This window comes from Oryza sativa, chromosome 6 (assembly GCF_034140825.1).
Source record: "Oryza sativa Japonica Group chromosome 6, ASM3414082v1".
Classification (NCBI taxonomy): domain Eukaryota; kingdom Viridiplantae; phylum Streptophyta; class Magnoliopsida; order Poales; family Poaceae; genus Oryza; species Oryza sativa.
In genome coordinates, this window is record NC_089040.1 from 22,056,058 (window position 1) to 22,111,429 (window position 55,372).

The window sequence follows — 55,372 nt, forward strand, 5'->3', positions numbered from 1 at the left end:
ACCTCATTCTTCTCGAATCCAAGGATCTAGATGTTATTCTTGGAATGGATTGGCTGACAAGGCACAGAGGAGTGATTGATTGTGCTAGCCGCACCATCAAGTTGACCAATGCGAAAGGAGAAGTGGTAACCTTCCAGTCTCCAGTGCTGCAGAAGCAAGGGATCAGTTTAAACCAGGTTGCTGGTGAAGAACAAGAGGTAGCAATGGAGAAAACCACTAAGAAGTTGGAGGATATTCCCGTAGTTAGAGAGTATCCATAGGTTTTTCCGGACGATCTGACAACAATGTCACCAAAAAGGGATATCGAGTTCCGAATTGACTTGGTACCTGGAACTGCACCGATCCACAAGTGGCCTTACAGAATGGGAGCCAACGAGTTGGCGGAAGTCAAGAAGCAAGTTGATGAGCAGTTACAGAAGGGATACATCCGCCCGAGCACGTCGCCTTGGGGTGCTCCGGTTATCTTTGTGGAAAAGAAAGATAAAACCAAGAGGATGTGCACTGACTACCGCGCACTCAACGAGGTTACTATTAAGAACAAGTACCCTTTGCCAAGGATTGATGATCTGTTTGATCAGTTGAAAGGAGCTACTGTGTTCTCTAAGATAGACCTGCGATTAGGCTATCGCAAGTTGAGGATCCATGAAGAGGATATTCCAAAGACAGCATTCATTACTCATTATGGGTTGTTCGAATGCACAGTTATGTCTTTCGGACTCACTAATGCACCTGCCTTCTTCATGAATTTGATGAACAAGGTGTTTATGGAATTTCTGGACAAGTTTGTCGTGGTTTTCATCGATGACATACTTATCTACTCCAAGTCCGAGGAAGAACATGAGCAGCATCTTCGGTTGGTACTTGAAAAGCTAAAAGAGCACCAGCTATATGCCAAGTTCAGCAAGTGTGACTTCTGGCTAAAGGAAGTTCAGTTTCTCGGTCACGTCGTAAATGCTCAAGGAGTGGCCGTTGATCCAGCAAATGTGGAGTCAGTTACCAAGTGGACCCCACCAAAGACAGTCACTCAGATTCGGAGTTTTCTGGGACTTGTGGGCTATTACCGCCGGTTCATTGAGAACTTCTCTAAAATTGCCAAGCCAATGACACAACTATTGAAGAAGGAAGAAAAGTTTATCTGGTCTGCTGAATGCAATAGGAGTTTTGAAGAACTCAAACGACGGTTGGTGTCTGCACCAATTTTAATTCTGCCTGATCAGACGAAAGATTTCCAGGTTTATTGTGATGCATCTCGCTAGGGGCTAGTTTGTGTGTTGATGCAAGATGGCAAAGTGGTTTCTTATGCTTCACGACAGTTGCGTCCTCATGAAGGCAACTACCCGACCCATGATCTGGAATTGGCCGCGGTTGTTCATGCTTTAAAGATCTGGCGGCACTATCTCATCGGTAACCGTTGTGAGGTATATACAGACCACAAAAGTCTGAAGTACATCTTCACCCAACCTGATCTGAATCTCCGACAGCGAAGATGGTTGGAGCTAATCAAAGATTATGATATGGGAATACACTACCATCCCGGCAAGGCTAATGTGGTAGCAGATGCCTTGAGCAGGAAGAGCTACTACAATGTTGCATGGGTAGAAAAACTATGTTGTGAGGTTCAACGCGATTTCGAACAGCTGAACCTTGGTATAGTTGAGCACGGATTCGTGGCTGCCCTAGAGGCACAACCCACACTAGTGGAGCAGGTTCGCATAGCTCAAGCAAGTGATCCTGGAATAGCAGAGCTCAAAAAGAACATGAGAGTTGGAAAAGCCCGAGGTTTCACTAAGGATGAACACGGAACAATCTGGATGGGAGAAAGATTGTGTGTACCTGAAAACAAGGAATTAAAAGACTTGATACTGACAGAAGCTCATCAAACTCAGTATTCCATTCATCCTGGCAGTACCAAAATGTACCAAGACCTCAAAGAAAAATTCTGGTGGGTCAGCGTGAGAAGGGAAATAGCTGAATTCGTCGCACTCTGTGACGTCTGTCAGCGTGTGAAGGCAGAACACCAAAGGCCAGCAGGTTTGCTACAGCCCCTTCAGATTTCAGAATGTAAGTGGGAAGAAATAGCAATGGACTTTATCACCGGTTTGCCCAGGACGTCATCGGGGCATGATTCTATTTGGGTAGTTGTTGACCGACTCACCAAAGTGGCTCACTTCATTCCAGTGCACACTACCTACTCAGGGAAGAAGTTAGCAGAGCTTTATCTGGCAAGAATCATGTGTTTACATGGTGTACCTAAGAAGATAGTGTCTGATCGAGGGAGCCAATTCACTTCAAAGTTCTGGCAGAAATTGCAAGAGGAATTGGGAACCCGTTTGAACTTCAGCACAGCCTACCATCCACAGACTGATGGTCAGACCGAGCGAGTCAACCAAATATTGGAGGATATGTTAAGAGCCTATGCGCTTGACTTTGGATGAGAATGGGACAAAAGCTTGCCGTATGCGGAGTTCTCGTACAATAACAGTTACCAGGCTAGTCTGCAAATGGCACCCTTTGAAGCACTGTATGGACAAAGGTGTTGTACTCTGCTATTCTAGGATCAGACAGGGGAACGCCAGTTGTTTGGGACGGAAGTTTTAAATGAGGCAAAAGAAAAAGTCAGAGCTGTCAGGGAAAGACTGAGAATCGCGCAATCTCGACAGAAAAGATATGTAGACAACCGCCAAAGGGAGCTTGCTTTCGAAGCAGGGGACTATGTGTACCTTCGCGTCACTCCACACCGGGGAGTACACCGCTTCCAAACCAAAGGAAAGTTGGCACCGTGCTTTGTGCGACCATATCGGATTTTGGAACGTAGAGGTGAAGTCGCTTACCAGCTTGAGCTTCCCTCCAACATGCTTAGCATTCATAATGTGTTCCACGTCTCTCAGTTGAAGAAATGTTTGAGAGTTCCTGAGGAACAGGCAAGTCCGGATCACATTGAAATTCAGGAAGATCTGACGTATGTGGAGAAGCCGACTCGTATCCTCGAAACTAGTGAGAGAAGGACCAAGAACAAAGTAATCAGATTCTGCAAAGTTTAGTGGAGCCACCACTCGGAAGAAGAGGCCACTTGGGAAAGAGAAGATGAGTTGAAGGCCGCCCATCCGCACCTCTTCGCCAGCTCTTCCGAATCTCGGGGTCGAGATTCCGTTTAAGATGGGTAGGTTTGTCACGCCCTGAAGTTTTCCCCTTCTTCTTTCCTTAAAATTTGTTAAATAAATCATCCGAAGAAATGGTTTGAATTAACCTAGAGCTAATTCCCTAATTAATAAATGCAATTAATAATTGGAATTGGCATTGTGAGATTTTTCTTGGGTTCCACATGTCGCAATGCATTAACAGGATTTTAGCGGAATTTTCAGAGCCCTATAAATAATTTTTAACCATTTAAAATCATCAAGGTGCAATTTTAATCCTAGAAAAATCCTTTTCCTTTTTCCTTTTTCTTTTCCTTCCTTTTTTCTCTTGATGGGCCGTCGGCCCATCTCTCTCTCGTGCTCCCATCCTTCTTGCTGGGCCGGCCCAAGCCGCCTCCCTCCTCTCCCCGGGTCACCGACATGTGGGGCCCACCTGTCGGACCCGTCTTCCTCCTCCAACCGGCGGCAACCGCCACTGCTGCCGAAACCGCCCACGCCACCGCCGTTTCCCGCCCTTCTCCGCGCCCCCACTCCGCCTGCACTTCGCGCCCACGTCACCGCCCTCTCCCCTCCCCGGCATCTCCCGCGCACGCGCGCCCGATAATGGGCGGGATTCGATTTTGAATCCCACCCCCTCTCTCTCTCCACCCCCACGTCGCCGGCCAAATAGAGGGCCACCCCGCCCGTTTCCGCTCCTTCCGCGCCCATAAAATCACTCCCCCGAGTCCCCTCTCTCGTTTCCCCCATTCGCCGTCCTCTCCCACGCCCCCAACCGCGCCTGCGCCGTCACACCGAGCTCCGCCGCCCGCCGCCGACCTCCGGCGGTGCGCCGTCGCTGCTAGGCTCGCCGCCGCGCTGCGCAACCACCGCCGCTACCTCCGCCGCCGCGAGAGCTACCTCGGCCGTCGCTCGCTTGCCGCCAAACGTCGCCGAAGCGCCGCTTCCCTCGCACGCCGGTGAGCTCTCCATTTCCGCCTGACTCCGGCCGGCCGCTCTAGTCGCCGTGGTCATCCTCCCCTTCTCCTAACCCGGTCATCGCCTTTCCCAGGTTGTGCCTGACGCCATCTGCCATTGTCCGAAGCGCCGCCGCCGCTTGTCTCTTCCCGCGCCGGTCGCCGTCGCCCCTCCGGTGAGGACCCCTTTTTCTTCCCCTTCCTCTCCTCTCTCGTGCGCGCCGCTTCTCCCCGCATGCGTGTCGTCGCACTGCGCCGCCGTCCGCGTCGCCGGCCGGTCGCCACCGTGCGCCATGCCCGGGCTGGCCTTGGTGCCGCCCGTCCCCAGCCGCCCGATCGGCCCTCGGCCGATCGTGGCCGTTCATCCCATTGCTGGCGTGGCCAGCCACGTGGTGCCACGTGGTACACCACCACCCCGGCCCCGTGGACCCAGTCCACGGTGGACCACCCCCTTTGAGCCGCTGACTCATGGGCCCCGCCTACCGAGCCACCCCCCCCCTTTCGCTGACGTCAGCCCTGGGGATTTATTGCGCAATAATTAATAAAGGCCTTTTTCTTTATTAGTAAAAACATAGTTTATCTTCTAAAATTCATAAGTAATTCATCCGAGCTCCGTTTAAGTCCATTCAAGTCTCAGTAAATTCATAAAAATCCATAGAATCTATTAAAAATGGTTTTGTTCTCTGTTTCAGTAGTCTTATAGCATGTTTTGCTTGTGTGCTTTGTTTGTCGCGTAGATTTCGGCTATTTCGTTGATCCGCGGTTTCTCGAAGACGTTGCTGTGGTCTCATCAGTGCTAGAGTAAGGCAAGTCATGCATTACAATTGATCATATTGTACCCAATTTACAAATATCCCGCATTTCTATTAAATGTTACATTCTTTTATAATGTCATGTGGGATGGGTCCTAATACTCAGCCATATATTGTTTACCTTATGCCATTGATGACTAGGTATCAAAATGACTAGATGTTGGTTTAGGAAATGCTTAGCCATGCCTATCTCAACTAGTACACAAATGGGGATCACATTATTACATAGACTTTGACTATTAGCATAGCTTTAGATTAGTGCCACCGAAATGGTGTTTGTTAATTAAAATACACTGAATGGTGGGCTGTGGGTGCATGGTTTCGCTGGTCGCACCCATGGCAATTAAGGACCGGTTCATGGGAAACCCTGGGAGACTTACCGTGCTTACCACAAGCGGGAGTGGGTAACTGCTTGATCTGAAGTATAGCTCGACCCTTTCCTAGGCACCGGTGGCGAGGGTGGGCGTGATGGAGTTGGGTCGGTCGGGGTGTCCGGTTGTCCAGCTGCCGGATTCACCGCGGCGCAAGAGGGGACCGCCCACTGCCTTTTGAGGGGTAGGGGTGAAACCTTAGCGTGGTGTGGATGGTTAGGGGAGGGTTATGCGGAGGGTCTTGTCACGATTTCCCCCCCTTTGCAGTATCATGGTGATACTTCGGGGCATGGCGACATGTATGGAATCGTGTCTTGTGGGTACAGTTGTACACCTCTGGCCAGAGTAAAACTATTCGAATAGCCGTGCCCGCGGTTATGGGCGATCAACCAGATTCACCGTGATTAGTCTCAACTCTAGCTTAGCTTAATGAACTGGTGTAGTTCAGGTGGTTGGTTGGGCCTGTTGCAACGTGGTGTAGCGTTGGACAGTGATTGGTTAATACTGCTTAATTACTACAATTGTTTTACTGCTTTCAACTACTTCTTTTAAATGACTACTTTATTGCAAAGGAACCCCTTAGCCTCCTTTGGATATATCCTGCATCATACCTCCTCTTCCGGTATGACTTGCTGAGTACAGTGGGTAATACTCAGTCTTGCTCTCTTTTCCCCCACACCAGAGCTGAAGATCTTCATAGTTGGAGTCGTCTTGTTGAGGTTGGTTTCGTCGCTGCCATCAAGGGATGCCTGTGGAGTGGAGTCGCCCCGCTGCAGAATTCAAGCTTCCAAGTCTAGCTCGTTTTATCTTTTTCCGCTGCATTTGTAATCTTTTCTATTTTTGTAAGACGTTGATTTGTATGTCAACAATTATCGTTTGTGTACCCTGGCTGGTCCTAGACAGGGGTTTAATGCACATTCAGCTTAGAAATTCTGGTTCGTGAATTTCTGGGCGTGACAGATGCCCTGACAAAAGTGCAAGAATGTTGTACTGTAATAAGTGTGGTCCTTTAGGAAGTTACATTAGTGGGTAAAAAAGGCCATATAATTCGCACTATTTCAGGATATGCCACTCAATTTGACTGCTTTTATAATATGCAATCAGAAGCGTGAATTCCTTCGTTCCATGCCACTTTTATCTATTTCCCGAGTTTCTCAAATTTCTCATATTTTCTTTCCTCTTCCCAACTTGGCCAGACGGATTTATCCATAGGCCCACATGTCAGGATAGGAAGAGAGATAGACTGCTTCTCTCAAGGAAAAAAATCAAATCGGTCGATCCACATCCTGCCCGACCGCAGTGACGACCTCGCTGTGCCGTTGCTTTGTCCCCCGCCCCACACCTCACTGGCAGCTTCGCGCCTACCCCTCGAACTGGCATACTACTTGTCGATGCCGTGGATGACTGTCGACGCCGCTACGGCAGTGGGCGGCAAGATGTCGTAGCAGAAGACGGCGACAGTGTCGGCTCCGCCGCCTCCAAAGCCGTGCAACAATTGGTGGAACGGAACAACGCGGTGGAGGGGAGGCAACGGGGGTAGTAGGCACTACTAGAAAATGATTTTTACTAACTCTGGTTCTTATTTTTCTAGAACCAAAAAAAAACCCCCTCATATAACCATTTGCAAAAATATCTAGAGACCCCCTAGATTTTTGCCCCGCCTATGAAAATCAACTATGGTCGGAGCCTTAAGTGGTCCGCTTGGAAAAATACGATTTTCAAAGGTGGGACCTTCAGTGGTCCGCCTGCAAAATGTGGAGGCGCTATTAAAGTTTGGCTAAGTCCCACAGGTCCCCATCCATCTCTTCTTCTCATTTCCTCCAGCCTTCCTCCACCTTCGAGCTTCATGCAGGTCATGACAACGACGACACCTGGATTTGTAGTCAGCCGCTAACGACTACAGCGGCTGGACAACTTCAATGGTGCTTGGATCCGCCGTTGGTCGGCCTCGGGTGTGCGGGTCTGCCGCTGGCCGACTGCGGGAGCGCGGATCCGCCATCGACCAGCCATGGGAGCCTGGCTCTGCCTGCTTGACTCTTGAAAATCTATTCAAATCAAATTAGATAGACATGTTAGTTTTGGCTTCATCGGATCAGAGGAGGTGTGGGGTCCCTACTATGACAAGCCCCTCGAATCTATCATCGAACCCTTAAGAATATTGTGATGTATTCTCTAATCATTTGCCATGTTAATTACTTCATTGCATCAAATCTTCTGCCCCTTTCAACTCCTCACAAGTTCTTTGAAATCCATTTTCAAACATCTCCCTCAATTGTTCCCATGAGTGTAGCAATAATGTTGGTATTGTGAAGAGCTAGGACAAAACTATCTCTTTGAGCACCGTGCGCAAGACTTTTGCATTTGTGTTGCCATCTTCACCGGTGGCTTTTATTGTTGTCTCATATACTCTCAAGAATTCATTTGCGCCTGTGTTGCTGTTGAGCTTTCTTATGTTTGAAAGTTTGAATTTCATTGGCTAGGGTTTCATTTGCAATGCTGGACTTAGAGAGTATTTTTCATTGATTGATCGAACTCCTCGTGATTGTACAAACTGTTGCTATTTCAAAAATGTTGGCACACAAGGTTGGAACAATGTGTACTGATACTATTGGTGATAAAGTTGTTTTGCAAAGTTCAATGTTTTATACGTTTGATGTGAGACTAGTTGTGGGTTTTGTTGTGGGATGGGTTGTATTGTGAAGCTCGATTTGTCTTGTTGATGGATTAACTGAGCGATGATATTTTGTATGTTCTATTGTGATGTTTGGTTTTGTATTGGTATAGCTTGGGTTGGTTGAGGTATATTGACTAGTATTTGTATTTGGGGTATTAGGTTGGTTGTATAAGGTATTGGGCTGATGTTCTTTTGATGTGCATGAAAGACTGCTTTGCTGACTATGTTTGGATTTTGGCTCATTGAGTTATTGTGGTTTGAATGTTGTTGGGTGGGTTGAAATGGAATAGAATGGTTTGGGTTTACAGTGAATGGTTGTTATTAGGTTGTTGTATTCAAATCAGGAGCCGAAGCACTATTCATGTTTGAGTTCAGAAGGTTCAACTGAACAAACTAAATTGAACTTAGTAGACCATTTTTCATTCTGCTAAGAGATCAAAGGCTTGATGTCGATTGGTCAAGAATGTGTAGCCACATCAACATCTGCACTTGCACAAATCATGTTTTGTCGTAAGAAGTCTTTGTATTCTTGTTGCGTTGCTTTGTACCATGTCGTGTTTATCATTAGAGCCCTTTGTTCTTGCACCATACTAACTAATGCTTCCATTCTCAATGCTAGCACTCCACTTGCCACTTCAGTTGTGACTCTTGCTTCCTCAGCTTTCTGCTCTTCATCTTTGACAGTTGCACCTTACTCGAAATCATTCATGTTCTCAAATTCGGCTCCTCTGCTTCTACAACATTGAATTCAGGTGACTAAGGTGATTTTCCGAACACTTCAGCATATCTCGCTATTACCACTTATCTTCGTTGAGGTCTTGGTTTCATCTACCTTTCGAGGCCACTCACGCTCCCAACGAACGATGCCAATATATGCCGTGACAAAATTTCGTTAACAAGTAGAAGATAGAGGAGGAAATAAGGTGACCTTACCTATCTTGAGTAATGAATGTATCCGAAAGGTATATGGGTATATTTAGTATATCGCTGCTAGCCTTTTTTTTAAGTTCAGAATGCATCTGCCTCCTGATAGGACAAGCTGCCCTTTTACAGGCCATCCAACCCCCTTTAGGAAGTTACATTAGTGCCTAGAAAGGACGTCACATGCAAAGGGTACAGATGTATATTCTGGCCTTTATGAGGGGACCCATTTATCCAATTGTCGAGCTCAGGGCCACACCTACAAGCTGGTGCCGCTCCTTTTGTCGTGGTCCCTGGAAACACATGTTTGAGCCGGCTTGATTCCCCAGACTTAGGCTTGGCTCCTCGAAGTACCTCCTTCAAAACTGTGCCCTATTGGCTTTCTCGAATGACTAGGTTTCCAAATGATATTCGAAAACTTCTTGATTCGAGTGTGTGTGATGGCTAGCTTGACTCCTGAATATATATTCAAATCAAATAGGACATACATGGTAGTTTCGGCTTTCCCTAGATCGGAGGAGGTGCGGGGTCCCTGCTACAACACATGTTTGGTGGTCTCATCCCAATCTCTAATCTTTAAAATTGCAAATTTAGTCGTTCTAATTTTATTAAATGTACCATTGAAGGTCCAAGTTTGCCATGATTGTATCCTAGAGTCTAGAGATGTGGCATGCCAGGTGTATTCTCATTGCAAGGGGTCCTTGGGCATAGCCAATTTCGCAAAAAATCTCTCTTGATCGAAATCTTATTCACAATTGTTAATATTCCCAAATCCCTTGTATTGGTGATCTACGTGTGCCTCATTTCATGCCACCATGCTGTTGTGCTTTTCACCACATCTGTTGATCTTCCTCGAAGGTACCTTGTCCCCCTAGTCACCGTCGACGGTTTCCCTTTTCTTTTGTTCGCAGCCGTCTCTCTTTCCTGTGAATCCAACACACTAAAGTTCCATGTTGCCATTCGTCACCCACAATACTTTGCAGTTGTCTAAAGTTGCTTCTCTTCCTTGAAGCTACCACACATAACATATCCTTGTATCTGCTTATACTATGCACACAACATTCCCAAAATGAGTGGCATGAATAGTGAATTCAGCTCATCATCATCAAGATTGCGGCGGAGGACGGAGGGGTATGAAACTTCGTTTGATATTTTTGTTTTGTCCTAGTTCTGTCTTGGTGATTGTGAAGAGGATTTGGATCCTAAGGGGCTCTGTATGAAATTGACCATGGCCCGTGTACCCCCTTGTAACATGGCATCCTACACCACATATAGAATTCAATGATCATGGCAAATTTGGACATATAATGGCTATTTAATTTTTGTTTAATCCATCCGTACCGTATATTATCAGAAACCGCACGAAACAATAGCAAAAGTCATGCTTTAATAACAGTCCATCGGACCCCACCTGAAACTACTTCGTCCAAATTTTCCATTTTTTTTTGAAGTTAGCATAATTTGTTTAAATTTTGACCAAATTTCATTAAAATTTCAAATAATTTTGAACAAAAATATCTGACAGAAACCCAGCGAGTTAAATCAAAGCGAATTGACACATTTATACAATTAATCGCAGATAAGATGAAAACAGCAAAACACGAGTTGTGCTCTTTATGGATACTTTTTTTCTTTTACCTTTTTAGATAACCCATGCTACTACTTCATTAAGCTGTTTATATGGATATAAAAACGGGGATTGGATTTAATTTAATTTGAACGCACTGGCGCCGGGGTATCCCCTGTTTCCACGCGTAGCCTACTATACTCTCTATGAGTAGCTAGCGAGAGAGCGCTGATGCATGGTGTCCCTCCTCGCTATATATATGGGGGCATTCACTGGCCTCTCCTATTCCCTCTCCCGACCACCACCACCACTCCCCCAACCCACCGCCTTCGTCGGAGGCAGCTTTGCTTCGCTACCCTGCGCCGAGCTAGCTAGGGAGAGGGGATCAATATACCACCCCGCGCATCAACCGGAGAGACGTACGATCGATCGAATAGCTAGCTAGCTCTCTAGCTCGGGGAGAGAGAGAGACAAAGAAGCCTCTCTCTTCGCATGGGAGGAGGGACCAACGGCAACGGCGGCGGAGCGGCGTCAGCTATGGACGTCTACCTTCCCCGGACCCAAGGCGACGTCGACGACGACGGCAAGGAGAGGAGGACAGGTACATACTCTTCTCTTCAAGACTTCAATCTTCTTCTTCTTCCTCCTCTTGCTGATGATGATCACCGGCCATGCAATGGAAAAGATCCTTTTTGTTTTTATCATGCATGGTAATCGATCCTCTTTCTGGTCGATGTTGATTGGAGATTCATTCTGCATCTGATATATATCCAGTAATAATTGGTGAAAACCTGAATTGAAATTGTTGGGACTGAGGCCGTCAGGCTTCGTGAAACGGGGGTCATTAAAAGCAGATGCAGATTCCCCATGGGAATTAAACTCGGGCCCCCTCTTCCTCCCTACGATATCCGAGCTACTGCTACTCCTTCCTCTATGTATTTCTCGCAACAGATTGGTGGATTATCAAAGCTTGCTTTGCGTAGATGTAGATGATCAAATAATAATTAATGCTACGTTAATTGCACCAACCTTGCATTATCTGCATGTAATAATCTCTGTGTCCAGGTCATGCATATGGTTTGATCCTAGTTTTACTTTGTTGCACGATCAGTCGAATTGGCTAGTATTGATTGCCTCCAACTGTAGCTGTGCTCACCATGATCCTTTGGATTTAGAGAGAATTAATGATTCTATTTTGAATCTTTTGCTAGCTAAGGAAAAAAAACAAAGAATTTCTGGCTATTTGTTGCCTTGCTTATGCCCCCGCATGCATGAATTGGTTCAGAATTAATTTTGGACCGATGACAAAAATAGGAACAAAATTTCACGTTTTTCACTTATTTATTACTACTTTTTTTAACCTATTGATGTTTGTCTAATTGTCTGTGAGGAAATATTAGTGTTGGTTTAATTGACCCTGTTATTAGAACAGATGGAATTTGTTAAATTACACTTACTTGTCCCCTGTCCATAGTTGGATGAACAATACAAGGCATTATAAGAGTTTACACATACTTTGATTGAACAATACAACGCATTATATCAGAAAACTATGCATTTAGCAATAAATTTGCCACAAAACTATATTATAGATTTACCATAATTGAAGTTATCACAAAAAATATAATTTTAGAGTTCAAATCTCTCTAGCATAATTGAAGTTATCACAAAAAATAATTCACTGTAGATGTAGTATTGTACTCCCTCTATCCCAAAATAAGTTCATTTTTCACATGTCCCACACATGCCAATACAAAATCAAACAGACTAGAATACTTCTACTCTATTAAATTTTAATACAATTATTCTCCGCATTATTTACTCACACAATTTTATTTCCTAGTTTCACAAGCTCCGATACGATAATTGCTTAAAAATAAACTTATTTTGCAACAAATGAGAGAGCCAAAAATAAAATAGTGTATTTGCTCTATCTTTTTGTCTTGGGAGATGAGTAAAGGAGAGAATATTGCTATGGCCAATCTTAAGCTTAAGGCTAAAACATTTTATTCCTATGCAACATACATGTTGTTATTTGAATCCTGGATGAATAGGGTCTTTATTTCCTTTGTGGGCTCCAACTTAAAGACCAAGAAGAGGCTATATGCATTGTAGTGAGATCAAAGAATACAAGAATGTGTATTCTTTGATCTTGATTATTGAGGCTATATGCATTGTAGTGAGGCTATTGACCTTGATTATTGAGGATGTCATTGCAAGTTCAGATATTTGGACACCATGCCACAGAGCATCGCCGCCTATGCTATGCAATAGAGGTCCTTGTGATTGGGTTGGGTTTTTTGCCCATAAAAACTGGCACATCTCCCTAAAGTTGCCTCTTGCAGGGATAGGCATATACTCCACTCCTAGCCATAGCCTCCTAGGTGTACAGGAGATCATGATCAGCAGGAAAAAGAACGGTCTCCATGGAAGCCGACGCCGGCGATGTCACCGAATCCGGCGGCGGCGGCGGCTGCACCATGCATTGACTCCTGCTCATACATGATCATATAGCAGTCTAGCTAGTTCAGTTAGCAGCTGCTCTAGCTAGCTAGCTAGCCTTTGAGATCTTTTGTGCTGGTTTCCTGTACCTTTCTCGTAGAAAGACATACTCCTGACTTCAGATACATTGCACTTGAGAACTTTGAAAAACATTATTGATATAGTAGTAGAGTTATGGATGCATGACAATCAGATTGTGCTTATGCTTAGTCGAAGAGGATTTTTATGGTACAGTATACTACAAGTAATGATCTAACAGTATAGATGGTGTAGATTCATTTGATCTTCCTTCATATTAGTTTTGCAGTATAAATCGGAAAGGGTATATTTGTCTTTCCATCTTTTTGCGTGAGGGTATTTTTGTATTTTTGCGTTTCCAGAACCCGCTCGAGAGAGAGTGGCTCAGATGAAATCCACTCTAGTCTTAGTCTCTTGCTCGTCTCGTCGTTGATAGGTCGGCATGTACGCTAGCTACGTACTCGGTCTGTCCAAAAATAAAGCGCTAGCACAAACGGACGACGAGATCCAAAATAATTTACTCCCAATGGAAATAAATCTCAACTTCAAATGATTTGACAGCCCTTTATTAAATTTTTAAAAATACTAAACTTACCCTTTTATATACTGCCCTTTTATAAAAATATGATGGTATTTTATAACTCGCGTATTTGTAGGATGCTATTATACAGTTTTCTTTTTTTAAAAAAAATTATCTTAAACACGCGCTGCGAGTAAAAGTAGTATATATATAAGTGCATGGGAAAACAAAAGGAGATACCGGATGGGAAGGTCCTTCCGTGTTCAACTCCAATCCGATATTCCATTGATCTTTGCTGTTCTAGGTTTTGTCCTGTGGTGATTCTGTTATATATGCAGCCGGCCGTTTGATGTCCAAGTCAAGAACTGCGACTGTTTTGTCTGCATCGAATTCTTTTGGCATCATTGATCATCTGTTTTCTTAATCAATGTTTCAGGACATTCTGTTTACAAAAAGGGAGAAAGAAAAGGTTGGCGACATTGTTGTGTTAAGCTAGCTGCTGTTTGAATGCTTGTTTGCCTTTGAGAATTCGAAAATTCCCCTAAAATCAAAAACGAGGAATCTGATTATCTGGTATGCACAATTTTTTTAAACGACGGTGCAAAGTTCTATTGATAGAGCAGGAATCTGATATGATATGCACAATTAACATACTAGCTCTTAACTTATGAACCAGCTACTGGTAGATGATAGGTCAGGCAATGAATTGTAGATTGTGAAAACTAAAAACTAGTTATATATTAACAGAGCTAACTTAGGTTGTGAAAGAAAGAACGAAAATAAAATTTCCAGGCGTAATAGTTTCGTGCCGGTAGCCTGAAATTCTAGAAATTGCAAACCTGGCCTGCAATTCAATCGCATTGTTTTCTGATGAATAATTTGTTCGTTTTAAATTCTTCTGAATTTTGAACGGACAGTGCAAAATATTCGATCGATTTCAAGTGATGTGTTTTGGGCGCATATGAAATGCAATTTGCAGGGACGGTGTGGACGGCGACGGCGCACATAATCACGGCGGTGATCGGGTCCGGCGTGCTGTCGCTGGCGTGGGCGATGGCGCAGCTGGGGTGGGTGGCTGGCCCCATCACCCTCCTCCTCTTCGCCGCCATCACCTTCTACACCTGCGGCCTCCTCTCCGACTGCTACCGCGTCGGCGACCCGGCCACCGGCAAGCGCAACTACACCTACACCGACGCCGTCAAGTCCTACCTCGGTGGCTGGCACGTCTGGTTCTGCGGCTTCTGCCAGTACGTCAACATGTTCGGCACCGGCATCGGCTACACCATCACCGCCTCCATCTCCGCCGCGTAAGCTTAGCCACTCTCTTTTTTTTTTCAATTTCTTCTTATTTTTTTAAAAGAATAATTTTAAAAATATATCTTTTCAAGACTTATTTTTAAGATCTAAACCTTTTGATCATGCTAGCCGGATTAACGTGACAAAATAACCCTCATTATTTGATTATGCCGGTCTGGCTGACGTGGTAAGGACAAAACTATCACGCTCACTACGGGTATCTGACAGTTGCCACGCCATGCCAGATTTTGGAAATAAGTTTTTATAAGGTTTATTTTTTAAAATAAAAGAAAATTTAAAAAGTTCAAACAAAAAAATTCCCTTCCTTCCCGCCATTGATGACGTCATGTTCTTTGCATCGAGCTTAATTAACGTACAATGTCATGGCGTGGCGCGCGTGTGCAGGGCTATCAACAAGTCCAACTGCTACCACTGGCGCGGCCATGGCACGGACTGCAGCCAGAACACGAGCGCCTACATCATCGGCTTCGGCGTCCTGCAGGCCCTCTTCTGCCAGCTCCCAAACTTCCACCAGCTCTGGTGGCTGTCCATCATCGCCGCCGTCATGTCCTTCTCGTACGCCGCCATCGCCGTCGGCTTGTCGCTGGCGCAGACCATCATGGACCCGCTGGGGAGGACGACGCTGACGGGCACGGTGGTCGGCGTCGACGTCGACGCCACGCAGAAGGTGTGGCTCACGTTCCAGGCGCTGGGGAACGTCGCCTTCGCCTACTCCTACGCCATCATCCTCATCGAGATCCAGGACACGCTGCGGTCGCCGCCGCCGGAGAACGCGACGATGCGGCGCGCCACGGCGGCGGGGATCTCGACGACCACGGGGTTCTACCTGCTGTGCGGCTGCCTGGGCTACTCGGCGTTCGGGAACGCGGCGCCGGGCAACATCCTCACCGGCTTCGGCTTCTACGAGCCATACTGGCTGGTGGACGTGGCCAACGCCTGCATCGTGGTGCACCTCGTCGGCGGGTTCCAGGTGTTCTGCCAGCCGCTGTTCGCCGCCGTGGAGGGCGGCGTGGCGCGGCGGTGCCCGGGGCTGCTCGGCGGCGGCGCGGGGCGGGCCAGCGGCGTGAACGTGTTCCGGCTTGTGTGGAGGACGGCGTTCGTGGCGGTGATCACGCTGCTGGCCATCCTGATGCCCTTCTTCAACAGCATCCTGGGAATCCTGGGGAGCATCGCGTTCTGGCCGCTCACCGTCTTCTTCCCCGTCGAGATGTACATCCGGCAGCGGCAGCTGCCGCGGTTCAGCGCCAAGTGGGTGGCGCTGCAGAGCCTGAGCCTCGTCTGCTTCCTCGTCACCGTCGCCGCCTGCGCCGCCTCCATCCAGGGCGTCCTCGACTCGCTCAAGACCTACGTGCCCTTCAAGACCAGGTCCTGATTCGACCTCGCCGTAGTGCGTTAGTGTATACTCTCGGTTTGATTCCATATGGATATGGGGGAATAATGATTTACTACAGTCGTTTTGGACTCTCTGAGGTGCAGCTTTATCTGAAGATTTTATGAGAAGGATTTAGCTTAAGTGTGGTTCGTATAAGTATTATTATGGTGTTAACAGCTGGGTAATTTTAGACGATATTATAAGGGTCAAATTTAATGCTCTGCTTAGCCATATAGTAATTCCGAATAAAGTCCAAAATTAAGGCAACATAGAGCTCTGTTGGACACACAAGTTTCAGCAGTGTTTCAGTTCAGGCTGCAGTTTCAGCTTCTACTCAAGAACAGCACATATTAACACAATTTCTCCAGGCATTACCAAACATGAATGAGTTTAATCAGAAGGAAGCACAAGAAACATGCCATGTGCCATCAGATATTCACACGAAACATACTAGTCCCAACAAGCAAGTCAGGCTGCTCATTCTACTACTACTAGTTCCTAAGAATGTCACTCTACCCATGATCTTGATAGACAGACGTGGAAGCCAGCAGCTTCGTGGCGCCAGATTCAGGGGCACAATTCTCAACAATCAACGAGCCTATTTCCTCTGCTCGAAACTAAAACCTGTATAAACATGAACAAGATACAATAAGCACCGAAAAAGGTCCATATAAAAGTAATAAGAAAAATCTATTGATGGAAAGGGACATTGAAATGCAGGAATCCTTCATTTTCACAGTTTTTTTTTTGGCTAGGGCATTTTACTTACAGGATGTTCCCTTTGCCTTCAACAATCAGTTTGATCTAAAACATAAGCCCTAACGATGTATTATAAATATATCATCACTGGGTCTAAAAAACTTCTAACTGGGTGAATGAATGTAACTGCTCATTTTAACAGCTAATCTTGTTGAAGTGGTGTGCTAGCTCTAGGTCAAATCCCATCATCTGTGGCTTGAAAACACATGCAGACACCTCTCACGTGTACTCACTCTAATTGACGCTCTCAGGTATTATCATCTACATGCACCCATCTAATCTACCTGTAAGCTACAGATAGTGCATTTGACCCTAGAGATCATGCAAGTTTCTCTTTTTTTGCAGATAGTACGGGGTTATCATTTGAATGGCACTAGCACTTGTCAGCTTGAAACAAGCCAATCTTTCCAATGGGCCAACAAGATTACAGTAACCCTGTAATGGGCTTGTGGTAACCCCTTACGGATACTTAGCAGGTCAATTAGCAAATTAAGAATAAATGAAATAAAGATAGGAGATTATCTAGTTAGCCAATGGATGAGATTTGTTAGCAAATTAGAGATAGAGATCGGATTGGTTTCTCTGATAGTAGACATTAATTCCTTGGATGTAAAGTGTTCTCCCTACAGGCCCTATGTGGCTAGTATGTACCCCATCGGGAATTAAGCAAAAAACCATAAAGTTCGGCTAACTTGATCAGAGTCTCCTGAGGTCCTGGGCTCCTGGCACAACAGGCAAACATGACGCCAACCAGTGCAATCCCACCTTTATCGCGGTCTTTGGACCTTTTACCCTATCCATTAATCAAAGCCCATAACAAACTTATCAAATAAGATACATACCCACCCTTACATAGATGGGAGAACTTGACCCTTAGGAAACCTATGTCTCAGATTAAGGAAATAGATAACAAATAAATGTAATCTTATCTCTGTTGCAACACCCAATTTGAACAGTACCACGCATGGACAGTAACCACATGGTACTGTTCATGTACAGTACCGGCGGCCCTAGAGAGGTGGACTACTCTTGGGGCCCTGATGGGCTGCACAAGACACCTTCCTCTCTTTTCATGGTTGGGTTGGCAACCAACAATCACAGAAAAAAGATGCATGAAAATGTAGGTACACAATGCTGCTAAGGCTTAGCTAAAGAATTTATAGGTTACTAGCATATTTTACGTGCGTTGCAACGGGATTTTAATTAATTAAAGAAAATTATCTTTAACCTATTATTACCATCTCTTAATTGTTGTATATGTTTGTTACAGACATGTGGGCCCTTTGGTCCCACACTATTCTTTTTCCTTGCTATAAAGAGTAGAGGGTTAGTGGGAGTGGTTGACATGTGGGTCCTCTAGCCCCGCATGTCATTTTTACTCTAAAAGAAAGTTGGGAGTTGGTGGTGGTGGTGGTTTTTTTTTTGGGGGGGTGGGGGGTGGGGGGGCAGAACAACCCCCACGACTACTCCCTTTTGTAAGGGGTATAGATATGGATGTAATGCAAGTATGTAAGAATGTTGTTTTCTTCATTATTCATACAAATATCCATCTCTCTGTGCAAAGTTATGTGAACGCAATGTAACAATGTAAGACTGTTGTCTTCTTCATTATTCATACGAATATCCATCTTTCTGATAAAATCTTATATATTGTCAAAATTTATGAATGGAAACAAGCAAGATTGCAGATTGGTCGACTTACCTCCAGAAGCCCATGAGCTTATCCGTTGGATGATAATTTTCTCGGATGGTATGCCACAAGCACTTAGGACATGTAAAACTTGTTGAACCATCTCATCCTCACAGTATTTAATTTCAACTAACTTGAGATGCTTTGACACCAAGAATTTTTCATTCTGATTTTTGTTCGTGCTACCTCTTTTGACCATAGTACGTTGGCTCTGTAGCAAACAAAGTAATTTTAAAATTGAATCAATCAACTATACAAGAAAACTCTAATAAAACAAAGCTATACTAATTACATGTAATCTTTCTTACCTTCCGAAGTTGAAGAGTAAGTTTCTCTAGAACCGGTGAGTGTTGGAGGAAGTAAATTAGTGCGCTGGAGTCAGCAGCCATACACCATTCATTGAGCAACAGTGTTTTCAGCTTGTTAAATGTAGGGCAACATCTAAAATCCCTTCTGAAAATGAACTGGACAATGCACAAATTGATGAGAATAAATTCAAGGTCTAACTTCATAATAGCAGATTTGGAAATACTGGATTGAACAGGAGCTGTGTGTAGGGGTTTTTTTATATTTCAAGTAATTATTAGGTAGAAGAAGATGCAGAGATTTATAACCTGTACTTGGTTTTGCTATCTTCTGATGAACAAGACATAGTAAACAAGAACATGATATACCAGGTATTGAAAATTAACATGGATAACTAGTTAAGCTCTGCTAGTCACAGTTTAATATAGTATGATGTCAGAAACAACTGTAAAGGATGTTTACATGTTAATATAATGATAATCCGCAATTGTTAATTGGCAACAAACAGGCAATACACTTAGATAGCTTGTTTTGTAGAAAGCTTAATGTTCTCTTGGATGGATAAGAAAAGTCAACAAGATGTAGCTGACAACAAAAAACACTAGGAGTTCTTATAGGGCGGCTCAAGCGTACCACTCCGGCACCACTTATCAACTCTAATTGGATGGCATCTGATAAACCATTGAGAAGCACAGTGCCATTGCCCTTAACTGTACTGTGATGGCATCCAGTATAATCGGGACCAAATTCGCCGTAATAGTAGCAGTCACAAGAATCAGCACAGTGTTCACCAAACCTGATAAATGCCGATGCCAAGGAAGGCATGCTCATGAGCACTGGAGTGTACAAGGTAAAATCGGTAATCTCCAAGGAAATGAGATTTGGGCAAGAAATGCGAGTGCGATTTCGGAAAAAATCACATCCTTCGATTCTCAGACGTCTTAATGATTCTGATAAGATCTGCTTTACTTTGTCTTTGATGATGCAACCTCCCAGCTCCAACTCCTCCAACTCCCTGCAGCTAGAGAAATCAAGGGAGAAGGCCCCCAACTCCACGCTGAAAAGTTCTAATCTCTTCAAACGCTGGGCTTTGAGAGGCGCACCAAATAGACGGGTGTGCGCTTCAACAGAAACACGAAGCACCCGAACTTGGCACGATACAGCATACCGGATCCACTGTCTGGCGTTCTCCCCGAACACCTCACAACCGTCTCCCTCGTCAAAGCATGTGATGTCGCATTCATGTAGAGCCAACCGGTTGCGCCGGAGCAGAAAGTTGGTGACGAAATCACTCAGGTGCTGGACGTCCCGGCAATCATCGAACGCGTAGATGCGCAGGGCGGGCACGGACTTCCACTGGTGGCGCCAGCGGCGGGAGAGCACGCACGTCCGCACCACGTCGCGGGAGGGCAGGAAGGAGAGCGCCCGCTGGAGGACCTCGTCCGGAAGGGCGCTGATGCGGTCCTCGCCACCGCCATCCGTGGTGGCGACCGCCGCCGCCTTGCACTTCTTCCGGTCAGCCATTTTGTCGAACAAGCGGCGGGCGCCGGGGCAAGCTAGGGATAGAACGAGTTTGAGCCAAGCGAGAACCGGGCAAATCTAGGAAACCAAAAATACTGCACAAGAAGTACAGTGCTGAGCTCACCTCACCCCAGCGGGACTCGATCGGAGGCGGCCAACCTGCCGCGGCGGCGGCGGCGGCGGCGCAGAAGGCGGTAGCCCTCCCCTTCTCCGTCGGACTCGAGGGTAGCTTCTCGTTAGTGGTAGTGGGAGCCTGTCTGCCTGTGGTCTTTATGGGCTAAATCACAACGCAGAAAACGAATCTTGGGCTGGGTTTTGGGTATGGCCCTAGAATCGGAGCCCACTTAGTCATCAAGGTCCTTTTTACGGAAGGAATAAGTTCACCAGAGGTCCCTCAATTTAATAGCGAGATTTTTAACGTCCCTTAACCACAAAACCAGAAATCTTCACCCCTAAACTATACAAAACCGTTTACTCAACGTCCCTAGGTAGTATATATGGGTGGTTTTGCTGATGTGGCATCCTAGTCAAAAAAAAATAAAAAAGTATGTGGGGCCCACATGTCAGCTGCACATTTCATTCCCTTCTCTTCTCTTCTCTTCTCCTTCTCTTCTCTCTTCTCTCTTCTCTCTTCTCTTCTTCTTCTCCTTCAGTGAGGGAGGCCGACAGTCGGCGGGCGGAGCGGCGATGGGAGGGCGGCAGGCGAGCGCAACGATGGGCGGCGGCGGGCCCATGTGGCAGCGGAGCGACGACGGGCGAGCGCGGTGGGCAGAGTAGCGCAGGATGCAGGCAGAGCGGCGATGGGCGGCGGTGGGCGGAGAGGCGCCGCCCTCCGCCCCGCTCGTTACTCCCGCCGTCCTGGCCGCCTCTCTCCCCTAATCCGCGCGCTGCCTGCCGCCGCGCTCGCCTCCTCTCCCCCTCTCCGCGCCGCCCTTCGCCCCGTCTGCCACTCCTGCCGTCCCGGCCGCCTCTCTCCCCCTCTCCGCGCCGCCTGCCACCGCGCCCGCCTCCTCTCCCCATCTCCATGCCGCCCACCGCCGCACCGGCCCCCTCTCCCGCTTCTTCCCCACACGCCGCCGTGCCCGCATCTGCCGCCCGCATTCGTTAGGGAAATCGCTGCAAAGGACGAAGACGACGCCGATGCTGCACGTGAACGGGAGCAAGGTCGCCGCCCGCCTCACTTGCCTTTTCCGTTGCTCCTCGCCGCCCTAGCGCGCTCGCCCACCGCGGGCCCGTCGCGGCTCCGCCCGCTGGCCGTCGGCCTCCCTCATTGAAGAAGAAGAGAAGAGAGGAGAGAAAAGAGGCGATGTCAGGGCAGACGACCGCGGAGGTGGAGAAGAGGGAGAGGGCCTCCCGGAGGCGGCCGTGGCGGGAGTGCGCGGAGAGGATGGCGGTGTAGGACGAGAAGGCGAGGGAGGGAGAAAGGGTCGACGGGGAAAGCGCGCCGCTCGCCGGCGGCAGGGCCCGAGGTTGAGCACCTGGCGCGTTCGAACATCTCCGCGCCCGAGCTCGCCATCGCGCCGGCCACCACATCTCCTCCTTTCCCGCCGCTGTCGTCACGCTGACTACCTCTCTCTCCCTCTCCTGCCGCCGCCGTCCACGCTCCGCCGCCGGCCACCTCTCTCACCCTCTGTCGCCGCGCCTACTCGAGAGAACCCGGAGAGGAGAAGAGAAAAAGAAAAAAAAGGAGAAATGTGGGACCCACACCATTGTCTCACTTACATGTGGGCCCCACATATTAATTTTATTTATTTTTGCTGACTAGGATGCCACGTCAGCGATAACCACGCATATATACTGCCTAGGGACCTTGAGTGAACGGTTTTGTATAGATTAGGGGTGGAGATTTCTGGTTTTGTGGTTAAGGGACGTCAAAAAATCTTGCTGTTAAGTTGAGGGACCTCCGGTGAACTTATTCCTTTACAGAATAATTAACTATTTCCCACTCTTACAAGCCATTTTTACCTTGGAAAAACTCCATTTTACGCACTTCAACTCTTCGCTTGGTCTAAAATTCGTCTTTAAACATGAAAACTGGGTATTTAACAATCCCAAACTACTAAAACCGGACACTTTACCCAAAGCTAGATGCCATCTCTACAAATAATCCATGCATGTTAGCACAGAGAGGAGGGGGGTCCCACCTATCAGCCTTACCCTCTCTTCTTCTCCCCCTCTGTCTCTCTCTCTCTTTCCTTCATCTCTAATAAGCTCGGCGGAGTAGTTGAAGGTACTGGCGAGCTCTCTCCATCCCGGCCTCCATAGCTCTCACTCTCTCCACCCCTATGAGCTTTCTCCCTCTGCTTTCGCGCCGTAGATTGGCATTGCTCCACGGCATATGGCAATGGTGGGTGAAGATATGCGGCGGTCAGTGGATGAGGTAAAGGTGGTGACGCACAGTCGTGGAGGGGGTCCTGTAGCCACGACGGAGAGAAGGTCCAATAATGCTGGAGAACAGAATGGAAAGGTTGGTGACGATGTCGTGGTGGCACAAATCTGGTGCTAGTCCTCTTTGGCAGCAACAACAGCTAGAAGTAGTGAAGGGGCGAGGAGCTCATTGTCGACTACCTAGCTAGAGAGATGGAGCTCGCCAAAGCGCCTTCACTACTGCCCAAGCTGATCAAGGCTCAGGAGTGAAGAAACTAGGGGATGCTAAAGGACGCGGATTTTAATGGTGACACCACCACCATCCGCCTTGCTCCTCCTCCTTGAGCTGCTCTCTTCACCGAGCAGCCCCTTCTCTGAGTGGCGGCTAGCCACAAAACTCGTTGTGCCGCCCACTGTCCACCATAACATTGTGCTACCCCTCTCCTCCTTCCTCCCTCCACTGATGAGGACATGGAGCCCGCCCCCTTTGCCAAGCTCGGGAAAGATGGGGTTAGCGGCAAGCTCGACATGATTGGGGTGGCGAGAATTCCATGCTCCATCGCTACCGCTCTCCTCATCGAGCTCAGAGAGGTCAACTTCAAGCCAAGCTTGAGGAGGTTACCGTTGCCACTCTCTTGTTCGAGCCCAGCGCGTGCAGTGAGGTCCCCGACAAGTTTGTTGTTGGTAGAGATGGTAATGGGGTGTGTACCCATTAGGTTCATTCAGCCCATAGTTGCACCCCGTGTAAACTAAATATGCCCATTTCAACAACCACAACCACTGTCGGCCAGGTGCAGGATTTCTCCGTACCTGCACTCGTGTGGGTAATGGGTACCCATACTGTAACACTGGAGAGGAACAGGGAGAGGATAGGATTGAGAGGGGCGCAAACACAACATTGGGGATGGGAACATGAGATTATAGATTGAGAGCAGGGAAAGGATAGGATTTTGAGCCTCGAGCTGAAAACGCAAGTTATGTGTGCTCGGCGTTTGGTGTTAGCTTGCGTGCTTGTGTCCTGCCCAACACCCCGGACGGGTGGATCCTGACCAACTCCTTGGCGTGACGTGATCTTGGTGCGCGACATTAGAGGGTAGCACACTCCCTAGCTGCCTTCGTGAGATATGCCCGTGCGTGCAGCGGTCTTGGTCCATGAAGGTCTAGTGAAGGGATGATGAGATGGGTGGGAAGAGCACGTCCCTAGCTGCTGCCATTAGATACGCCCATGCATGCGATGGAGCGGGCAAGGGTGGGAAGAGGTAGGGACTGGGAAGGGGTGGGGAGATTCTATACTTAGGGTTTATTGGTTGTATGGCATTGGGCCACTACTACACATATGTGCTAGGCCTACATGTATTTTTGACCCACGTTTTTGGATAGTGAACGTTTTAAACACGACTCGCTTGATGGATGATATTTATGCCCATTAGTAGACTCATTGGTGAGGTTTATGCCCATTTGTAGCTTATAATGGAGTAAAACCCAGGGACTTAGGTCATGGGACCATTACCATCTCTAGTCATTAAGGAGTGAGATTGAGATAGGAGGAAGAGAGTGAGGGAAGAGGGAGCAACACCGACATGTCATGCTGTAATTTTATTTGATTTATTGACTTATTTGATAGCCACATCAACGCTACGTAGACAAAACACATGCTGAAAAAACGCTAAGGGGTAAAGTAAATGGGATTAAAAGTTTAAGGGTGTGTTATAGAGTTCAAAGGGTTTGTTTTAGACAAGAAGTATGTAGGCTTAACATGGTTCGACAAGAACCACTGTGTGTGTGAACTGAATTTAATTTCATTTAACATTTTTAACTTTAAAAGTAGACTCTTCTCTAAAAGTTATTTTCAAAACTAGTGACAAAACAACGTTGTCATGCCATCCATAGTGGACACGAGCCAACATTGTTAATGTTTTGCTATGTTGACCTTGCTAACATTGCAAAAGCCAGTGTCGGTTGGTGACATGACGAAATAACGCTGTCACGTCGCGAGAAGGCTAACATGGATTTATCGATTTATATTCTGAAACACGTTAGATACTTATGAGTATGATACGTTAATCATACTCGTAAATATTTTTATCATGCACTTTATTAAAAAAAATAAGTTGTCAAATTTTGAAGATGAGCAGTATCCGTTTATAAGTATCTAATTAAACTCTAAAGACGAAGGAAGTAGTATATTACTAGTATATATTATACTATATATAAATCCCCCATATAAAATTCTTAAGCCTAACACGCTATATATAGTCTCAAACCATTCAAAACATGCAATGTTCGCGCGCTTTGTGGCGAGTGGACGAAGGGGTCGTCGCGCGCGCCCCCGCCCATGGCGCCAAGAAACGAGGCCCGCCGCTCGCGCGCCCATAAAATCGCACCGCTGCCATGGACCCTCACCTCCTCCCCCTCCACGCCATCCCCGACACCGATCGAGAGAGAGAGATCGCACCGATCGACGTACGGTACGAGACGACCATGGCGCGTCCTCGCTTCGCCACCACGGCGCCATTGTTGGCGCTCGCCGTCCTCGCCGCCGTGGTGTCCGTCGCCGTCGCCACCGCTCCCGCCGGCAAGGACCCCGGCGGCTTCGTCGTCACCGGGCGCGTCTACTGCGACCCCTGCCGCGCCGGCTTCGAGACCAACGTCTCCAAAAGCATCCCAGGTGCGTAGAGATCGAATCGAATCGAAGAAGCAATAAGAAGGCAGGTGCAGGCGAGGTGACTGAGGAAATGCGTGCGTGCGTGCGTAGGGGCGACGGTGTCGGTGGAGTGCAGGCACTACGGGGCGGGGAGGGAGAGCCTGAAGGCGGAGGCGACGACGGACGAGAAGGGGTGGTACAAGGTGGAGATCGACCAGGACCACCAGGAGGAGATCTGCGAGGTGGTGCTGGACAAGAGCAGCGACCCGGCGTGCTCCGAGACGGAGAAGACCCGCGACCGGTCCCGCGTCCCGCTCACCAGCAACAACGGCCTCAAGCAGAACGGCATCCGCTACGCCAACCCCATCGCCTTCTTCCGCAAGGAGCCCCTCGCCGACTGCGGCTCCATCCTCCAGAAGTACGACCTCAAGGACGCCCCCGAGACCCCATGATCATCATCATATATATGTTTCTCCTTAGCAGTGCATCAAACGTTCCTTCAAATTTGAGCCTCTCCGAAGCTCAAGATGGAGCCGCCGCCGCCCGTGTAGAAGTAAATTAATCTACGATTGCAGCATGCAATAACGGAGTTTACATTGCCGATCGATCTGTTTTGTACGTACCTAAGTAATTTGGAGACGCTGATGTGATTCTTTGTTCATTCATCAAGAGTCTTTGTGTGTGATTGTACCCTCCTCCTCTTGTTGCTCTGTAATTACCTACTCCACTATTACTAAGTACTTGTTGATCTGCGGGGGGCGCCTATATACATTGCTGTAACTGTGTGACACACATTAATTACTCCATCCATTTCATACTATAAGGTCCTGTTTGTTTCAACTTATGATTATTATAATCTACATTATTAAGCCATATTACTATAAGCTGGATTATAATAAACTGTCATAGAATAAGCTGTGAGTTGTTTGTTTGTCTGGATTATTGAAGGCATGGATTATTGGGTTTGAATGGCTAAAGTCTATAATGCCCTCAGCTATCTGTTCGGTTGATGGCATAGGTGGGTAATTTTTCTCAAGTATGTAGGGGTAGTGGGTCTTTAGCCACTCAATAATCTGAAAAAAGCTCCTCTAGAGTAGCTTATCAGATTATAATAATCTGGCTTATAGATTATAATAATCTACTTGTTTGTTTCAGCTTACTCCTAATAAGCTAGATTATAATAATCCTAAGCTGAATCAAACAGGGCCTAAGTCGTTTTGTTTTTTTTTAAGTCACTAAGTTCGCTTAAAAATATAGTAACATTCAAAAAAACAATTTTGCTTTTAATTAAACTAATTTGGTGTTGTAGATGGTGATAATTTTTTCTACGCTAGATCAAAAGAAAAACGGAGGCATTACCAATTTCGATTTGAGTAAGAATGTAAGATTGATATGGGAATGGATGTGAGGAGCCAAAGACGACAATGCCATCACCAAAACATGCATATCCGAGAACTTGATCGTGCAAGTTCAAGTTGCATCTCAAACACGGATTTTTGTTTTATCAAATTTATAGAAGAGAAATCAAGGGAGGATTGGAGTCCCCTAACTCGACATGAGAAGTCGTCTTTACCACAGGTATCAGCATGCAAGCATCCGACTAGGGACGATACAGCGTACTGGATATACACCGACAGAGGTTCGATCCGGAACGCCTCAAGCTAGCTGCTGTCCTGCAACTCCTCATCGTCATCGCATTCGATCTCGCATTCGTCCAGGGGTAACGGGCCGGCTGCGGTGGAGCATGCAGAAATTTGTCGACGAATTCAGGTGGTGGAGGTGCACGCGTCCGGGAGCGCGCGGGAGGGCGCTGATGCGGTCCTCACCGTCATCCGTGCGCCGCAGGGGCAGCTGGGGGCCGGGGTTATAGATGGCCATAAGGCCCAAAGCCCAAAGGCCCGGCCCACGGCACGATATTTTGGCCCGACCCAAGCATGGCACGCCCTGACTTGGGTCGGACCTGTGCCGGCCCGGCCCGACCGCCGGGCTGTGCCTGGGCCTCCCGCGACCAGCACGTTGGGCTAGCAGGCCAGGCCCGGCACACAAAGTATAGGGACTAAAAATAGACATCTTAATATCATAGTCCAAAGAATAGAGACCTAAAATAGACTTATTTTATCTATTTATATTCACAGCCCAAAGAAGAGGAAGGGAAAATAGACTTTTTTAGCTAAGCATATGTCACAGCCCAAGAGGAAGGAGAAAATTAGACTTATTATATGGACAGGCACGATCAGCCGTCATGCATTTGGGCCGGCCCGGCACGGCCCGAGTCGTGTTGGGCCGCGCCTGGGGCATGTGTGCGGCCCGTGGGCTGGCACGGCATGGCCTGGTGTGTTGGTCGGGCTGTGCCAGCCCGACTACCCTCGGCCTAGACACGGCTGAGTTTGGGCTGTGCCGGGCCATGCTGCCCGTTTGGCCATCTATAGCCGAGGTAGCGCGAGATGAATACGTGCAGTCAACATCTGAGCAAATCGGAGGGGGGGACGGCTGATACGCGATTAGCCGCGGGGGGGGGGGGGGGGGTCAGTTGCCCCCTCCTCTAGTCTCTCTGTATCTAATCTACTACTTCTATACGTATGTATATACTATATATACACACGTATGTGTTATATAGGTATATACATACGTATATATACATATAAATATATTTTTAATGTATAAAAAATATATACCCATATACAAAGGTTATATACGATTTATACAAAGTTTATATAGGACATATAAAACTTTGTATACGATAAATACAAACTTTATATACATACATATTCGAAACTCGCTCTCCCTCCTCACCCGCGCGGCGCATCCGCCGCCCCCTCTCTGCGCGCGACACGTGTCCAGTCACGCGCCTCCCCGCGCGACTGATCGCCAACTAGCCTTCTCGTATCGGGGGCGCTGTGCTGCAGGTGGAAGAAGACGAAGAGTGGTTTACATGGGCTAAATCAAGATGAAGCTCGGAGGAGACCGCATGCGTGTGGGCTTCGCATGGGCTGACTAAAACGCCGGAGCAGAACAGTAGTTTGCCAGTAAAACGACAGAAAAGATCCTGGTTGTGAACCGGTCAAAGATGCCAGATTTTCTAACTGGCACCTAGCACGCAGCACTTCTTCATCAGTGCTGTTGTAGAACCAAAACCTATCATAATTTATATATACCGGTTTTAGTCAAAAGCCGACACGTATAAGAATGAACGAGCCAAAAAAAAAACCAGCTCGGCTCGAATCCAGTCGGCTTTGAGCACATCAAGAACATCAAGAACATCAAGAGCATCATTCAAGAATACATAAAGAACACGTACACCATTCAAGAACATCATTCTCCACCATCGCCGTCGTCGGATGGAGAGGAGGATGCCACCGCCTTCTCCACCACCGCCACCGCTGCCACGGGAAGCCGCTATTGCCCAATGGAGAAGGGGGAGGGGGCGCGTGACTCCCTCCCGCTGCCTCCCCTCCCGCCAGATAGACGGCGGGAAGGCGCCGCCGCCACCGCGTCCCATCCCACCAGATCTGGTGGAGGGGAGGGCGCTGGCGCCGCCGCCACCGCCCCTCCCGTTGACAACCCTCCCACCAGATTCTGGTGGAGGGGAGGGCGTGCCGGCCAGCTACCGCCGGTCGTGCCGCGCCTCTGCCGGCGCCAAGGCCACGGCGACCTCCATCCTCGCGCCGCAGACGCCTCCTTTGCGTCACCGATGTCTCCTTCTTCCTCGTGCATAGCAGCGCAACGCCGCCACCGTGGCAACCTCCACCGCTGCCAGCCTCACCTCCTCGCTCGCACCGCGCCGTGCTCTGTCGTCGCTGCCTGTGCCGCCCAGCCGCAGCCGCGCCAGTGCCGCCGCCACCGCACAAACTCTGCATGCGCCTCCGTCGTCCGCCGATGCCGCGGGTTTCCGCCGCGCTCCTCCGGCGTCGGCCACCTCCGCCCGCCGGCCACAGCTGTTGCGCCCCTCGCCTCAACCGTCCGTCGTCGCAGTGGACCGTTGCCGGCCAGATCCGCGCCTGGGTGGGCAAGATTCACCACCGGTGCGTCCAGATCCGTTGCCCCATCGCCCCGACGCCCGCCGTGGCACGGCCTTACGACCGGCACGCGCCACTCCGCCTCCCACACCGAGGGAGAGCTCCGCCGCCGGGATGTTCTCCCTGCCGCCACGTTTCCGGCCGGCCGCGCGGTTTCCGGCGGCGGACTCCGACGGCGGCAAGGCAGCTAGAGGAGGATGGAGGTGGCGGCGTGGGCAGCTAGGGTTTCGCTCGAGAGCCACCCGCGTGAGGTTGAGGGAGGTCAATCCGCCGAACAACCTGTTTTTGACTCAGGAGTCTAATCCACTGCGTTCTTTTGATTTAAAATTAACTATTCAACCATCATATCTTTACCTACCGGCACTATGCAACTATATATGCAAATGCTGATTGTTTACTTTGACCGCGGTCAATTCAGGTACGTAAGTTGGTCGCCCAAGTACTAACTATTGGGCTTTAGATGCTGTTCGGTTAGAGACTAATCTTTGCCACAACTCAATTTATCATTAGTGTAGTAAGCCACAGAAAGTTTGGTCAATAAGTATGGCAAACTTTAAATTAAAAAATTAGAGTATAACCTAAGTCAATATATTGTAATAAATTGTGGTTTAACTCAACCGTGACAAAAGAAAAAAAAACCTAGCTAGCCCCCTAAAAGATTGATACGCTGCCTAAAATTTAACGACAAACTTCGGCTGGCAACTAAATAGCCCCTCAGTCTTCCACCGAGCATCATGTCTAGTTCTCTTCTCTCCAAAGCTGCAACTATCTAGCTAGGTGGTGATGGGTAATTAACTTGGTACGGCCTCTAATTAAGAACCGTAATTAATTAACTTGGTTCGGAAACACTTCATGCAATTTTCAAGGCAATATATTAGCTCCGATTTTAGACACAATTACAAAGGTGTTATGAAAACTGAGAGCTTCTAAAAGTTGCATGTCGTAAACTTGAGACGACGGTTATGCAACTTTTTATCAATTATGGATGGAGATTCACAAATAAACTTCAATAAATATGTACTCCTTATCCTATATGGATTATTTTTCTTCTTAAATTGGTGTCCTCATTTTTTTTTAACTTCACTCGTTTTAGAGTGTTACTTTATAATAATTGAATGTAGCTCTTTTGAGTAAAGGCTGTGATGTTCTATTCCATTATGAATATCGAACCGTTCAAAATCTACACGAACTAAGCACGATCATGGGCAAGTATATCGGCACTATCTCTCAACGTGGATCCTGCCTACCCTACCATATATATGCTTGAATGAGTCATCCATACGTACTGACCCTGATCATGAGTCCATGACATGCGTAGTATCAGATATCAGTCGTTGTGTCACCTCATGAGACTAATTCTATGACCTATCTAGTTTGGTGCATATATGCTATTATCTACCTATCAACTGTATCTCATGATGTTTGATTGATGGTTAAAGTAAAACCTCACTATAGCCAAGGTGTGAAGTGCCACAATATACCTTAGACAAACTTCGTCTCTGACATGTAGGGTCAAATGGTTCAAAACTATAACTAAGCTACATCTATTTTGCATGATTCAGAAATTTCCTTAAGAAATTGGCATGCCAAGTTTAGCCTCCGTAGTTTTCTAAACTTCAGCTTTTTAATTTGATTTTTCTTACTTCCCCTAACATAAGCTAGTATGGCTGAGCATGTTGTGTAACTATAACTCTTTTCTTCTAATATATTGGCGTGCATACAATCCTTTTGCGCGTTCGCGAAAAAAATTGACATGCCAAAGATTTGGCTAGGTAAATTGAGTCATCTAACAAACCAAATAGCCCCTTCACTGTTTCAATTGCGTTCTATGCATTTACTATTTCAATTGCGTTCCTTGGCTATATATATAGTGTTTTGAGTGATGATTAGGGTAGTAACACGTACGTAGTTACGTCCAAATTAAAAGAAATGGAAGTGCTGTGTTGTTCTCACCGTACCGGACTCTTTTTTTTTTCATACCAGTTCGATTTTGCGATGATGTAGACTTCTCCTGAAAGTGATTTTCTTGTCCATGTAAAATTAAGGCAAAATTTACGCTTTTGCTCAAAGACACAGGAAGAATACGTTTCTGCTGGAGGTCACCGTAAAAAAGTTATAATTAGTTACTCGACGCTCACTGGTGGAGAGATACTTTGTAGTCCCGGTTGGTAACCTTTTGTAGTCCCGGTTTTTTAACCAGGACTACGAATCTGGGACTAAAGATATTCCCAGTTCAAATAACCGGGACTAAAAATCGATCTTTAGTCCCAGTTGGTAACACCAACCGGGATTAAAGATGGAGCCATCTTTTAGTCCCGGTTGGTAAAGATCTTTTTTCATTTTTTTCTCTTTTTCGTTGTTTTTAACATTGAATATTGATTTCACCCCATCCCGAAATCATACCAAGAAATCCCAAATCCAAATCATCACAGATCACAGAACATCACCAAATCCTCAAATAGATCATCTCCAAATACATTACAAACTCTTGAAAAAATTACATCACAACTTCTAAAAAATTCATCACAAATACATCACAGATTCACATCACACACAAATCAAATACATCACAGGATCATACAATAAATCATAAATTGTAAAAAAAAAGCCGGCCGGCCATTGCCACCTCCCCTCTTCCCCTCCGCGTCAGCCGGCCGCCGCCGCGTGGCCCTCCGCACCGCCTCCCGCCGCCACCGCGCCGCTCGGCCGGCCCGCCCTCCTCCTCATGCCGCTCCGCCTTCTTCTTCGATGTGAAGGAAAAAGGAAAGAGAAGGCTTGGAGTTAGAGATAAGGAAAGAGAGGAAAAATGAGATAGATGGAGGAGTTTATTGTGTGGACGGGAAAAGAGGATAAGTACTAGGGATTATATAGTGCGTTTTGATTTTTATTCCCGGTTAGTAACATCAACCGGGACTAAATTTAGGTTTTTAGTCATGGTTGGTATTACTAACCGGAACTAACGATCCTAGGGCCTGACATGGAATCAACCGGGACTACCAACCGGGACTAAAGATGATTTTTAGTCCCGGTTGGTAACAACAACCGGGACTAAAAATCATTTTTAGTCCCGGTTTTTAATGGAACCAGGACTATTGTGGATTTGGGTTGACCGACCAAAGATGGTTTCTCCAGTAGTGGCTGATGATATTATTTTATTATACCAGAAGAAAATAGAGAGAAAAACGGTGATGGAAGTATGCAACTGCCCCTATTGAAGAGTGGAGGGGAGGAATCAGGTGGGTGCTGCAGCCGCCTGTCAGGCCCTTGTGCCTTGAATTATATGGGGAAGAAAGAGTGATCAATAGGGATGGGGCATGGCGGCAGAGCTCGAGTGACGTTGGCGAAGAGCGGTGGACCGGACAAGCCCAAGGTGAGGGTGATGGAGCCAATGCTGGCGTGGGAGGAAGCAGAGCCGTGGGAGTCGAGGCTGTGGCAGCGATGAGCCATGGGGCACGCCGTGCTACCCCAGCCAAATCCATCTCCCCATTCCCTACCCTCTCTCGCTTTCTTGTTCTCCGCCGAGATTGCCAGTGTGCCCCGAGGCAAGCGACGCTTTGCGATAGGCAAGGGGGAGGGATGTGCGGCAGTGGAGCTAGTGGAGGTGAGCCATGCTGACGTCGTGGAGTTCATCATCAGTCGTTCTACCTCCACTGCGAGGTTGAAGCCACCTGGGCCACCTCCACGACGAGCTCACCATCTCTCACGTCCACTATGAGTAAGCCTTCGAAGCCCTTCATCGCCTCCTCTTCCTCTTCTCTGTCACCCCCTTCCCCTCCTCTCCACCATCACTTGCTCCTAGCTTCTCTTTGCACGCCATGAAGGTCACAAGATCTAGCGCGCCATAGAGGAATAATGGGAGCGGCGTTCGACAGTGACAAGGACGACAGGAAAGCGGAGAGGAATGGCCAGCCCTAGGCTTGCTCGACAACAAGGAGGACAGGACAGGCAATGGGTGCTCTCCAAATCCGGCGGCGGTGCCTTGGGTAATTCATCCGTGATTGAATAACCCCGATAATGAAAGCTTGTCTTAATTGTATATTTCTATCTCCATTTCTTTTTGATATAATAAAATAATGTCACGGATATCCAGCAACTGATTATCACATTTTTATTGTGTCCTCTAGCAGAAACACGTTCTTACAGTGGGATCCAGCAAAGAACGTAAACTTTGGGTATCTTGTAGCAAAATTTTCCTTTACAGTAATACTAGCTTCGATTCTAGCAATATTATTATTCTTGTGATCAAAAGCTTATAGTTAGAGGAGCCTTGCTTACTAAGTGGTGGAATGTATGGTTATTGAGAAATTGAAGAATTTTTAACCATAACATCATCTCGGAGAGGGAGGTAGCCTATTTAGTTAAACAGGACATAGACCATCGTAGATCAGCTTTTAGGCCTTCTTTAAATTCTGGCAGAGCTCCTGCCATCGTCTTCCTAAAAGAAAAATATTCTTGTGTTCCAAATAGTTATATAACCCCACACCATGAAAGTGAATGACCCCGTTGCTACCACATGCATGCGTGCAGATGGACAAAAGCTAGTATGCATGGCTTGTGGTCAGAGTATTAATTCCTCACTTGACGCCAAAGCAAGGTATTCAGTATTCTTATGGGATTATTATGACGAAAGCTTCCAAACCGATCGAGCTAATTCTGGTAGCCGTTGAAACAATGGCGTTGTTGCGTGCATCTTCGTCTGTAATATCACACTACTAACGAGCGCTCGGTGGCATTATACTGCATATGATCTCGTGCAAATTGTTCACCATGATCTCTCTTTCCCACTTGTTGCCTTGTTGGCAGGCGAGGCTATGCCTTTCTAGGTTCACTACAAAGCATTTTATAGTATTCCCTTTGATTTTTAAATTATGACGCAGTGAACTCCTAACATATTTGATCATTCGTCTAATTTTTAAAAAAATACAAATACTATCTATTCTATTGTGACATATTTTTATCACTAAATACACTAATCCGGAAAGGATTTTTACGAACGGTCAAATAGTATGTTCGGCAAACAAGCAGGACGTATAACATGCGCAAACAGGTGACTGCAGAAATCAATATTTTTCCAAACGAGTGGCACAACCACATAAGAAAAGTGATTTTCCCACATGGTAAGTTATGCCGTCCATCTGAAAAAAAACATTCCAAACATGTGAAACCCTAGCTCCAGTGGCTGATCCATCACACCGCACCCAGACCAGCATGGCGGATCCACCTCTGCTGAGGCCGTCACCGTCGTCCTTTAAACTCTTGAGGCAGGCACAGGAGAATCCACCCCTCCCAAGGCCAACGGCGGCCGATCTACCCGTCTCGTGGCCCCCACTGCCGCACAAAGCCCGTCGCCAACGAGATCGATGCCATTGCCCAAAGCCCACCCCCTTCACCCCCTCGAAGCGCCGACGCAAGTCACCCGAAGCCCACCACCTCCACCCCTCGAAGCGTCAGTGCATGAAGCAGGGACATCGTGGTCACGGGGCTGCCGACGACAGATCCACCCATGAAGGAGCTGCCAGTGATGGATCCACGCACGTCGGTCGCTCCGTTGTCGTGGCTGGCCTTTCCCTCCATCACCGCTGGCCTCTCCCTCCATCGTGTCCTCTTCAACTATCGACGCCACTCCCGCCGCCGATCGTCACCGTGGCTGTTGCTCTTGATGTTGCCCGCTGGTCGAGAGGTGAAGAGGGGGTGAGAGAGGGAGAGGAGAGGTGATATATAAGGAGAGAATTAATGAGGGGATTAGAACGAGGACTTAGCATTTTTAAATAGACGAGAGAAAAGAACAGTAATATGCATGGGTGCCAAAATTATCACAGGCTGGGTCTTTTGGCACCTTCTAAATTCTTTTTACAAACGAGCTTTCCTTTAGCCCTTCAAAAAAGTTTGCGTTAGTAAAAAAATGTTTTTAGTAGTGAGAAACTTCAAGTAGTAACTTATATATACTTCGTCAACATATTGACACTAATTTTTGGAATAAAATACGAATGGTCAAAATTTGTTTCAAAAGTAAAAGAAGCCATCTATAAAAACAAACGGAAAGTAATATTTTTTTAAAATAAAATTCACCGGAATTTCAAAAATTTGGGCTGAACTCCCGACTCCAGGTGGCTAGGACTGTAGGAATTAATCATACCATGAATTAATGGACGCATTGTTTAGCCTTTATTTTTGTATTTTTCAGTCAATTCCCATGAAAACCTGGATTCCACGTTTTCTCCGGCTATTTAGTTATAATAGCCACTAGCACCACTATAAAAACGACCACACCGTCGGTAAATGATATCGACTGCTGGTGATTTCTCACGTGTGTTTTACCGTTACTACCGTCATCGATACGGCAGTCACTAGCTGTGACGTACAGGATCATGCACATGTCCACGCTATACTACAAGTATCATCTCTATTTTAAATATATGACACGGTTAATTTTACGTATGTTATTTAACTATTTATTTTTAAGTAACATAAAATGCTATTAAATATATTTTTAATTTTGTTCACTTAGTATTTTACTATTCAAGACACATAGAAGGTGATTTATACTTTTATATATTTGTATTAAATATTTAAATGAAATGGATCAGTGGCGAAAACAGGGGTATGGCAGTTAGGGCTGTTGTCCGGCCTACTCCTAAGCTTAAATATCTATTAAAATTTACATTTAAAAATCTCAAAACATAAAAAATAAAGGTAAATTATGTATATTATACTAGTTGAGGCCTAGGCTTAGAAAATTTGCTACACCACTGGATGATCATATCTTATACTCAATAAGTGCGGGATCCTGTCTATATATACGAGTAATCTAGCATACGACGCGGAGACCTTGAAGTCAATGCCAACGCCGTCACTGTTGACTGACAAGCATGTGAGCAGCACGTGACCGTCAAAAGACAAAAGAAAGGGGCACTCTGTCAGGTCAGACCGTCAAAGTCTTTGACATCCCTACAGTACCTAAAGGTCATAAGAGCCTCTATCCGGGGAGAAATTCCCCTTTGTTGTTTTATTGTTACTCCCTCCGTTTTATAATGTAAGTCATTCTAGTATTTTTCATATTCATATTGATGTTAATTAATCTAAACATATATCCACATTCATATTGATGTTAATGAATCTAAACATATAATATCAATATGAATGTGGAAAATGCTAGTAAGTCATGTTTAGATTCATTAACATCAATATGAATATGAAAAATGCTAGAATGACTTACATAGTGAAACGGAGGAAGTAATAATTATTATTGTTATGTAAAATTGCGATAGTTTGTAGAATTAATTTATACGGTTAAGTAAAGTTTGTAACACTCCTCAATATAGCCATTTAATAATGCCATAATCTTTTTTACATATTTTAGACTGTCATATCACTATATCAGCTTGCACATATTGGGAAATTAGCCCTTGACATGAAAATTGGGAGAAAATCATGCACAGTGTTTTCCACCTATTACCTGTGCGATCACCTTGATTTAACACGATGTTTGATTCCTTTACGACGCGTATTGATCGATAGTGCCCAAATCATTCCCTGTGGATCGCCCGTAGTACCCATAGTACGTGCTAAATAAAAAGGGAGCATCAGGTTCCCTAAAAAAAAAGGGAGCATCAGTATCACTAAGTGACGACAATCACTTCACCATCATCTTGTTACCGAAAAACCCTAACCAATTCTGATCCTAGCCAAGTGGTGGCGTATCTAGGATTTCTGGTATAGGTGATCTGACTTACGCACATAATATTTTTAAACACCGTAAATATAACAACGCCAATATGTATGGCACAAGTAATAGTAGTAAAGTATCTTTCAAACATCTTAAAATTAACAATTAGATAGAAAATTTGACATAAAGAAGCATATATGGCTACAAAAGTTAGAAGAAGATTACTAAACTACTACTCGTCAGGTCTACGCTTTCTAACTGCCATGAAATTTTCCATTATATCTTCTTTATTCAGTTTAAAGAAAATATTATATCCAGTTCAATAAATATGACAAGATAATAGTAAAAGAAAAAAGGCATCACCCATCTTATATCTCAACTGAAAATTGAAAAGAAGAAATCAAGCCTAGAAGACCTAATCGGCAAATCAATAATAATCACATGCCCTTGCCATACTTTCTTGCAACTTCCCAGCTGCCCGCACGCTGGTGCCGATCGATCACCGCACCTCGTCGACGGCTGCCACACCCGTATGCCGTCCTTGCTACCTGACTTGCCATCACCACTCAATCTCCAGAACTCAGGAAGGGAAGGAGCAGCCAAGCCAACCAAGAGTCATGAGCGAGAGGAGCCCTAACCATAGGTGCTACGCATGTGAAAAATATATCTATGATTAGTCGCTAGTCGACCCCATGAGACGGGCAAAAGGCAGAGTCACGGATATAAGGAGAGGAAGCGGAAGAAAACGATGTCACTTCAGCTTGAGTCTTTAGTTTTTTTTTTCTTTTTTTACCATATGTATCTACCTAGGCCTTTCGGTCAGAAAATATTTGGGTGGTCCGAGAACCACCCGGACCACCCTTTAGTCCGTCGTTGCTTGCAGGGTGTGCATTGAGATCTTCGGTCAACGTAGGTGGAGACCGGAGGGACACTGCCATCCACCCATGGGGCCGGGTGACTGGAAGCCATGATGCATTCGGTATCAAGCAGGCTGTTGGTAAAGTAGGAACCAAGGTGCCCACCACCGTCTGGTCAGGGGCGCCGTCTGGTCAGGGCGCCCAATGATGCACCGGGAGGCCCACACAATTATCAACATGTTGCGAGGAATGGCTGAGATGCACCTGAAAGGAAACAGAACAAGAACCTGCCCCACCTCCCCTGTAGGGATGAACTTGGGGTCACAGCTATGGCCACTGGCCTGAAACTAAGTTCAGGGCCTTTGCCCTAGGTCATTCTTATAACATCAGGTCGGGGTCTGAGCTTTGCTCAGAATAGTGGAAGCACATTAACCACAATGGAACGCAACATGTTGTAGCTATCTCCAACAAAGTAAGCCTTGCTTTCTATGCTAGGCGACTAATATCAACTCGATGTGTGACCGAGCGACAGGCGATGAGAAGGTGCTTGCATAGCCGTCACGTGCGCCATCATCTCACCTGCGGGGGAAGGGTGTGGGTTGTTAGGCGACATCAACTACATGGTGCCCCATAGCTAAATTTAGTGACAAATAAAGAAAAAATAGATCCAACATATACCGTATGTGCTTCCTTGTTTTCACGGTGCCCTATCCACACCCTCACATCGCTCAATTTGATGTAGGAGATATGTTGGACATTGAAGATACATAAAAGAGAATTTATTTTTAGAGACAAAGCATAGAGAAGTAGGGGGTGGATTTTAGGTCCTACATGGGGAAACTTAAGATTCTGAGAAGCGGCTGGTTGGTAGCTAGCTTCTAAGAAGACATGGCTTTTAGACCCTGTTTGGAGAGCTTAAGATTATGATAAGTAGCTGGTTGACAGCCTTCTGGATTCTATACCGGCTGATTCTCAGAACATGGATGAAAAGTTGGATTGTTTGGGGGACCTTTTGATTCATGGAGAAGCTGCAGCTTGCAGCTGCAGAAGCTCCCCAAATAGGCCCCTATTTCATTTTCTACAGCTTATGTACTAAAGCTTTCAGAAACTAGATGAAAAGTCTGATTGTTTGGGGGAGGTTTTGATTCTGGAGAAGTTGAAGTTGCCATAAGCTTCCTTAAACATGCCCTTAGAGAAGCTGCTGGAGATGCTATTGGCATGCTGATATGATAGAGGCCTAGAGGGCTATAGTGACATTCACTAGCTCTAATCTCCACCACTCACTTGTAACTTAAAGTTCAAGATTCATTGATGTACTATGATACTCTCTTCATTCCAAATTGATCTATATATAGTTTTTTGAGGTTATTCCTAATTGATCTACATATTTATGTTCATTCATTAAGTCTATTCGTTATTTGTGCATTGGAGTAAATGGACATTGATGCATGCATCTATGCACACAAGTATTTATAACCCACATGCAATATCTTGATTTTCTATTGGCTAGGAAATAGTGGGGATGGTGCATGCATCGAGTTTGTTGCTAAAATAAATATAGTATGAGAGAGTTATTAGCTTTTCTTGGTCTTGGTGTACCTATGAAATATGTAGATCAATTTGGAATGGAGGGAGTACATATAAGGATTTATGGTAAGAATTCCTAGGTGCCAAATTCCTACCAAAACCCCATTAGCGGCATTTATGGTAAGAATCAACTAGGTTCCTAAACAAGTACCTTTGAGTTAATGAATCAAAAAAAAATCTAGTTCGATGCATCGACTCGAGCCAATGTATCAAGCACCCTTGTTACCCTCCACAATTCGAGATCGATTGACATCCAAGAACAAATTAACCAACATAACCAACATCTGTTGAAGAACAAGGTCACCCCCGAAATCAACATCCAAGAAACATCACAACAACATCCGATATTAGAATCATAAAATCGGAAACTTAATTCACAATATAGAATCATCACATTCATCCTAGTGATGAGAGCTATGGACTAGAGTGATGAGAGAGACAAGACTTAAAAGAACTTTTTCCCTCAATCTCCCACTTCATGCTCGACTGCATGTTGCTTCGGCTCAGCTCCGTCTAAAAAGTCTTGGATTTTTGCACTTTTATCGTGTATAAAAGTGCTGGTTTATTAGAAAAAGTATATTTATATTATTATTGTCATTTTTTATTAAACCTATACTTATATTATAGGTTATTTTTAATTTTGGACCTGTGTGAGGAATTGTGATAATAGGAAACGCCTCATATGTGTCGTTTCTAGATGAACCGGCATATATGATGGTGTCCCATATTCAGAGTTTCATAGTAGTGCATTCTCTTGCACTATTCATAATTATTTGCTATTTGAAGTATTTCTAGTAAATGTAGCTTCTTTCGGAAACTCAACTTCCCATACAATCCATATTCTTGTCTAACTTCTGAGGATTATAGTAGCTATAGAATACAAAAAATGAACTAGTAGCCTTAAGCAAAATTTCCAAATTTACACCTGCTAGCAACCACTAGATGTTTCTGAGAATCTCAAGCATCCCAAATACTTTCCCTGTCCGTAAATAAGTGTAATTTAGCCTGAAGATTTACTCTCTCCGTTTTTTAATGTATGACACCATTGACTTTTTATATATGTTTGACCATTTATCAAATTCAAAAAAAGTTATGTAATATTATTTATTTTATTGTGACTTGGTTATCATCAAATTTTCTTTAAGCATGACTTATATTTTTTTATATTTACACACAAACTTTAAATAAGACGGACAGTCAAACGGAGGTAAATACTACCTATGTCCCATAATAATTGTATTTCTAGGATTCAAATTCGTCCCAAAATAGTTTTCACAATACAATACTAATTGTCCCATCGATCACTTCTCGTTCAAATTTCTCTCAATTTTACCTTCAACCACCCTACCACTTTTACATATACATTATTTAATGAGGGACACTATAGTCTTTCTTTTTAAACCTTAATATATGCTAAACAATATATAATTATAATTATTTTGGAACAAAGGTAGTATAAGTTTTAGAGTGGTTTATTAGACCTTTTTAATACTATTTTGTCTTTATCTTTCCGTTTTTAGTCACTGAACCAATAGTAGTATCTCATCATTATTGTTTTCTCCCTTTCTTTTGTGTGGGGTGCACGGTACCTGAGTGCCCCAAGGGAGGCCTTTGAGCCGTGTTGTATAGGATAAGCCGAGTGGCCCAGGTCCATGCGGTTATCTTTGATGTATAGAAAGATAAGAAAGTCTATCCATTATAAGGAATACTGCACCATTCATGTCATCGTTGGTCCTAGCAGTATATGATGGGCCTCGGCAGGAACCCTAGAGAGGTTGCACACACCATTACACCTGTCATCACCCATTCCCTTTCTAATCTGCACACCTCTTGACATAGATCCAATCTACACCAACTGGACTAGGGTATTACCTCAATCGAGGGCCTGAACCAGTATAAATCTATGTCACCACTCTCCTTGATCTTGTGCACCCTATAAATTATATTGTCGATCCTAGAAATCGACACTTTGTTATCTTTCTGTATTAACGAATGACATAGTATTCTTTTTAATCTCTTGATTATTTTGTTTCCTTACCAACTAAAACTACAGCTATTTACTATTTAGGGACGAAAGGATAGGCCTTAAATTTATTTTAATTGCGGTACCCTTTGCAGTTATTGTAGATGGCTCTGATCTTGGAGGATGGCAAAGAGCATCCTCAGGAACTCATCCAAATTTCATTCTCTATATTCCCATTTAGATGGTAATCCAAAAAGATTCTCACTCCATATTTTTTAAGTTCTCCAACAGATTATCTATATTACATCCTCTATATATATTTTACTATATCTTTCAACTACCATACATTTACATTTATATTTATCTCTCATCTTCCTCTTCCTCTCTTCTATGTCTACCATTGCTTCGACTGGGAGAACGAGGAGGGGCGACGGGCGATTCGCGGGCGGTCATCAGGCAGAGGAGAGATAGAGCGGGTGACGGGGTCATGGGTGGGCGCTGGCGATCGTTAGGCAGAGGAGCGATGGCACGGGCGGCAGGGTCACAGATAGAGGAGCGGCACTAGCGGTCGCTACACGGAGGATCGGCGGCACGGTCAGTCGTCGGGCGTAGGAGTGGCGCGGGTGGCATGAGCGGAGGCGATGCTTCTTCTCCAATAAATTCCCTAATATAGATCCAGTTGGTGCCATCTCTCTACCTCCCTTCTTTCTTCTCCGATAGACAATTGTTGACGGTCGTTATCGATCAGTTTCGACCGTCAATATTACCAAAATAGAGGAGAACTAGTGATGCTTGCTATATATCTGTTAGAATAATAAACTTCCACTAGTATTAGTATACTAACCTCTTGCAGGGAATGACACTAAAGTAGAGGAGAATCGACATCAACTCAGACGATAAATCAATCGGACGATGTCGAGAACCAGACTTGTGTATGAATGGGCCAAGAACTCATAATTGACACGATGAATTGGGCCAAAATTCACAAGTCTGTGGAGAAGAACAACGGAGAAGGCCTCCAGCCGAAATTGGGCTGGATTGGGCTGGCCCTAGGTTCGGCCGAATCTGGTGGTCCGGCCGAACCTCCCTCGCCTCCGTTGGATCCAGGTTTTGGCTGGACGGTTGAGATGAAGCCCCAATGATGGTTGGAGGGTATTACCAACCATTCCAACCATCACAACCATCATAGTTCAGCTATAAAAGGACTCTACCTTCTCACTTCACTCACACACCTCAAGCAATAGCTCTCTCATTTCTCTCAAGTTTAGTTTAGTAGTATCTAGCTAGTGGAATAGGAATAGAGTAGAAATCAGGAGTCCGGAAGCCTTCGGAAGAGTTCGAGTATGGCTCTAGTAGCTTCTCTCTTCTCTTTTGTAAGCTTTGTACTTTTATTAGAATACTCTTTTAAATACATTTATGGTATTGAAATACTTTCCAAGTATATGAATGCCTACTTTATATTATGTTCATGTTATACTGAATATACGGCTAGCTTATCTGGGAGATGCTTTGGTGCGGGTGTAATGATTGCTTATGCAATTACTCTATGTTATGACGATGATATTATAGTAGTATCTAGTAGTTTAGGCATGGTGTCTAGATTACGGGATATCATTATTTGGGGTTATATATTGCGGATGAGAGGTGGGTCGCTGATGGTGACAGCTCAGTATGGGTATTCCTCCGAGCCGATATATAATCCTAAGTTAATTTTCTGGGGAGGTTATTCTTCCGTATTTAGCCCCGGTTGTATGGTCATGACGGGCTATCGTAAGGAACTCGGCAGTCAGGGGTGGCTTCTTGAAGTACCAGGAGGGCATCGGATAGAGGGTATTAGCTAGTATACCAGTTAACTAGAATGTATGTATACTATGTATATTAGAAGTATAGGAATAGATTTTGTTTCTTTTTTCTTTTCACTTAGCTAAGATAATATATTATGAGAATGAGTAGTAATGCTTGTGTGTCATTCTACCATGGATTATCTTAACCCCTACTTAGAATATGATTATCACAAGATATAAATTATTAGTCAAGCTCTTTCTACATGATCTTTCCACGGGATAAAATAAATACGATACCCTTGAAATACTCTCGGGTGAAATGCTACAATGGTATATCCGTGCGCTTGCGGATAAACTCTGTAACCATAATATACCAGTAGTATTTCTGCGTCATTGCTGGAAATTATATTTCTAGTAATGTCGTTAAGAAATATCAACACCAATCTTGTTGAAACCGCGCCTCATCCTCTTTGTCTCTCCTCCTCTGCCTGCTTTGCCTACCACCGCTGTGAACTCCGGATGGAGGGAGCTCGACCCATATGTAGTGGTTGCAATTTGGCGTGAGGATTAGGAATTCCTCTCTCATGTTTAGCACATGCGCTACTTTTGGCGTATCCGCTGGAGGCCGATTTTCTACTCCCGTTTGCTATTTCTCAAATGGAGTGATTAGATGGAGTATATGCTGGGATGCTCTAAAGGGTCTTTTCTAGATGCCCTAATCTTAGTTAATGCAAACAAGACAATAATTCTGTTACACCGAAGGTTATTATTATGCACAAAAAAAAATTCGCCGAACAACTTTTGCTGTTTTGCAAAAGAAAAATTCTCATTAGGGGTCCCCGGGTCTCCACAGCGAGTTATTCTCATTCTCAACAACCATTAGTCAAAACTAATCACAACTAGCTAGTAGCAGGTAATCCATGATGAACAACTTAGGCCGTATCGATCGTCGCAAATCTAGCAAATGGGCTACTAAATAACTCTAAAGAATTCATCAGCTGCTATGCTAGTGCTAATTGGAATAATCAGGTGAGCTGCTGAAAGTTCAAAAGGTGAGGAAACAGCGGTAGATTAGGATCGACGCAGAGCATCATCAATTTATCGGAGTCAATGGTAATCTGGCGGGTCCGAGATCGATCGATTATGGATCTGTGCCGATCGAGCGTTTAAGTTTGATTAAAATGGGGTCAATTTGTGTTTGGTGAGTCCCACTTGAACAGGAGTGATCAATTACGGCCAAATTAGACCGTCCTTGACCTGCACGTGGAGATCATCAGTCAAAAGCGATTCGATCGTTTTAGAGCAAGTTTAATTGCATAGCTCACTGCTAGCTCTAATTTATCTGTAGCTAATTTAATAGCCAATTCATACAATAGTTGTTATAATATTATTAATATATGGTCCCACCTGTTTTACACATTACGTCTTGAAGTCCGTGCTGCAGTTGGCTACATATCTGTAGCCCGCTGCTCTTTTCTTTTATCTTTTATCTCATTAAAATATGTTTACAGCTGGCTAATATTGTACATGCTCTTATGGCTTCGTTTGGTGTTGCCGTGGATTCTCTCGTTTGGTGGCTGGCTCGATGATCTGTTGTTGCAATAGATTCTCGTTTGGTGCAACCCCTTTATTACATTTTGGCGTTTAGTAAAATGTTTTCCATTAATGATGATGTTCCAATACTATATGTTAAATAATTTTCTTCTAGTATACTAGTTCTTATATTTCGGGACGGATGGAGTATTTTATAGGCTAACTTGGTTAAAGCTACATATGTTAAATTTATTTATTAAAATATTTAATTTATTTCTACAATAGATTAGATAATTCACGATAATAGTTTAAATCGAACAGAACCGCCTGACACGTAGATCTCACTGAGAGGAAAATAAAATCTAAGCAAATTCTAATTGAATCGAACTTAAAGCACTTCAAATAAAATTCAACTAAATTTGAAATCCTAATATACGTGAAATTTCCAGCCTGTTCAAGAAAGGAAAAAAAGAGAAAGAAATAAGGAAATTTCCCGTGAGCATCCGAGACATCGCCAAGAAAAAATGATCCATGGTTAATTTGTGCGCGTGGAATGATTGATATAGTACTACGGCAACCAGGGAGGCGGCGCCACCACACATGATGCTTGCAGCGCATCATTCCTGTTTTTCCGTTGTTAAGGAGAACACGGGCGAGCGGCCTGTGCTAAGCTACTGTTGTGTTGTTGGATTGTGATCTTTTTTGTGTAGCGTGTTGTACTTGTATCCTCTTCAGTCTTCACGTTTACGTGTTTGCAACTTGCAAAACAGTACTGTTACCGCTAGCTCCTCCTTCTACCTAACAAGATTCGATGTTAGTAGGGGACTCATCGATCGATTGCGTTGCTAGCAGGGAATTTACACGGTGAGATCGGTGGTGGCCCGTGCACTCAACGCGGTGAAATGAAAGCAACTGTACATAACTGCTGCCAAGATTGAGGAAACTGGTACTCTCCACCATACCACTCCTGGTGATTGATGTGTCCATCCGCACCTTGCATGGATATTGATCTCTCCGTTTTACAGTGAAGTGCACGGACGGTCTCTAAACTTGTAGCGGTGTGTCAACTAGGTCCCTAAACTTTTAAATTGTATCTTTAGGTCTCTCAACCTGTCGCAGGTGTCATATAGGTCCAAACATGCTCCAATCCTCTCCGTATGCTGACGTGACATGCCATGGTGGTGCCTACGTGTCATTAGAACCCATATGTCAGTCACATATAGAAAAAATTAAAAATTAAGAACATATTTTTTTCTCCTCTCTTTTTTCATTTATTTTTTTCAAAATTAAAGACATCATTTTCTCCTTTATCTCTCTTCTCTCTTTTTAAATTTTTTCTATGTGACTAACATGTGGATCTCACTAACATATAAGCGTCACCGTGGCATATGCCACGTCATCTCACGAAGCGGGTTAGAACCCGTTTGGATCTATATGACACTCGTAACAAGTTCGAGAACCCAAAAATACATTTTGAGAGTTTAGGGACCTAGACGACACATCCGTACAAGTTTAAGGACCACACGTGCACTTCACTCTTTATATTATAAGTCGTTTGACTTTTTTATTAGTCGAAGTTCTTTAGATTTGATTAAATTTATAGAAAAATTAGCTAACATTTATAACACCAAATTAGTTTCATTTAATTTAGCATTAAATATATATTGATAATATGTTTATTTTGTATTGAAAATGTTACTATGTTTTTATATAAACTTGACCAAACTTAAAGAAATATAACTAAGAAAAAAGTCAAACGACCTATAGTATGAAACGGATGGAGTATTTTTGTCTCATTACATAAGAAATTTTATACTCATACAGTAAGGCAAATTTATATAATTTGCTTATACACATCGAACAAAACATGTCATAACATGTCATAGTTAAAAAGAATTCAAAAAATTGGTAATTTACTAAGAATATTTTTTGCTCAGTTGGAGAGAGAAATATTTCAAGTAAACAAAAATATCTTTGGAGCCACATGTCTCTAACTTGACATTGGAATGAAAGTTTAGAAATTATGTAACTCTAAATTATCATCATCCCAAATCACAACTTTAAATCTATCATCAACCCAAAAGCACATTAAAAAAAATGCATCATAGTTTATCTTTACTCTAGCATGTGCTATAGCTTAGAATCTTTTGGCTCTACGGTCTTTTTAAGAATTTTTCTCTATGATTAGATTAAAGATATCTTCTAATAAATTATTAGTTTTTTAAGATGTCCTTCAATCGTGGCAATTTTTTATGATGGTCACCAGCAAATAACACAAAATCATATGATTATATATATGTAGAAAATATCTTTTATTATGGAACGGAGGTTCAATATCCCATTCCCGTGCTCATGAAGCATTAAAAAGGTAAGAGTTCCGTTTTTCTTACAAACGACGAAGACTGGAGGGGTATTTTTGCAGTAGGATTTAGTTGGGGACTTTTTTTTTTCTTCCTTGTTCGGCTTGCCATATAATCACTTATTAGCAATAACATAATACGTGACTAAAAAGTTTATGTACATGTCCCAATGCTGAAAATAAACCATGATAAGAAATTAAAACTTCAAAATTAAAATTTAAAAATTTAGAAGTGGCTTATAAACTGATAGACAAATGATGGGGTCACATATGGTTTTTGGTAAAGGTTGCGTTTCTTTTTTTTTTAAAAAAAAAGCATGTGCTACAAACACAACGCTCATAATATGTGCACACTCACCTAGAACGCACACACACACCTTACCTTTGCTGTCTACAGTAGATCGCCTACCACTAAAAAAGTAAGTCGTAAATGTGAGCACATGTATTAAGTCTAAGATCTAAATTCGGGTGAACAAGTTCCATCACAAGAAATGTAACCAGTTAAGTCACAATCATTTCATATTAGATATGTTGTGCTTCTTAAAATTAGATGAAATAATTCTTAATTAGGCTAATAACTCGATTCGTATGAAAGAATTTTTTTAGGGAGGTCCAACCCATGGAAATATCTTCTTAAAATTCTATATTTTTCATAAGGTCTCTATCGAAAAAGTTATTCCTTCATATTATCTGTATTTTAAAATTATCGGCTGTACACTTAATAAGCTCCTATATGCAAATTCCGTTGTGTTTTATTCCTACAGCTTCTTTCTCTCTCCGTCCCATTTTAAGTGCAATCATGGTTTTCCGCGTCCAACTTTAACCGTTCGTCTTATTTGAAAATTTTTTATAAAAATTTTAAAAATAAGTCACGAGTAAAATACTATTCATATTTTATCATCTCATAACAACAAAAATATTAATTATAAAAAATTTTCAAATAAGACGAACGATCAAAGTTGGGCGCGGCAACTTTTGGTTGCACTTAAAATGGGACGGAGGGAGTACAATTTAGGCTAGAAGCCGTGCCAATTCCATCTAAGCGTTCTCATGGAAATGTCGATCTAGAAAGGCAATAACTTGCACTCAACCAAACGTTTCATCTATCTTTTCCTAGAATATGATTTACCGAAAATTCTCGTTTATATCTCACATTGAGATTTATGAAGTAGGTAGCACATAAGTATAGGAAACGGCTGCTATAGATATTTTGGAAAAAAATATAACGGCCAACTCATGTCAACTAACAAAATGGGGACATAGGATATCAAAATAAAAACTTAAGGGCATATATAGGATAAGATAAAATTAACAGGTATAGAAGAGATTGGGCGGATTTTCAGGAATATGTAGGAATTTTCTTATTTTAAATTGAAAGTCTACCTACAACTTGATAGTTTCTGAACTTTCAGTTGAAAGTTTCCGGTATGAATCAAAAGCTTTATGAATTTACATTGGAAGTTTTGAAATTTTTGGTTGAAAACTTAAAACTTAGTTTTTCATAATTCGGACCAGCTCGTGCGTGACTTCCTCTCCTGGCGCACCTGCGCATATTAGGAATCCAAAAGGAACGGGTCTAGTTAAATTTCACTAAGGTTAAAAGTGGCACCAATCACGATCAGTAAAATTGTCATTTTTTTAGCATTTTTATTTAAATAAATAAATAAATTTTGTATGAGATTACAAACAAGAGGGACAACCTACCATTTGAGCAAAGTGTAGGCAAAAAAATCTAATAGAGAGTGAGGATAAAGAGACTTATCCATCTACAAATTCTAGATGTTCAATGGACCTTTGCCAATGGAAATACAATGGTAAGAAAAAAATTAGATAGAAAAACTCAAAAAAATAAAGGCTTATGTTGGATTGGCACGACATAAATCCAGTCAAAAATAGGATTAAGAAAGAGGCAAATTATTTCTAAATAGTTAGACAAAACTTACCACATATATATATATATCCCTTTTAACTTTAAGCCCAGATAATCCCCCTCACCCTAATTTTAATTTACCCCTACACAACTCGAGACTCTAAATCTTAAGTACGTTGCGGTTCATCAGGATCATCAGAGCACGAATCACGAAGCAAATATTAAGGTTAGCAATTCTGAAAAAACACCCCAAAATTTTAGTCAAAAACGATTTATCCATTCCGTTTTATTTTTCCTTATTGTTTTGGTTACAAAACCAGTCCGACATATACCTCGGAAGCTGAACACGGAAAAAACGCCATAAGACTGCCCTCACAGATCAACACAAGTCTTTTCTCCATCCCGAAATTGCTCCAAGCCAAGCACGCTTAACCTCAAAGTTCTTTCGAGATCGGCTTCCGGAAAAAAGTTATAACTTGTTGATATGAGTATTCTATTAATCCTAGTAAGCCCTATGCTGGGATGTCACATCTACATCTCCAGAGCACTGATTACGGGTGCTCCTCCACGATACAACATATTAAAATGTATCCAAGTATCTAGGACCCTCCATCGGCTACGTCGCCGGCTAGTCGTACCCATACCTATATGCTATTGTTGTCTTGCGGTTACAACAGGTCCACCCCTCTGTTTAAGAGAAATTATAGGATAGAGTCCGACTCTTATTTTAGTCCTAAGTACCTCTTACAACTTCAAGTCTGTACACATATTCGATAAATAGTTTTGACGTATGTGCCATAACAGCAACCTTACGGATTGGGCACTTCGGCTGTGTTTAGTTTCACGTTAAAATTAGAAGTTTGACTAAAATTGGAAGTTTGAAAAAAAATTTAAAAGTTTATATGTGTAGGAAAGTTTTGATGTGATGAAAAAGTTGGAAGTTTAAAGAAAAAAGTTAGGAACTAAACTCAGCTTCATCTCAAAATTCAAGGTGTCCGTGTGCATGCGTTGTGTACGATACATCTTGTCAGCACTTCTTCGCAATTGCCATGTGAATTGGTAGCTTGCTACTCCACATCACTGCGGGTATGGGTACATAACTCTACAACAAATACATCTTATCAGTTTCGGGAATCTTTTAAAATTTCTACTCAAAACGCACCTATGGGTACATAACTATACGTACAAAAATTGAAAACTGAGGGCTCATTTGCAATGCAGAAATTTATAAGATTTTTATAGGAGACGGTTCAATTCTTACGAAATTACTCCAAAACGAATAGATCCTCAGTGAAGTCATCCACGCAATATTTCACCAACACTTTGGGAATAGTCATAAATCAGTCTTAACGGAATGATGAAGATAGTCTTTCACACATCCCCATCGAAACAACCACCGAACCAACCAAATCTCTGACGTGTCAACATTCAGTTAAACAACTCCCGGCAAAATAAAAGAAAAACATTCAAGGGGTGTTTAGGAGGGAGGGGCGGCCCCTCTCATAAAACAATAAGTCTATAGGGGAGGAATTTATGTTTTTGAGAGAGGGGCTCTCTCCCAAACACCCCCTCAGTTAAACAACTCGAAATGCAAGAGTAGTTGCAGTAGTTTGCATAGTGGCAGCAGTTAGCAAATTGAAGTTCAATGCAATGGAAGCTGGGATTGGTACGGGCAAGGAACATGGAGATGAACTGGCGACTTAACTCCGAGCAAAGTTCTTGGAAAACTCTCCCTTATTGATGATGACCTTGGGGCTGTCACCTGCTATACGACCGAACTAGCTAGTTGGTGATAAATTAGTCCTCGGTTCTCCATTGAGAATGAGAGCGAGTAGTCTCTAAAGATTATCACATTTTAGATTTATGTTTAGCATGGAGAAGAGAGAGAAAGAAAAAGTTGTAGCCAGTTATAGTTCGTGCTTTAAAATGATACTCACTCCGTTTCAAAATGTTTAACACCGTTGACTTTTTTGACCGTTCGTCTTATCAAAAAAATTTGTTAAATATGTAAAATTATATGTGTACATGAAAGTATATTTAACAATGAATCAAATGATATGAAAGGAATAAATAATTAATTAAATTTTTTAAATAAGACGAATGGTCAAACACGTACTAAAAAGTCAACGGTGTCAAATATTTTGAAACGGATGGAGTATGTGTATAAGAGATAGACAATTTATTAATGATGCAATAATATTATGTTTATATGTGAGTATTATATGGGTAAGCACCTAGATTAGTTATAGTTGATGTGGCAATTTTTAGAGAGCAAGTAGTTAACTATACTATTAAACTTGCTCTTAACTTGTCAAATAGAGTAATAAGAAAACTTAAGTTGCAAACAATTAACTTAAGAAGTAAATCTCACATTTATTGAAATTGTAAAATTTATATGTAGATTTTGTTTGTTGATGCTCTTGTTTTGGGTTGAAATGTGGGTCTCAATGAAATAAAGGATTAAGTGAAACTTAGTGCAAACCAAGCGCTCTGAGGAGCTATGCATGGGTACACCATGAATTTCGATGGAATTCAAACAAAAAGGTGAACTTTAGGGAACAGATTTATCTAACGTGAACTTCCTAGTGATATGATCAGGTCACTCACATGTATCTGGGACTAGTGGGATCCATATGTTAGTGAAGATATCTCTCTAATATCTCAGTCTAAACTTTAGGATCTGTTAGGTACAACACCAGCTCTAGCTCAATCACTTATAGGCTCCGTTTGGCAAATGGGATGAGAAGTGTGGAAAATGGATGTTATTTCCATTTTTCATATTTCCACCGTTTGGGTGTGGATGGGAGTGGGATATAGAATCCTGCTTAATTGAGGGTGGATTGACTGCTAGGAAAAATTACTGAATTACCCTCACCATTTGAACTTATAGCCGTGCTGTTTGTTTACTCATTTAGCGTAGTTTGAAGGGGTATTTTGGTCATTCTTTTAGAAACTTCCTTTTCCAATCCATCCAACCAAACATGGGATAAAATTTCTCTACATATAAACTACCACCACATCCTACCAGGATATTATATCTATTTTCCAATGGGTATAACCCATTAGCTAAACGGAGCCATAGAGTTGAAGCCTAATTAAATGATTTTAGCTTCACCTAAAAAGGAGCGGAACAGTCTACAGTGCTATCATAAAATAAACTAGAGAGGTGAAGAAAACTAGATTTTCATAACTCCACTTCATATATCAACTCCTAAAGTTTAATTTAAGAGTTGAAGCTTTCACTGGTAGAGAAACCATCTTTGGTCGGTTGACCCATATCCACAATAGTCCCGGTTCCATTAAAAACCGGGACTAAAAAATGATTTTTAGTCCCGGTTAATAAGAGGAAGATCTTTAGTCCCGGTTGTTTAGTCCCGGTTGGTAACTCCAACCGGGACTAAAGATGATTTTTAGTCCCGGTTGATTCCATGTCAGGCTGTGTCAGGGCCCTATGATCTTTAGTCCCGGTTAGTAACACCAACCGGGACTAAAAACCTATTTTTAGTCCCGGTTGGTGTTACTAACCGGGAATAAAAATCAAAACACACTATATAATCCATAGTACCGATCCTCTTTTCCCGTCCACACAACAAACTCCTCCCTCTATCTCTTTTTTTCCTCTCTAACTTCTTATCTCTTTCCTTATCTCTAACTCCCCTCCTCTCCTTCCTTTTTTCCTTCACCACAGTGCAGGCGGCCGGCGCGGAGGCGGCGACGCAGGGGACGGCGCGGAGGCGGCCTGCATGGCGGCCGGCGCGGCAGCGCGGGGGGCCGCGCGGCGGCGGCGGTGGGCGGCCGGCGCGGCGGCGCGGGAGGCCGCGCGGAGGTGGCGGCTGCGGGGGGCGGCCGCTCGGCGGCAACCGGCGCGGCGCTGGCCGGCCGGCGCGGAGGGGAGGAGGGGAGGCGGCAGTGGCCGCCGGCCGGATTTTTTTTCTTTTTTTTTTGAGATGTGAATCTGTGATGTATTTTTGTGTGAGATGTGAATCTGTGATGAATTTTTTAGAACCCTGTGATGTAATTTTTTTAAGAGTTTGTAATGTATTTGGAGATGATTTGTTTGAGGATTTGGAGATGTTCTGTAATATGTGATGATTTGGATATGGGAGGGGATGGTGTGAAATCAATATTCAATATTAAAAGCAGAAAAAAAAAGAAAAAATATTTTTAGTCCCAGTTGGTGTTATCAACCGGGACTAAAGATGCTCCCATCTTTAGTCCCGGTTGGTAACACCAACCGGGACTAAAGATTGATGTTTAGTGCCGGTTATTTGAACCGGGACTAAAGATAGCGATCTTTAGTCCCGGATTCGTAGTCCCGGTTGAAAAACCGGGACTACAGGGGAGTTACGAACCGGGACTAAAAAGCATTTCTCCACCAGTGTTTACCAAACAAATCCTCTGTAGCAATGTGTGACCTCTCTATTGCTGCCTCATGGTTTAGGTTTAAGTCAAGCGCACGAGCTTTTACTGTACAAGTGTACAGAAATACGTGTAGTCAACACGAATATTCAAAGTTATAGGAAGTCAAATACCCAATAATTCCTACTGAACAACAGTAAAAACAAAACTAGTGGGTGTGTTTAGTTCACGACAAAATTAAAAGTTTGGTTGAAATTGGAACGATGTGATAGAAAAGTTGGAAGTTTATGTGTGTAGGAAAGTTTCGATGTGATGGAAAAGTTAGAAGTTTAAAAAAAAGTTTAAAACTAAACACGGCGTAAATTAATTATAGGCTTATTGGAACAGGTGGGACTTTGTTAATTTGATCCAAATCCCTCAGCGATTCCAAAGAAATCCTCACCACCCAACCTCTTTGACTGTTAGACCATTCATGTTTATCTATTGCGCTTGGTGGATGGGATGCCACATTTTAAAAATATTAATATTTAAACCAATCTTTCTTATGTCATGAGTTGCCGTCATTTTTCAAGAACAATATATAACTCGGACATAAATAAACTATAATAAATAATAAAATAGTACTCCCTCCATTCTCGTAAAGGAAAAATCGTTTAGGATAATCTTTAAGTCAAACCTTAGGAATATAAATCATGAATAACTCTTAAATTGTTGAGTTTAAAAATGTAAAAATTATATGAATAGATTTGTATTGAAAAATACTTCCATAAAAGTATACATATATCCCTTTTCAATGAATATTTTTATAGAAAACAAGAAGTCAAAGTTGTATTTTAAAGACCGTGTCGATGTCCTAAACGACTTCCTTTGTGAGTATGGAGGGAGTACTTAATTACTACCTTCATCCCAAAATGTAAGTATTTTTAGCTATAAATTTGGACAATAGCTAAAGCTATGTTCGGGGATACCCTTTTCCCAACCCATCTCCCTTGTTTTCCGCGTGTATGTTTTTCAAACTGCTAATTTGTGCGTTTTTTTAAAAAAAGTTTATATACGAAGGTTGCTTAAAATAATCAAATTAATCCATTTTTGAAAAAAATAGCTAATACTTAATTAATCACACGCTAATGGACCGCACCGTTTTCCGTGCGTGCTATTCCGGTTCCCAACCATGAATGGCGAACACAGTCTACAAATACTTATATTTTGGGATGGAGCTAGTAGTCAGTTAGGGTCCTGACAAGTGCATGATGAATTTCATACAGCATATGATGATCTGTTAAAATTGACTACTCTATTATCCAATGAGATTGTGACGTAGGTTATTGTTTGATTTCTCACGTACTATCTGTTACCTTGAGCAGAACTATTTAATAGAGCAAAATGATCGTAGGGTCACCAGCTTTTTTGGAAAAAAAACAATTAACTTTGTTAACTCTAGGATTATTTGTTTTATTTAAAAATTTAGTGTAAATATATAAAAATATATATTTGATAATAAAACAAGTCACGGCAAATCAAATGATAATTGTTTTAACAAGAAAATAATCAAATGCGCACCTAATTAAAAGTCATCAACATCGTATAACATCATAGTATATTATAAGCGAACTAATAATAGCGAGAATATAAGAAAAAAAGAAAAGGAGTACTCCACTAAAAGGCTTAGTTCATTCCTGCATAGCTGAGCTCTTAAGCAGCACTGAAACCGAAGGAAGCAATTCATATATAATTAATTAATTAATAATCATTACAACTTGAGAAATAGATTCATTTGAATTTCTAAAGAAACTTTTACGTAATTTATTTTTTAAAAAATATCATTTAGCAATTTGACAGCGTGCTAATAGAAAATGAGAAAGTTCACTACTACAGAAAAGCACTTCAGTGCCGGTTGGGAGACCCCCTTTGGTGTCGGTTTTCCCAA

At 43.7% G+C, this 55,372-nt stretch overlaps 3 protein-coding genes across 4 annotated transcripts; 2 read left to right on the forward strand and 1 right to left on the reverse strand.

Annotated features, from left to right (window-relative positions):
* The first annotated feature begins 10,719 nt into the window (after window positions 1-10,719).
* Window positions 10,720-16,431, forward strand: LOC4341287 (amino acid permease 3). Its single transcript, XM_015785508.3, has 3 exons — window positions 10,720-11,036; window positions 14,455-14,782; window positions 15,177-16,431. The coding sequence occupies exons 1-3, from the start codon at window positions 10,928-10,930 to the stop codon at window positions 16,162-16,164; spliced, it is 1,425 nt and encodes a 474-aa protein (XP_015640994.1). The 5' UTR covers window positions 10,720-10,927; the 3' UTR covers window positions 16,165-16,431.
* LOC4341288 (F-box protein At5g03100) lies at window positions 16,401-20,684 on the reverse strand. Of its 2 annotated transcripts, none has more exons than XM_026026517.2 (5): window positions 20,570-20,684; window positions 19,553-20,475; window positions 18,922-19,077; window positions 18,626-18,824; window positions 16,401-16,788 (listed from the first exon to the last, which is right to left on the reverse strand). In XM_026026517.2, exons 2-5 carry the CDS (start codon window positions 20,441-20,443, stop codon window positions 16,763-16,765), a joined length of 1,272 nt encoding a protein of 423 aa, XP_025882302.1. In that variant the 5' UTR covers window positions 20,444-20,475; window positions 20,570-20,684; the 3' UTR covers window positions 16,401-16,762. The 2 variants fall into 2 exon arrangements, with proteins under 2 accessions (XP_025882302.1, XP_015640995.1); XM_015785509.3 differs by having other exon boundaries at window positions 20,565-20,684.
* Window positions 20,685-25,111: 4,427 nt separating this feature from the next.
* Window positions 25,112-26,271, forward strand: LOC4341289 (pollen allergen Phl p 11). Its single transcript, XM_015787171.3, has 2 exons — window positions 25,112-25,475; window positions 25,563-26,271. The coding sequence occupies exons 1-2, from the start codon at window positions 25,199-25,201 to the stop codon at window positions 25,901-25,903; spliced, it is 618 nt and encodes a 205-aa protein (XP_015642657.2). The 5' UTR covers window positions 25,112-25,198; the 3' UTR covers window positions 25,904-26,271.
* The last annotated feature ends 29,101 nt before the right edge of the window (window positions 26,272-55,372 follow it).

Bases quoted from the DNA above. Each gene is read 5' to 3' on its own strand.
- LOC4341289 (XM_015787171.3), top strand. From the start codon at position 25,199: ATGGACCCTCACCTCCTCCCCCTCCACGCCATCCCCGACACCGATCGA. The intron at 25,476-25,562 runs GTGCGTAGAGAT...GTGCGTGCGTAG, and splicing joins CGTCTCCAAAAGCATCCCAG to GGGCGACGGTGTCGGTGGAG.
- LOC4341287 (XM_015785508.3), top strand. From the start codon at position 10,928: ATGGGAGGAGGGACCAACGGCAACGGCGGCGGAGCGGCGTCAGCTATG. The intron at 11,037-14,454 runs GTACATACTCTT...TGCAATTTGCAG, and splicing joins CGGCAAGGAGAGGAGGACAG to GGACGGTGTGGACGGCGACG. The intron at 14,783-15,176 runs GTAAGCTTAGCC...GCGCGTGTGCAG, and splicing joins ACCGCCTCCATCTCCGCCGC to GGCTATCAACAAGTCCAACT.
- LOC4341288 (XM_026026517.2), bottom strand. From the start codon at position 20,443: ATGGCTGACCGGAAGAAGTGCAAGGCGGCGGCGGTCGCCACCACGGAT. The intron at 18,825-18,921 runs GTAAGAAAGATT...TGTTTGCTACAG, and splicing joins TTACTCTTCAACTTCGGAAG to AGCCAACGTACTATGGTCAA. The intron at 16,789-18,625 runs GTAAGTCGACCA...ATGTTTATACAG, and splicing joins AAGCTCATGGGCTTCTGGAG to GTTTTAGTTTCGAGCAGAGG.